Genomic DNA, 72,089 nt, shown 5'->3' on the forward strand with positions numbered 1-72,089 from the left:
TAGATGCTCTAACTCATTGCATCTGCATTTAGGATCTAGTGGAATGCTAACACCCATGAAAATATTTGTGAAAATATGCTAACACATGTGCACAAGGTGATACACATGGTGGTTGGCATATTTGAGCAAGGGTGAAGAAGTTAGAAGTGAAAAGGAGTTAGTCTCGCTGATCACAAGGTGACCGGATGCTGGTCCCAGAGGAACCGGCGTGTCCGGTCAATTGTAATAGCAGAGACGCTGGCATCGGTCAAACGACCAGACGCTGGGTCACTCAGCGACCGGACGCTGGCGAGATGTGTCCGGTCCTATTATTGGACAGCACACAGAGGCTAGGGTCTCTGACCGGACGATAGTAGGGTCCGGTCGTGCTTGACCGGACGCGTCCGGTGGGCAAAAGGCGTTTCTGGAACCTTACCAAAAATGACCGGACGCTGGTGGCTCAGCGTCCGGTCAGCTATAGCGCAGCGTCTGGTCAGATCAAGTTACCATTGAAACTGAGACACGTGGCTATCGTTGGGCGACCGGACGCTAAGGTCCAGCGTCCGGTCAGCCCGTGTTGTGCCCAGTGAAGGGGTACAATGGCTCTATTTCATGGGGACATCTATTTAAGCCCCATGGACGGTTGAAGCTCACACCTTTGGCAATTTTCATTGACATAGCAACCTTGTGAGCTTAGCCAAAGCCCTCCTACTCATCTCCATCATTGATTCATCATCTTTGTGAGATAGGGAGTGAATCCAAGTGCATTGCTTGAGTGATTGCATCTAGAGACACTTGATGTTCGTGTTTTGCTGCGGATTTTGCTTGTTACTCTTGGTGGTTGCCGCCACTTAGACGGCTTGGAGCAGCGAGGATCGTCGAGCGGAGGTTGGTGATTGTCTCCGGCTCCGATCGTGATGATTGTGAGGGGTTCTTGACCTTTCCCGGCAAAGAGCCAAAAGGTACTCTAGTGGATTGCTCATGGCTTGTGTGATCCTCGTCCTGTGTTGGTTGTGCGGCACCCTATTGAGGGTTTGGCGTGTGAAGACAATTAGCGTGTGAACCTCCAAGTGAGTGAATCGCCACAATGAGAACTAGCTTGCCGGCAAGCAAGTGAACCTCGGTAAAAATCATTTTGTTCATCATTGATTCCGAGGTGATTGGTCTTCATTGTTATTCATCCTTGTGATTGATTGGTTCCTTCATCTACACGGCGGTATAATCTTCTTGATCACTCTCTTTTCATTACCGCAAACTAGTTGACAAGCTCTTTAGTGTAGCTAGTTGTGAGAGCTTGCTTGGTTGGTTGGTGTGGCTCTTTAGTTAGCCTTTAAGAGCACAGTAACATAGAGTAGTATCATAGCTATTGTGTGAATAGATACTATTTAAACTAGAATTGTAGTAGGAGGCTTGCATTTTGAGTAGGCTAGCGCAACACTTGCTTCACCTCATAAGTGTCTAACTACTTTGTTAAGTGTTGTTGTAGAAATTTTATTAGGCTATTCACCCCCCTCTAGCCATTATTACCTTTCAGTCACCCACACCCGCGGTGAGCTGCCGGCACGGACGCAGAGCGCGGCAAGTCATGGCTCCCCCGGTGGCAGCGGCATGCAGGGGCGGCAGAGCCAGACCCAGATCTAGGCTTTTTCTTTTTTTTCAATTTACCAAGGCAGGTATCGAACCGCCTCAGAAAATATCCTATTTATCCTAACCTTTCTACCGAGGCGGTTGCAAAAACCGTCTCGCTTAAGGCTTTTTGCCCGCCTCAGTTAACATTTATGTAGTAGTGAACCGGCGGGGCTAGTGTCCACATGCCCGTGACTGCTGCGCCTGCTTTGCATGGGGACCCACGCCGCTCTGTGTCCTGCGTCGCTTTGTGTTCCACGTCTGCACCGTGGCCCACGCATGCTTTGTGTCCTACGCCCACACCGTGGCGACCCTCCACACCCCCACGCATGCAGACGGGCCCAATAGCCGCAGATTGGTCCCACTACAATATGCGCAACACCAAGATCTACTTTTGCAATATCTAGATGAAACACTTACAACATACGTCCGAAACAATTAAAACACCTGCAACATACGTCTGAAACACCTGGAAAACACGTTTGTTGCCATTGCAAAACATATGCAACATCTAGATAAAACATTTGCAACATATGTATGAAACAACTGAAACACTTCAAACATATACTTGCAACATGCATGTATATGCAACATCCTGATTTACTTTTGCAACATCTAGATGAAACAATGGCAACATATGTCTGAAACAATGAAACATTTGGGACATAAACTTAAAAAGACCATTGCAACATGTGCAATTCGATCTACTTTTGCAATATCGATTATAAGACACTTGCAACATACCTCTAAAACACTTGAAATAGACACTTGCAACATGCAGTTTTAGCGTAACATCTCCTTGCCGCTTGGGTGAATGGATCCTCATCGATGTGTGGAGTTCTATCCCTGCCGTCGCGGGCTACACGCGGGTGAGTTCCTCTCCGACCACGGTGAACTGGGTAGACGAGCGCGAGATGTGCGTGGGTGGGCTCCGTCCGAGGCTGTGAGCTACACGCGTGTGAGCTCCACACCCGGCCACAGCGAGCTAGGTGGGCGGAGGCGGAGGCCTTCCTAGATGCGGACTAGGCGTCTAGCCCCCATGGTGGAGGCGGCAGCGGTCTCCCTCACCATGGTGCGCTGTCCAGCGCGGACGGTAGAGCTCATGCGTACGCAGCTAGCAGCTGCGCCCGACACTCGTGTGTATGCAGACGGCGGCGCCGCTAGTTCGGATGTGGGCGCTAGCAGAGCTCGTGCGTATGCGATCAAAGGACGGGCGGTGCGGTGCGGTGGAGCCAATGTGAATGGAGAAGATAAGATGTCGCTCTCTTTTCTTTTTATTTTATTTTTTTGGAGAAACCGAATGTCGATGAGGGGAGCAGGTTTGTGCACCGGGCCACAGTCCAGCTAGCTACGTCTGGACTGACCGATGCGGAAGGGACGCTCGTGGTGGAGCATTAGCGTAGGGGAATTGGAAGAGGAGAAACATGTTTTTTTTGGCGTAAGGGCATGTTTGGATTCTATCCTCTAAACTTTAGAGCTCTAAATTTTAGAGCTAAAGCTCAAAACAGGTGGCCTAAGGTTAGCTCTAAACTTTAGCCCACCTCATATTGGAGGTTTAGACCTCAAAAGTCAGCTAAAGTGCTCTAAAATTTTTAAAGCTCCTAACTTAGCAGGGGATTCAAACGTGCCCTAGGAACTCATAAGAAAGGAACCAACAAATATTTACGCCATCATCGCAATTTTTTAAAGCTGATGGATGATTAGGTTTTAAACAAACTGATAAATGACGGGTTTTCATCAATTGTTGGATGGTTGGATGCCACTGCAAGTAATGGAATTATAAATATAGTTAAATATATGTAGAACTTTGAGATAATGTTATGAGATATATATTACTCTCTCTGTTCTAAATTGAGGATAAACAGTGGCAATCGACAGTGATGGAGCACAACGAACTCGAGACCTCAATGATCACGTTTCTTCGAGTGCACATCCTAGTTGAGCTACGCGACTCATGGGACTATACAACTGACGCTATTATTTTAACTACATAATTTTAAATTTATATTTTATATTTGACACTCAAAATGATCTCACATGAAAAAGTTGCTAACTGCAAAGTTATAGACCTCATCGAGTGCTACAGATTCTATGTTGACTTTGTCTCCATATTTGATAATGTTAATCATGTCAAATCTAATCCGAGAACTTCTATTGAATATTTGGACTATTAAACCATCTCAAATTAAAAAGTTGTCAACTACAAATTTTTAAATCTTTTTAAACACTATAATTTTGATATAAAGTTTATCTTGATCCGATCTCATATAAAAAGTTATGAAGTTTTTTGTTCAAAATATCTATTACTAGCGGTTCAAGCCACGACCTAATAGACATATCACTGTCGGTTTGTTGCTTCAACCGACAATGATAATGGACAGCCTATCATTATTATAGTTTTCTATCAACTATTCAACCATCTAGCTCATAAAAAGATATTAGCTGACTCACTCTAGCTATTACAGTTTATAAAAAAAGTTTAGCTTATACAAACGGACCGTATTATGTTTAGCTGATACAAACGGACCATATTACGGACAAAAGCCTTGACCAAACTTGTGCTTGTGCACGGCTCAGCAGTTGGCCGAGCATTGATCGCCCAATGCAAAGGAGTCTTTTACTTATATGTTATTATAAAGGATGGTCCTGACAAAAAGTTTGAATGCATCTACATGCCACGTCAAACCTTTTTTTTGAGAGAATTCTTTATTTGATATCGGGAAAATGAGTCGTTCCTTTTTTAGTCCTAAAATTTTCTTCGTTCCCTATTTGACACTCACTTCAACTTTCATCCCTAATTTAACACTACCGTCAAATCCGTTAACTAACGGTGTTAACTGGCTGTTAAAAAGACGTTTTTGCCTCTAGAAAAAAAAGCGGAGAAGCAAATTTGAGAGGAAAAAAAAACCTACGCCTTTTTTTTGCAGCTGGGCGCATGCATCAGAGGTGGGCGTAGGTTTTTTTTTCCTCTCAAATTTGCTTCGCCGCTTTTTTTTCTAGGGGCAAAAACGTCTTTTTAACAGCCAGTTAACAACGTTAGCTAACGGATTTGACGGTAGTGTCAAATTAGGGATGAAAGTTAAAGTGAGTGTCAAATAGGGAACGAAGAAAATTTCAGGGTCAAGAAAGGAACGACTCATTTTCCCGGTGTCAAATAAAAAATTCTCTCAATTTTTTTTACCTACCACATCATTCTGCTTATGTTCTGTTTATTTTTTATTTTTCACGGTCTAGAAGGCATGACATATGGGTCATGTCAATCAGAAAGTCCAAAAATGCCGCCTCCTGCCAGCGCTGCGGGACGTCGCACGGATGGTGGGAGGCCGGGGAAGTACGAGGGCCGGCGCGACCCCAACCTCGTCGCCCTGCGCCGCCTCCTGTGCCGGCTCAGAGCCCTTCGTGCTCCCTCAACCTGTGCTCCGGCTCCCTGTCCCTGCGCACGCGGAGGGCGGTCGCGCGCGTGAACGGCACCGTCACCGGCGAGATCCCGGCGTGGGTCGACCGCGAGGCCATCGCGCGCCTCGTGGTGGCATGGTGGACGTCGCGCGCGCTCCTCGCGGAGCTCGAGGCACGGCTGCTGTCCACGGGAGGGCAGTTCGATCCGCGGCTCCAGAGCGCGCTGCTCCGCCACGGCGTGTTCCCGGCGGTGGAGGCCGGGGCGCCGGGCTCGGGGACCCCGCCGTGGGCGGAACCTCGACGGGTAAACGCCGGGGACGCTGGTCGCTGGTGGGGACGACGTTCCAAAGCAGGCTAGATCAACGAGGGGCACGGCAACCGCGGCGCAGCGGAGCTGCGAAGATCAGCGGCATGGCACTGGGCCCTGGAGCTGACGGCGCTGGAGTCGGGCACTCGCAGTGGAGCGGGCGGCGCTGCGTTGACGGCGGCATGGTGCTGATCCTCACGAAGCCATGTCCATCGGGTTGCAGTTGGATGGAAGACTCGAGAGACTCAAATCCCAGTCGGATAGGAGACTAGTTCCTTTATGGGCCTGCAGCCCAGAGACGCTGGAAGACTGGAATACAGTCATATTTACGTATTTTATTATATTAGATTAGAGCTATATATACGTTGATCTTCTCCATGCAAAAAAATGTTTATCAGCTTGTTCGGCTGGCTGGGCTGGATCGTGGATTATTTACTGCTGACTGGTTTAGTGTGAGAGAAAAATACTGTTCCAGCTTATAATCTATGATCGTATACAATTGTTTACGGCCTGCCGAACAGAAAGTATGTAAATAAATATTCTATGATCGTTTCATAGCTACGCTCTAGTACATCGTCCCAATTATTTAGAATCACACTCACACCGGTGTCCAATTTGTGATATTCAAAACTAAAAAACATTGCAAATAATTTAAATACCAATTAAATTATTACGGTAAAAAATGGTCAACCACAGTGCCACCCAAAAAAACACTCAGCCAGAAGTGGCACATGAAAAAAACAGAACTTTATGTTGCCTCTCTAACCTAAGAACATTTAAGTCTTTTCTTAGCATGGTTAGCCACTGTTACCAGTGAAAGAGGACCGAATGTCATGTAAGATAGGACCATCCTTTGTAATGACGTACAGGTAAAAGACTCAATAGAAAGGCACGATGAGTCTAGGATCTCGGTGGACCGTGTGGTGGTAGCGATTCATATCTAAATTTTAGTGACATATTATATGTGACTAACGACTATTATTATGTTCAAGTATATGAATTAGTCAATTGTGGCACATCTTTATTTTAATATGTGATTTTCTTTATTGATACCCATGGGCCCCATCACGTTTTCTATGTCCTTTCAGAATGATATCCAATCTAATGTACCTCTATTTGTTTCTAAGACTAACCAGTCTATAGGTATTGTCATTAAACTCCAAATTGTGGGTCTAGTTGCTTTCACTAAGCTTGAGAACAATCAAAACTTTTGCGTATGAGCAGCGCGCGGGCAGCCTGAAGTTTTTTTACCCGGTCAAATCCACTAAACTAACTTGAGTGTTTGCTATAAAAATTTCATTTTAAAACTTTACAATATCACTAAATTTATATTGTGCATTTGCCGATGAGCCAGGGTGGCCGGGGTTGACCAGGCGGTGAATCTGCTCCCTGTGTAGGAGTACAAAATATACCAGACCCAGACAGGACGGGCTGAATGCCGTTGAGCACGATGGTGGCGGCGAGCAGCGGCCGGGGTCATGGTGGACATGGCGCACGGGACGTCGTCCCCTTTGGTGAAGACGTAGCTGACGTAGTCGCGGAGGCACATGACGATGGCTATCAGCAACAGCGTGGTCACCCCGACCTTGGTTCTGTTCGTTTAGCTTATAAGTCGTACTTTTTCAGTCAACGAATAGTATTTTTCTCTCACAACAAATCAGCCAACAGCCTAGCGAACATAGCACCTGACAGAGAAGGATGCCGCCATGGGGGTGCCAGCTGGCTCCCAGCTCGTTGCTCACCCTGCCTGACACTGCAACGTCGTCGTCGTCGCTGTACATTCAAACGGAATCATAGTCATATACATATGCAGCATGTTCGCTGGTTGGTTTCAGCCAGCCCAAACCAGCCAGCCAACAGTGTTTTTCTCTCACAAAAAACCAGCATCAGCCAGCTCAAACCAGCACCAGCACCAACCAACGAACAGGCCCATGGATGTTTGTCGGTACCACATGTGATTAAGTGCTCATTAATTATGCCCACGGAATTAAGTCTTCATATTCATATAGAGTACCTAGCACTAGCAGCGGCGTTGAAAGCCCATCCTGATATGGCATGCTAGCGTCCGAACGTCTGGATGCTAGCACCTGTCCGGATGTCCACACCTGCCATGCCTACCCTGTATACTGCTGCGCCTGTCGGCCCTTGACTACTATTGCGCACCCGCCTACTGCTGCTTGAGTGCTGCTACGCGCCTGCGCCTGTTGCTCGCATGCTGCTACGCATGCACATGGGGACCGCCTGCTCACATGGCACCGCCTCCGTTTGCTCTCGCTTCCCTCGCCTGCTAATGAAAACATTAGCAACATGAAGCATTTGCTGCAAAATATGTTTGAAACAGGTGAAACATTTTTGTCGGTGTGAAAAGTGACCAACACGTAAATATTTGTAGTTTTGTCGTACGTTGTGATTGGATGTGGTCTAGCACTCATTGACACAGGGTTTATACTGGTTCAGGCAACGTGCCCTATGTCCAGTTTAAGTCGATCGATAGCTTTATTCCTGAGCCTAGGTGCTCGAAGTTTGCTGTGGGGCTATAAACAAGAGGGAGTAAGATTGGGGGTATCAGAGGGCCAGTCGGACTCTAGACTGAAGGGACGAGAGTGACGGGAGCTCCGACTTGCGCTAAATGTTTGAACGTATGCTTTGTTTGGCTTTAGAGTTCTAGAGCTAAACAGAGAGAATCGGAGTGATCCGTCTGTTGTTCGTTTGTTGTTTGAATCGATCGAATCGTTTTGGGGAGAGCGCATCCCTTTTTATAGATGAAGGGGACAGCTTTACAAGAGAGAGAGTGAGAGAAAAGAGAGTGTGTGTGCTACCTAGTCTTGTTGCCCATGCCGTCGGGTACAAGACGGTTTGTCGGCGCCCACAACACTGTTGACGCTCAGATGCATGTGGTAGGCTCCATCGTCTTCTTCTGGTATGGCAAATGTCGACACCTACCATACTGTAGGATAAATGTCGGCGCCCACAATATTGTTTATGTTCTGACATGTCTGGAAGGTTGCGGAGCATCCTTCTGACACGGCTTGACAGTACTGTTCTGCAGGTGTGCAGGGTACGGTCCTCGGTATTTTGGTTGACTTGAGTGCCCTGCCTTACTTGCTCCGCCTAATTCTTTGGGTCCTTACCGAGCGAGCGTCCCCGTTCAGTCATTTCCTAGCCAGCTCCGACCGCGCTCGTCAGAGAAGAGCTGCAAGCAGAGGTTCAGTGTACTTCCGGTCGGAGAAGCGGGTCAGAGTCAAAAGCGAGCGTAGTCCTCCCCTTTGCCAGGCCTTCTAGTCGAAGAGGCGGGCTAGAGTCAGAAGCGAGCGTCGTCCTCTTCTTTGCTAGGCCTTCCGGTCGAAGAGGCGAGTCGGAGTCAGAAGCGAGCGCCGTCCCTCCTTGGCCACGCCTTCCGGTCGGAGAGGCGGGTCGTAGTCGGAAGCGAGCGTCGTTCCTCCTTGGCTAGGCCTTTCGGTCGGAGAGGCGGGCCGGAGTCAGAAGCGAGCGCCATTCCTCCTTGGCCAGGCCTTCCGATCGGAGAGGTGGGCCGAAGTCGAAAGTGAGCGTCATTCCTCCTTGGCCAGGCCTTCCGGCCTATCGTTAGGTTTTTGGGCCAGCCCAGAAGTTGCGCATCGTTCGTAACATCGTCTGCTGGCCCGAGCTTTTGCTGGGAAGCAGGTCCATGAGGGACCCTAAGTTTATGAACCCGACAGGAGCCCCCGGGCGATTTGGGTAGAATCATCTAGGGGATTTTTTGTCTTGACAGCAGGTGCACGCGAGTGCACCCGCGGGTGTAGCCCCCGAGCCCTCGGGCGATTCGGGTAGAATTATCTGGGGGTTTTACATTTTGTCAGTGGGGGAATTTTTTGTTTTGACAGTAGGTGCGCGCAAGCACACCCTTGGGTGTTGCCCCTGAGCTTGCGTCTGACTGATGAGTTGGTTGGAGGCTGAATATCTTGGTACTCTTTCCTAAGGCCGCAGACTCCTATGTTTCCACCATTCAGGGTTTTTCCCCGTGTGTGTCTCATCTGCGACCTACGCGATCGGTTGATTTCCTGATTTGGGGTCAAGCGACCTAAGCCCCTGAGCCCCATTAGGCTCGATAGGGGTTGGTCTAGTTTTGTGCGTTACCTGTCCATGGTTTCCGTAATCAGAGGGGCTGAGCTAACGTTGCTTGCCTCGATGGCTCGAGTGATGCGCTCGGTGAGCTCGCTAATGGGCATGTTCAAGTGGAATCCGGATCTGTCTTCGTGATGGGGTCGGCATAGCCCTCATGTGGCATTCCACTGCTCCTTAACCCTTGTCTCAACAGATGCCTAGGTCATTTCAGAGACCAACTCAGGTGGCCCGCTAGCCTTCTCTCGATGGAGATTATATAGGCATGGCTCAAGGTTAGGATCGAACTAGAAGGTTGAGATGACCCTATCTGCTTCTGAGCAGATTGGGCGAGGGCCGCTGGGGCTCATCTGCGTGTTCTCCCCCGGCTCTATTTGACGTGAGGTGGCCTTGAGCCCTTCACGGGATGGCCTTCGAATGAGGCAACTACCGCTTCATGACGCAACACGAAGCATTGTGATGCATTAGCTGCATATGCGATGCTTTGGATGTATGGGATGAATGAATGATTGCATGAATGTCTAAATGCGTGTATGAGAATGGATGAATGAATGATCATGCATCAAAAAAATGAAGTAAGAGAGTATGGTAAAGTTACCTTGACAACTCAAGTGGCAGACTTGACGAGTTTTTATCGGATATGTTCGAATGGGATCCATGCTCATCGTTTGTGACGGAGTTGGCATGGCCCACATTGGGCATCCCTCTGCTCCTTACCTGCCTCTTGATGTTCACCTGAGCCATCCGATCGACTCAGAAGCCCATTGGTCTCTCCTGGGTGGAGATCCTATTGTTGGGCCCTTCTAGGTCCTGCCTAGGAAGGCGGAGGGCCGCCTACGTGTGGTTGCACCTTATTTCCCATGCCCAGTGTGCGATAGTGGTGGCCCACACCCAGGCCACATCTCATCTAACCAGGCGTTGTCTCATCGAGCAGGGCGCATTCCATCAGTCAGTATGCCTCCCATTGTGTTCCTGTCTGCATTGAATAAGGGAAGGGAGAGGTTTTTTCACCCCAACCCTTTGCCCTTCTCCAACTGCTACATCTCCTCCTTAAATAGGGGAAGGGAGAGGGTCTTTGTCCCATTCCTTCGCCTATTCCCCAACTGCCACCTCTCCTCCTTCTTCCTTCTCGCCAAGAGCGTTCGTGTGCTGCGGCGGTTCCTAGGAGAAAAAGGGTAGAGCGAGGGAGAGGAGAAACTCACAGATCTGTTCATGAATCTAGAGTGCAATGTTGAGCTAGAGGCCATCGAACGTGGATGAGACAGTGCTAGCCGCCTTCACTAAGAAGGGGCAGCTTCCGCCAAAGGAGGTGGCGCACTAGAGGGCCCCCGCGGGGGAGGCTTTTCCGTGACCTTGGGCTGGCGAGGTCGTCTCCTTCCTCGCCTTCCTTGAGCATGGGCTAGGATACCTCGTGCACTCGTTCCTACATGGGCTCCTCAATGAGTAGGGCCTAGAGCTGCAGCACCTTAATTCGACTAGGGTGTTGCACATCGCCGGCTTCGTCACCGTCTGTGAGGCCTTCCTCAGGATGGAGTCGCACGTGGACTTCTTTCGGTGGATCTTTACTGGGTGGGCCTTGTCGGAGGGGAAGCTGGCTAGGACCATGCCGGTTGGTGGCTTCACCCTATATAAGAAGCCTAGTTCATTAGGCTCCTACCCTGCGTACACCCCATACGACTCCAATCAAGGGTGGCATGGGGAGTGGTTCTACATCCAAAACCTGGCGGAGGCGCCATTCCCGCCGTTCACCGGTAGGAGGCCAGGGAGGTAGGAGAGCTAGTCATGGGGCCCCTCCAGCTAGTAGAATAAGCTAGGGATCATCGAGGCGGAGCTCTAGAAGCTATTGTAGCACGACCATGATGGGGTGCGGGTGTTCCACACCTTCTTCCACCGTCGGGTCACCTCGTTGGCGGAAAGGACACATCCGATGTGGTTGTACTTTGGCCTGACGATGTTGGCGAAGGACAAAGTCTAGAGCCGACTCAACTGGGTGCTACAACTAAAGACCAGGGAGATCCTCGAAGAAAAGCCCAGACCTCTCCATGCCAGGAAGCTACCCAATCTGGTACGTTCTCCTCTCCTTATTCTATACCCCTTTCGATCTCACTCTTATATAATTTGACTTCAAGTCATCTGTTTCGCAAGGACTCACTAGTTATAAATCTCGGCCACATCTTTCGAAGGGGTCGGAGGGTGTGGCTCGGCAAGCTACCCTAAAGGAGGCGGTAGTCATGAAGAAGAAGAAGAAGAGAGCTGAGAAGGCTCAGAGGAAGCATGGGAACGATATAGAGATCGCCCAGCGGGTGCGGGCTAGTGAGAATCAGAGCGACATTGAGGCGAAGCTTGAGTAGGAGGACCCCATAGAGGTGGGTGGCGACATGAGCTCTTTCGAGGAGGAGGGTAGCCAGAGCATCGTGAGCCTATGGCCGTGTCTGCCAGCAGTGGGTGGGAGGCAGAGAGGCATGGCGATGCTCCAGCGCCAAGGAAGTGCGCCATGAGCTCGGACACCGTCGGTGAGCGGGAGGCGAAGCGGACACGTTCGCCGTGCCCTTTGGAGGCGTCGCCGACCTTGTCCCCACCTACTCTGGGTGCAGCAGGGCAGGCCAGGTGGTCGGAGGAGCGGGCTTGTACCCCTGTATCATCGGGGCCGGTGCCGGCACATGACCCATAATGGAGGGATGCCCCGCTAGTTGCTCCAGTCATCGCGCCTTGAGCCGATAGTCACGGCGACTCGTGGGCCAATCGGGAGCCGGCCGGGTCGACTCCCTCCCTCAATCGAGGTGAGGGGGCATGGCTTGCGACCTATGAGTGGCCCTCATCCAATGGGTCAGGGCTTCAGAGTCCTGCCGCTTACATCCTGGTATGCATTCTTTATTTCTATTCGATCTCATAGTTTGAGTTGTTTGAGCGTGACTGACCTGTACTCTCTGACAGCGGCCAAAAACTGACAAGACTGAGCATCGCCCCACCTCCCATGTGAGAGGAGTGGAGGCCCAGCCTGTAGCAGGTCACAACGAGTGGTGTGGAGAGCAGGGTGGCAGCGGTGCAACCTTCCCTTCTAGGGGCTATGCCCTCCTGGCCGATCACAAGTACGGCGACAGCGGCAGTGATGGCGGCAATCCTAGTGGTGACGGTGGTGGCTAGGTCCGAGGTGGCCCTCGTGACCCCTCCCACACTGGTAGTGGTGGAAGTGAGGGGGAGACCAGGCTCCCTTCCTCACCTCATGAAAGGACGCATGGCTCACCCTCCTAGTCAGAGCTGTCAGGGTTAGGAGGAGATGCGGCCAGACCAGAGGCAAAAAAACTACCGGTGGGCTGCGAGGTCAAGGAGGTGGAGATCCCTTGCCCTAGGGAGGTAGGCATCATGGTGGAGCCACCAGCCATCCCACCATCGCAGGAGCCGGCGGTGGTTCGGTCGTTGGCTGGGCCTTCCGATGGGTTGGGGGCGACCACCGACCTAGTGCGGCCCTACTTTGGTGACCCGAGGAAGGTGCAGTTCATCCTTTAGGATGAGGAGGAGGTGCAGCTCTAGGACATACTTAGGGGGAGAGGACTCGCGATGGAGTCTGATCTCGCCCAAACTAGGGCGAGGCTTGAGGAGGCCTTGGAGCGGGTCTTGGTCGTCCATCAGGCGGTGACGGTTGACCTACCCCACGTCATAGAGGTAAGCTTTCTATGTTCATCCTTGGCTCCTTGGTCTTTCACCGGTTGTCTTAGCATGCCTTCTTCTTGCTTTGTAGGGTTTGGTCATCGTCTTGGAAGTGTTCGGGTCGACGCCGAGCACCAGCGTGCCCGCTATCCGACTGGCGGAGGTCTCGGACAAAGTTTGGGTGCTTATCTCTAACGGGATGTTCTATGGGACATTGGGGGTGCTGACTTCAGTGGCAATGCACCACCTAGACCTATACTTTCCCACCATCTACAGCGGGTACGCCGACGGCTGGAGCTAGGACGCCATCCATGCGCTCGGGGAGAGCTTGCTGCCATACGCACAGTTGGTGGTAGAGGAAGTCTCCGTGCAATTGGTGATGGAGGCTCATCGTGGGAGCACAGCTAAAGGCACACGCTAAGTGGACGTCGCCCAGCCTATAGATGGAGTGGAGCTTGGGTTGGCAGCGAATGTCGCCCAGCCTTCGACCGAGCCGAACATCGTCCCGTAGGAGACCGAGCGGCCCTTATCTTTGCTAGTCGAGCCAGTAGCCGATGCTACCGGGCCACCATAGTAGTATTTAGAGTAGAAAAAGTAGTCAATATATGTAAGGGATAAGTTCATAGGGGATTCCCCTATGTAAACATTTTTGTATCCATGAATACATCGACGTCGTTTTGTGATGGAATCACTTCGTAACGGGAAGCTTGTCCCATCCGTTCCTTATTTTTACCCTAGCATAGCTTTGTTTCTTACTCTTTGTTTTTCACACCTGCCCATTTGAACCATAGGCTGCAACCTTAAGAACCCGGGCATGGCCTATGATGCTCGGCTGCTCGTAACCATAGGTCGTGGCGGAGTGTGATCGGTCAGAATGTTTAAAGCAAAGTTACATAAGGTAATTAAAGGAATGGACTACTTGTTTGGATAAAAAGATATTTACCATATGATAGTAAAAAAGAGAGGTGGTATCGCACCCCCATGGAGCCCCCAAGTGACCTAGGCCAAAAGTGTTCGGGCCGGGGTACTTTGTAGGAGCAAACATTGAATGAAAGAAAGCGGTAAGACCAAATTTTTAGGGGAAGAAACGACGTAACTGTTTGATGTTCCAAGTGTTGGTGAGAACGTTGCCATTGTCGTCATTTAGTCGGTAGGTACCCAGTCGGATCACCTTAGTCACCATATAGGGTCCTTCCCATGGTGGAGAGAGTTTGTGTTTCTCCATGGTTGATTGAGTCCTTCGAAGCATGAGGTCTCCGACTTCGAGGATTCTCCCTCTGATTTTTCTTTCATGGTACCTGCGGAGAGTTTGCTAGTAGTGAGTGAAGCGAATGATGGTCGTCTCACAGGCCTCCTTGAGCAGGTCAACTATGTCTTGTTGAGCCTCTATGGCTCGGACATGGTTGAAGGCCTTCACTCTTGGGGCATCATGGTCGAGGTCGGAGGGCAACACTGCTTCAACTCTGTAGGCTAGGAAGAAGGGTGTGAACCCTGTGGATCACTTTGGGGTCATTCTCAAGCTCCAGAGGATCACTGGGACCTCTATAACCCATCACCCAGTGTACTTGTTGAGTCGGTCGAAGATACGTGGCTTAAGTCCTTGGAGGACCAAGCCATTGGCATGCTCGACCTGACCATTAGTACGTGGATGTCCAACCGAGGCCTAGTCGATCTTGATGCCGTATCCAACACTGAAGTCTAGGAACTTCTTTCTAGTGAAGTTAGTTCCATGGTCAGTGATGATATAGTTAGGAACACCAAACCGATAGATGATGTCGAGGAAGAATTTGACCATCTTTTCTGAGCGAATGTTGGTGATGGGCTTGGCCTCTATCCACTTGGTGAATTTGTCAACCGCTACAAGTAGGCGAGTGAAGCCACCTGGGCCCTTTTTGAGGGGTCCTACCATGTCAACGCCTTAGACCATGAATGACCTGGTGATGGGGATGGTTTGAAGCTCCTATGCTAGCAAGTGCGTTTGCTGAGCAAGAACTGGCATCCCTTACACCTACGGACAACCTCCTCTACATCTTGTAGCATGGTGGGCCAGTAAAAACCTTGACGAAATTCTTTTTCGACCAATGACCTTGGGGCCACATGGTGTCCACAGATTCCATCATAGACCTCAAGGAGGAGCTGTTTCCCTTGGTCGATAGGGACACACTTCATGAGTACTCCTGATGGACTTTGTTTGTAAAGTTTGTTACTGAACATGATGAACATCTTGGCACATCGAGTGATCTGTCGCACTTTATTCCTTTCGGGTGGGACAACCTCCTCAAGGAGGTAGGCGAGTAGCGGCGCTCGCTAGTCGGCTTGATCGAGTGCCACCACAGCGATGTCGGTGGACGATGTCATCACAGAGGCACTAGGGTCGAAGCCCCCGAGCACTGGGTTGGCATCGAGGTGTGTCTGGATCAGACCTTCTAGGATGCGGGTAGACGGTTTGTGAAGGTCATTGATGAAGACCCCATCCGAAGATGGGACCCACCTGGCAGCCAATTTTGCGAGAAAATCAGTGACATCATTGTCTTTTTGGAGGACATGGTGTAGCTCGATCCCCTAGAATCTATCCTCGAGCTTGCGCACCTCTTGGTAGTATGTTGCCATGAGGGGGCTTTTGCAGGAGGACTCCTTCATGACTTGGTCAATGACCAACCCTGAGTCACCGCTAACATAGAGTCACGTAGTGCTGAGCTCGATGGCGATGTGGAGTTCATTGATGAGGGCCTCATATTCCGTGGCATTGTTTGAGGCCAAAAAGTGGAGGTGGATCATGTAGCGGAGCCTACTCTTGTCTAGGGAGATCAAAACCACTCGAGCCCCTGAGCCGGGCGCCATTACAAACCCATTGAAGTACATTGTCCAGTACTCATGTGTTACATCTAGGGTCAGGAGCTGGACCTCCGTCCATTCGGTGACAAAGTCTGTGAGAGCCTAAGACTTGATAGCGATACAAGGGATATACCTGATGTCATGGCCCATTAGCTCGAGTGCCCACTTGGAGATTCGTCCCACGGCATCGTGGTTGCGGATGATGTCTCCAAGCGGGTACGAAGTGATGACCGAGACTTTGTGGTCGGTGAAGTAGTGCAGGAGCTTTTGGGTCACCATCAGCATGGCATATAGGAGTTTTTGCACCTAGGAGTACTAGACCTTGGGGTCAGTGAGTACCTCCCCGACGAAGTATATGGGTCATTGGACCTTAAGGTGGTGTCCCGGCTCCTCCCTTTCAACGACTAGGGTGGCGCTCATCACGTGGTTGCTTGCCACGACGTAGAGGAGGAGGGGTTCTCCCCATTCAGGAGCGATGAGGATTGGGGCTGTCGTCAGTGATGCTTTGAGGCTCTCCAAAGCCTACTGTGCTTCCTCAGTCTAGATGAAAGCATCCGTCTTTTTGAGAAGCTTGTAGAGAGGCATCCCTCGTTCGCTAAGCCAGGAGATGAATTGGCTCAGGGTGGCCAAACAGCCGGTGAGCCTTTGTACGCCCTTGATGTTGCGTATGGGGCCCATGTTGGAGATGGCCATTATTTTTTTGGGGTTGGCCTCGATGCCACATTTGGACATGATGTATCCAAGCAGCTTCCCCTTTGGAATCCCAAAAACACATTTTTTGGGATTCAATTTGATGTTGAACCTTCAAAGGTTCGTGAACGTTGTGGCCAAGTTTATGATTAGGTCGCAAGCTTGAGCTATTTTGACCACTACGTCATCAACATAGATGGCGATTGTTGGTTTGGGCCGCTTGACTTGGTCAGGCTGATCGAGCGGGTCAATTTAATCAGCGAAGCATTGCTACATGCACTATTGATAGGTAGCGCCAGCGTTCTTTAGACCGAAAGGCATGGTTACATTACGAACCATATGACGTGATGAATGAAGTCACGAGCTGGTCAGACTCTTTCATCATGATCTGGTGATAGCCTGAGTAGGTATCTAGAAAGGAGGATTTTGCATCCTGAGGTGGAGTCGACTATCTGGTCTATGCATGGTAAAGGAAAATGGTCCTTCGGACACGCCTTGTTAAGGCCAGTATAATCAACCCACATTCTTCATTTCTCGGTCTTCTTTTTAACAAGAACAGGATTGGCAAGCCAGTCGAAGTGGTATACCCCTCTGATGAATCTGGCTGCCAGGAGTTTGGTGACCTCCTCGTCTATGGCCCTGCGCCTCTTGTCATCAAAGCGACATAGGTGTTGCTTGGTGGGCTTTGAGCCCAGGATGAGGCGTAATGCATGCTTGGTGACCTCCCGTGGTATGTCTAGCATGTTGAAAGGTTTCCATGCAAAGACATCATGATTGGCACATAGAAAGTCGGCGATCTCACATTCTTATTTAGCTGCAAGCTGGGTACCGATCCGCACCGTTTTGGTTGGGTCAGTGGGGGTCAATTCCCACCGCCTTAGTCTCCTCAAGTGGGCGGAAGGCAATCAAGGAGGTTGGCTTGTTGCACTCCGGGACTGCTGGGGTTGACAACTCCTCGAGCCAAAGGAGCTCGGATGAGTTGATGACGATAGTGGCAAGCTCGAAATGCTCATGGTTGCATGTGTAGGCATACGAAAAGGTGCTACCCACGGTGATGACATCGTTCGGTCCCGGCATCTTCAGCTTGAGGTAGGTGTAGTTGGGTATCACCATGAACTTGGTGTAGCAAGGTCGCCCCAAGATGGCATGGTAGGACCCTAAGAAGTCCACCACTTTGAAGGTGAGGACCTCCGAGCGGAAGTTGGCTCGATCGCCAAACATGACGGGCAGGTCGATCTGCCCAAGCGGGCACACCTGCATCCCTAGGATCACGCCATGGAAAGGAGAGCTCACTAGGTAGAGCTCCGACTAGGGGATGCGCATGGCATTGAGGGTGTTGACGTAGAGGATGTTGAGGCTGCTATCTCCATCCATCAGCACCTTGGTGAGGTGCTTCTTGTAGATGATGGGGTCGACGATGAGCGGGTAGCGACCTAGTCTGGCGACGTGGGAAGGATGGTCCCTCTGATCAAAAGTGATCGAAGATTCTGACCAGTGAAGGAAGGAGGGGATGGCCATTTCAACGACACATGCCTCTCTTTAGCAAACTTTGTGCTAGCGCTTGGAGTAGATGGCATCAGATTCCCTAAAGATCATGATGCATTCCTCGGGGTCAAGAAAGCCACCCCCATCCTTACCTACCATGCCTCCTATCTTGGCTGTTGCCTCCTTGTCCTTTCCTTCTTTTGGCCCGCCGACCTATCGTAGGAAGTGCTTGAGGAGCTCGCAGTCATTGTAGACGCTTGATGGGGTAAGCGTGGTTGGTGCATGGGCTATCTATGAGCTTGTTGAAGTGGTCAGGCTAGCCCTGCTGGGCTACTTGTCCACGCGATCAGCCTCGGTGACCAATGCGGAGTTGGCCAGTCGGTGTTGATCCTTCTTGTTCTTTTTGCCCCTCTATGTGGAGCTTGGTGGCTAGCTTCTTGGGTGTGAGAGCTACCCGCTTGAGTTCAATCCCTGGGATCGCAACTCTGGTGTCTCACTGGGGGCTCCTGTTGGGTTCTAGAAGGTCGCGCTGAAGCATCGTTGCAGCGACGATGTTCTGGCCAGCCCAAGCGAATGTGGGGGATTGTTCCCCCTGTCCATGATGTTGTGCTAGACCTGGTGGGCATGACCCTGGGCGTCGCTCGCCGGGTTACATGCATAGGGCACAGCGTGCTGCGCCGAGCGCGCCGACGCAAGTGGCGGCTGGTTCTGCTGCCATTGTCGTAGCTCCTCGTCGTGCTCCTGCGCACATGCGAGGGCCTCCATGTGAGGGTTCAGAGGGGTGTGGGTCTGTAGAGACTCTGCTACCACCGATGGTTGTCTCAGGATGTCCGCCATAGCGTACTCCTAGGACAGAGGGTGGCTAGGAGCCACGATGACACCGATGTTGGAGCTGTCGCTCTCAACATCATTGTTGGCACGAAATTTCATCCTATGCCGAGGGCACACGAGCAAGCCGAAAGGGTCTGCTCGATGGAGCTAGAGATCCACCTAGCTTTAGCGTAGGGATGGTCGATCCTGCGCACACCTCCTGAGACGTGCCAGTCAATTTGACCCTATAATTGACAAGGAGAGAAAGCTAATCAGTAATTTAAGGCAGAACATGCCGGTGTTGCTAGACAGTCCTGAATGTGTGGCTCTGAGAGCCGATGTGGAAGGAAATCAACTAAATAGTTGATTCCAGCATACTCATAAGAATAAATCAATTAAAGCTCATAGAATTATGGAAGGTAAATCGGTTATCGCTCAAGATAGATCTCGTTATTTAGACAAATATTAGTCAATGGCAAAAGGATGTCAACAATAATTAATTTATGCTAAGCCAATGACTGCAAGTAACCAAATCCCTTTTTATATAGAATAAGCAACTCATCATCATTTAACTATTTAATAAAGATAAATCTAATGAACATATTAGATCTCATCTATCGCTATGACCAGTGGGACATGAGGTAGAATCATACAGGTCGTAGAAACAACAATAAATTTGACGACCCTAACTCATTACTAATATCAGCGAGGCATGAGGCAGAATCATGTAGGTCGTAATACAATAATAAGATCATGGGGCTAACACATCTTTCAACCTATCTTTACTTCAACGATCTCATGACATGCACTGCATATGTGAAAGCACTCAATAACGGCTAAAACAACCGATTTGGGCATAGCGCATGGTTAAGGTCATGCCCTATCAGTAACAAATCAACCAAATAATGATCCCCACTCCACGGTGTTAACAGTGGGGTGTGAAGTAGAATCACAGGTCATGATAACAGGCTATGAAATGGTTTTCATTAGCCAACAGATCTATTCAATACAAAACATGCCTTAACCACACACTATGCACGATCAAGATTGATAAAATAGCCGATAAAACATAACTCATCGTTTAAGATGCAGATTAGATTAGTTTAGGTTAACAAACGATGGGTTAAACAGGATATAAGGCCGATCTAGATCAATCTCAATCGAGCAAAGTGATATTGTTGTAATAAAATAAATAATGAAAGCAATAAGCAATATCGATAACTTAATGAATCTATCCAAAGGAACGCCACCATTAGATAGAGCCAATAACTTGACCTTAATCTAGTTCAAATAGTGGAGGTCGATCGGATCGATGCAGCTGTACTTGAACTAAACAAGAGTCGATAACTAGCTTATACCAAAGTCGCAGTGGAGGTCGACTGGATTGATGCAGCCGTACGAACAGAAGTATAAGCCATGACGGTACTTACAGATAAGCCGAAGGTTGGCCGGACCGATGCAGCCCTGATCGCTGAAGAACTCACCTTGATCTACTCTACTCCTACTCCTGAGGGGTGGCCGGAGCCAAAAAAAGTAAGTAACTTGTATTGGATTGATTGTGTGTTTTTTTACAATAGCAGGGGGCCAATATTTATACCTGGAAACTATGCATGAATCCTACTTAAGCACGACTCATTACAATTTTTTACCTTGGAGAAAATATTCCTAATTTAAGATAACTTAGACCCTAATCTTTCCCTTTTTGTAGAGTCCAGCATGATTTCCTAGGCGCTACTCATAGCTTTTGTCTTTATCTACTGGCGTTATCTGAAGAAAGCTGATTCCAGTGCTGCATTTGAATCAGCTGATATCGATCTTCACGCAATCGATTTCTTGATGACATGATCTTAGGAGCTTTTGGGTCCCTGCAATTCTTCTTCTAAATTTTGGTGTAAACACATGCCCCTCAATTTTAGGATAAAAGTAATTTTATTCCCAAAATTATAACGTCTGTACCCCAATAGGTCCACAGTCATGGGTAGAGAATCTTGATATGGGGTCTACTGTTTGTCACCGTCTATGTCAGCTCATGAGCCCATGCTTCAAAACTTTTATGAGAGCATCATCGCTTCACGGGTGCTTTGATCCATCCTTCCAGGCCGACTATAAGATGTCTATTTGATTCTGGCAAGAGCAATTCAACATTTTAGCCATATCTCTCTTTTATCTGCTCCCTCGAGTGCCTCCGACTCCGCCTGACCCTCCATGGTCTATCTTTCTGCCATGAAGATCTTGAGTGGTTAGAAGAATTCTTGTGCATAGGGTGATTGTGTCGCTCGTCTTAGCACCTTGTCGAGCAAGAGGATCAGCTACTACAGCTAGAAGAATTCTTGTGATATTACCTGATTCTTCTCTCCATGCTCGCAGAGCTGTTCTTGTGTTTGCAAGGACTAAAATGTGTGGACACATTCCCCTTGTTTGCTCCATCAAATGCCCATCGGGAAAGACACATGCTTCTTTCTCGTAGTTTCCCGGTCATCGAGAAATCAGCTGGGCATCTATTAGGCAGGCGACTTTTCCTCTTCTCTGGCATAATTTTATCAATGGGCCGATGTGACTCGGTTTATGATGACCTTTGGCCTTGTGGGTATTCGAACTCCCTTCAATCCAAAGAAGCCTTGGTGGGCTGATTGCTGGTCAATGTAAATCTTTCATATCCATCCCATGTTATTTTGTAATTTGGGGAAGCAATAAGTCTAAATCTGTTATCTCTTCGTTATCCACCCCCTAAATTTCTAGAGTGTCGATCCGTTTCCGTATCTAACTTCAATTTCACACCCCCAGCGAAATCTATCTTCTCGCCTCTCGAGGCTATATATACGGGTCACGGCTGTGGATCGAAAAACAACCCGCTTTGTCTCAAACCTTTTTGCATCTTTAGGGTAGTTCCTGCTTTCCCATAGGTCTGAGATCATGGAGAATAGCAAGAGGTCTGCTGAGGTGGCTCTCAATGGATCTGCATCATCGCGCCAGCGCCTTCATCGCCAAGAGGGTGCAACTTGGGATGCTCCCATCGTTCTGGAGCAGAGGGCCGACTCTACTCAGCCTTTGGGGTCATCTTCAGCACAAATTCGCTGCCAGCTCCCCTGCTATCCAAGGAGGCGGATCGATAATGACGATCTGCTAGCCTCCATCACTTGGACTGATCAAAATCTAGCCAACTGCCTCTCTCTTGCAGAATCGGCTCTGGCCATGATTCAAGGCCAATCACCCCCTGAGGCCAACCCGGTGGAGGAAAGGCTAGCTAGGGCTAAAGCCAGAATCATGGGTGACACGTCTATCACAATTTTCTGTCCCTTCTTAATTTTGTCCTCAAGATTTCTAATCATTCCCTCCTTAAATCTTTTAGATCTAACTGCTCAATTGGAAAGCCTCCGATCAGCTGTGGAGCACGCGGTGGGATTTGTTAATGCCAGGGGTGCCATTCTGGTTGTTCGCTTGCATGACATCCCGAACCATGTTAGGGAGGTCGCTCTTCATGGCGTTGGTTATGGTGCTGCCATGGCGTTTGTTGCCGCACAAGCCTGCTCTGGCCACAATCTTCGGATTCTTCCCCATGGTTTTCTAGCCACGACGCACCCTAGGGATCATGAACGCCTGGTTGAGGATTTCTTCAGCTCCACCAACTCTGTAGCTTTTAATACCCAGGCTAATGATATAGTAAGCAAAGTGTTTTTCGGCCCGTAGCTTGTAATAGGTGATATTTAGCAAACAATTTCCTTGTCTTGAGTGATTTTTTTGCTTCGTACTTCACATTATATGCATCTCTTTGTCCATGTTTGCTTTGCTCCAATAGGCGATACACATCGTACCGGCTTTTACCTCTTTGAGTTTATTTTTGCACTAGAGGTGATACCTTTCTGATATCGGCTATTAGAGCTGATGACCGAAGAAATCAGTTATTAAGTATTAATCCAAATGCTAGGGTAATATTTCTTTAGATATTTCCCATTGATTACTCTGCCAAATTCCTCTTCTCTTAATGTTTCCAAAATATAAGCATTACCAGGCGCACAACGTTTGCTCCGATAAGGACCTTCCCAATTAGGTGACCATTTGCTGAACTTACTATCCTTTGACCCGATCAGTAATTTCACTTTCTAGACCAAGTCTCCTTCAGAAAATTGCTTAATCTTGACCTTTTTATTGTAATATTTTGTAATCCTTAGTTTATTGGCTTCAATATTTTCAAGAGCATGCAATCGAAGGCAACTAAAGTCTTCTAAGTTATCTATCATAAGATTCTTATAGACTTCGGCTGACAAATCATTTTGCAATATAACATGCCTCGATCCAGTCTAAACTTCCCAAGGAAGAACTGCATTATGGCAATACATAAGTTCATAAGGCGACATTTTAATTGATCCATGACAGGCCATCCTATACGCCTATAGTGCCTCATTAAGCGTTGAATGCCACTTTATTGGCTGTTCCTCAATCTTTTTCGTAATCAGCTTAATCATAATTTGATTGGACACTTCTGTCTAGCCATTAGCCTGAGCATAGTAAGGAGAAGAATTTAGTAGCTTGATTCCTATACTGACAGCAAAATCTCTGAACTCCTCTGATGTGAACATTGTCCCCTGATTGATAGTTATAGTTTGAGGAATCCCAAATCGATACACAATGTGCTCCTTAACAAAATCAACCATGTTCTTTGAGGTTACTGTCTTCAAAAGAATTGTCTCAACCCATTTAGTAAAGTAATCTATTGCAACCAATATCAACTTATGTCCTTTGCTTGAGGGTGGAAAAATTTGACCAATTAAATCAATTCCCCAACCTCGAAACGGCCATGGCTTAATTATTGGATTCATGGCCGCTGCAGGCGATTTCTGGACATTACCAAAATGTTGACAGTCCTGGCACCCCTTGTAATATTCAAAACAGTCTTCCAATATTGTTGGCTAGAAATATCCAGTTCTGCGAATAATCCACATTATCTTATAAGCCAATTGATGAGCTCCACATATCCCTTCATGCACCTTGGCTTCCTCTTGATTTAGGCATTTGAGTAATGCTCCATCGACTGTTTTGTAATACAACTGTTCATCCAGTAAAACATACTTAGTCGATTTATATCTTAGCTTTCTGACAACTTTTTGTGATGGATTTCTAAGGTAATTAGCTATCTCAACTCTCCAATCATCATTCAAGGCTTCACTATTTAGGACTTCTCAAAACACTTGATATCATGATGCATTTTGAGCTAGATGATTAGCTTCTTGGTTTTGTGCTCTCGGAATATGTTGGAAAGAGACATGAAGAAATTCTTTGAGCAACTTTTGGCACTCATCATAGTACCCTTTCAAAGTATCTTCTTTGGTCGATCAACTGATTAACTATGAATCTCTAAATACCTCAATTGCTTCGGCCTTTACTTCATGAAGAAGTTGAAGTCCCTTAAAAATAGCTTCATATTCTGTTTGGTTGTTGGTAATCATTGGTTCCGTTGGAAGAGCAAACTCAAAACTTGCCCCCCCCCCGAGGCAGAATAATAACAATACCAATGCCACCACCTTGCTTGCATGATGATCCATCAAAGAACAATGTCCAAGGCATCGGCTCTACATAGTCAATGCTTGGCTTATGATGCTGGGTGACAAAATCAATCATTATTTGTCCTTTGACTGCTTTAGCTGATTCGTACTTCAAGTCAAATTCTGATAACACGAGAATCCACTTTCCCACTCTCCCATTCAGTATTGGCATTGATAACATGTGCTTAATCACATCAACCTTGGAAACAATTGTACATTCGGTCGATAATAAGTAGTGTCGCAGTTTAGTGCAAGAGAAATATAAGCACATGCATAATTTTTCGGTGGGACAATATATTGTCTCTAGATCCAGGAGCCTTCTACTCAGATAGAAAATAACTCGCTCTTTTCCTTCAAACTCTTGCATCAAGGCTGATCCAATTGTCTTGTTATCAGCCGATATATACAACTTAAAAGGCTTACCTTGCTGAGGAGGGACCAGCATAGGTGGACATTTCATATATTCTTTTATTTCTTCGAACGCCTTTTGTTGTACGTCGCCCCATTTGAATTCTTGATCATTTTTCAACTTCAACAAGGGAGAAAACGGTAGAATTCTTTCCGACAAATTTGAAATGAATCTTCTGATGAAATTAATCTTACCAAGCAGAGATTGTAACTCTATTTTGGTAGTCAGGGGAACTGCCTCATCAATTGCTTTTATGCTTTTTTGATCAACTTCGATTCCTCTCTCGTGGACCATAAAACCCAAGAATTGTCCAGCTGACACTCTAAAAGCACACTTATTAGGATTCATCTTTAGACCATGTTTTCTTGAGCATTCCAGAGTCTCCCACAAATTAGCTAGGTGCTCTTTACACCCTTTGAATTTTATCATCACATCATCGATGTAGATTTCAACAATCCTACCGATCAACTTATGAAAAATATAATTCATCGCTCTTTGATAAGTTGCACCGGCATTCTTCAGACCAAAGGTCATCACAATCCACTCGAATAAACCGATTGCGCCAGGGCACCTAAAAGAGGTCTTTGCTATGTCTTTTTCAGCCATGAAAATTTGGTTATATCCAGCATTGCTGTCCATGAAGCTAATAACCTTGTGCTCGACCGCTGCATCTACTAACATATCAGCTATTGGCATCGGATAACCATTCATGGGTGTGGCTTTGTATAGATCCCTAAAATCAATGCAAACTCTTAATTTTCTATTCTTCTTATACACTGGGACAACATTCGATATCCACTCTGCATATTGGCATGATCGGATAAACTTTGCTTTTAGTAAACTTTCAGTCTCCTTTTTTATATCATCAAGCACATTCGGGTTGAATCTCCTTGGCGCTTGTTTAAACGGCCGATATCCAGGTTTGATTTGCAACCGATGTTCAACAATTGATCGGTCTAGACTAGGCATCTCATAATATTCTCAAGCAAAATAGTCTTTAAATTCCTTTAATAAATCAACTAACTCTCGCATATACTCAAGATCCAACTTGGCACTCACATATGTCGGCCTAGGTCAATCTCTAGAACCAATATCTACTTCTTCTAATTCATTGGCCGACGCGAAGCCATGTCCTAGTTTGCCATCTATACCATCTATTGGATTATCCATTAAGACAAATTTTCGAAGCCGACAGCTTGGATCAACAGTTGACTTTCATTATTGACTCCAATGAAGCCTCCTTCCTATATCTTGTCAGAAAAGCATTCAAAGTCTCCTAGCTCCCAAAAGACTGGATCGGCTATTGCGATACTTACAGACTCATCAACATGAACTAGCTCGACATCATCTCCATGCCATTGAATCAAACACTGATGCATGGTCGATGGTACACAATAGTTTGCATGAATCTAATAATGACCAAGGAGCAAATTGTACGACCCTTTCCCATCGATGACAAAGAATGTGGTGAGCAGAGTCTTACTCCCGATGGTCAGTTCGACATTCATTGCCCCCCCAAGTCTTAGACGTATTACCCCCAAAGTCCTTAAGCACCATGTTAGTCTCAATCAGATCTCCTGGTCCCTTGTCAAGTTTACAAAAAGTGGTGTAAGGCATGAGATTGATAGAAGCACCTCCATCCACCAACATCTTGTTCATCGGCTTCCCATCAACAAAACCTTTCACATATAAAGCTTTTAAGGGCCGATGTTTGACTGGTTTATCAAATATTGCTTGCTGTATAACCGTCAACTTGGCAACTATCTCCTCATACTCTGACCCATCGAAATCCGAATAAACTTCTTGGTCTGCCGGAGCTCTGAACTCTAATGGCAACAGAAAAGCCATTTGAATATTAGCTAATGGTTGCTTTCTATCAGCTATTTGCTTAGCATGCCATACTTGAGGTTTATCGGATGCATGAGCCTGTTCCAACTCTTTATTCCTTAGGCATTGCACCCTTCTCTTCTGGCTTCTTATCAAACCTCCTGGGCACCATTGGCCTTCCTCTCTTTTTCCTATTGATACTGGTATTCTTGCTTTTCTAACCAACACTGATAAACCTTTTCCTTCTGCCACTGCCATTTATTCAACAGAATTCAAGATGTAATTCATGGCTTTATCGCCCCTTCTTTTGACGTTTCTCCCTGCTCATATCGGTTCTTTTGCTTGTCGCGATGTCTTCTAATTTCTCTATATTCGTCAGCCGATATTTGAATCTCAGGATCGACTGTTCTAGCTTCTCTTGATTTGGTTGATGTTAGGACCTTAGTCTTTCCTTTGAGCAACCTAGCATCGACCATGTTTTGATCTTCTAGGAAAGGATTATCATCAACTTTCATTTTTTGAGGTGTATTAAATTTGAGTCTTCCTTGCTGAATAACCCTCTGTATATGCTGCCCGAAAATTTTGCATTCATTAGTGGAATGAGAAGTAGCGTTATGGAACTTGTAGAACTTCTTATTCTTCAACTGATCAGGGGGCAACATAAAATGATTATCGGGCAACTTGATCTGTCCCTTCTCAAGCAAGAAATCGAAGAGCTTATCTAATTTTGTGACGTCAAAGTCATAGCTCTCCTCGACTCCTCTTCCCTAAGGATTTGGCAACATCACTGTCTTTTTGCCCCAATTCCATTCAGCCGTGGCAACCTCTTCTTCATCTTCATAGCCATCATCGACTGAGTACAAATTATAAGCTTCGACCACTGTGGTACTCTTCTGGAATTGGGTATCTCTGCGCATACTCTAGAATTGGCTATTGAGCGCTGCCACTCGTTGAGCCAATTGAACCAAGTTGTCAAATTCTTGTCCTAGCAGTTTTTCTTTCCATGTTGGCAGCATCTCTTGAACGGCCAAAGCAGCTAGCTGATCATCAGCCAAGTTTAATGAGAAGCACAAATTCCTAGTCTCTTGGAACCTCTGAAGAAACTCAGTGCCCGATTCGTTAGTTTTCTGTCTTATAGTATCAAATCGATAATCTTATTTTCTCCAATCCTAGTATAAAATATGTATGAAATTTCTTTTCTAGGTCAGCCTAATTGGCAATGGAGTTGACTGGCAGTGATGAAAACCAAGTGAAGGCTAGCCCTGATAGTGATAGGGAGAAGAAACGAACTTGATGGGCCTCCTCAACAGATGTCTCATCCAATTATATAAGATACCGACTGATATGTTCTATTGTACTTATGTTGTCTTGGCCAATAAACTTAGAAAACTCTAGAAGCATGTAATTTGTAGAAAGAGCGACCAAATCATACTATTTTGGATATGGGCGTTTGTATAAAAAGGTCGGCCCTTTTGGCTTTAGGCCAAACTGATTCTTCATCATCTCGTCACCTTTAGCAACAACTCATCAGCATGTGAATTTGGATTTCTCTACACCTGCTGACCCATCTGTGGATTGAAATCCCTTCTGTATTGATACCCTAGATTCAGAATCATGTGAAGGGTGATATAATATGTGCCATAATAATACCCTTGTGGAATCTCTATCTGCTGGGTCATTTGCTGGTTTGCTGCTTGAAGTCTCTGATTATATATATGAGGATCTATATCTCTACGGATCCATTGAAATTATGGTGCTATTTTTTGAGCCGACGACGATATGTGGCCCGATGTGCCAAAATTAATCACCAGGTTCTAACCTTGCCCTGTCGGCTTTTGCACATGCTACACTGATGATCCAGGATTATACTGAATCTGATTCGTAGTAGTATCTTGAGCTTGTTCAGATGAACTCTGAACTGCTTGGACATCATCATTATCAGCTGGTATTGCTTCTTGATGGCTAGTACCAACTTGATTAGTCCCTTGGGTCGACGGATGTGGAATATTGTAATAAGCCAGCCCAACCTGACCAACTAGAAATCCATAAAACACTTCTTTCATGGCATTGTGAAATATATCCAAGAAAGCTTTATTATGGCTTAATATGGCATCACGAATAGATTTGTTTACAACTTCCATGAAGAAACGCCTGTCTTCAGCTTCATTTGCATATGTCTGTCCGTGCAATAGAACTCTTGGTAGTGGATATTTTTGAACAATTTTATTGTCATGTGTTTTGATGTAGGACAACAAACACTTGTTCTAAAATTCTTCTATAGCTTTGTTGATGACACCTTTATCTCCATCAGGTAGGTCTTCATAATGTACCATAAGGATGTCGTTGTTGTTATAAACCACCATGATGATTGTGGGGTCCCACCAGGCGTGCCAAGAACATGTGTTGGCACGAAATTTCGTCCCGTGCCGAGGGCACACGAGCAAGCCAGAAGGGTCCGCTTGATGGAGCTAGAGATCCGCCTAGTTTTAGCGCAGAGATGGTCGATCATGCGCACTCCTCCCGAGACATGCCAGTCAATTTGACCCTGTAATTGACAAGGAGAGAAAGCTAATCAGTAATTTAAGGCAGAACATACCGATGTTGCCAGATAGTCCTGAATGTGTGGCTCTAAGAGCCGATGTGGAAGGAAATCGACTAAATAGTCAATTCCAGCATACTCATAAGAATAAATCAATTAAAGCTTATAGAATTATGGAAGGTAAATCAGTTATCGCTCAGGATAGATCTCGTTATTTAGACAAATATTAGTCAATGATAAAAGAATGTCAACAATAATTAATTTATGCTAAGCCAATGACTGCAAGTAACCGAATCCCTTTTTACATAGATTAATCATCTCATCATCATTTAACTATTTAATAAAGATAAATCTAATGAACATATTAGATCTCATCTATTGTTATGACCAGTGGGGCATGAGGCAGAATCATGCAGGCCGTAGAAACAACAATAGATTTGATGACCCTAACTCATTACTAATATCAGTGGGGCATGAGGCAGAATCATACAGGCCGTAATACAATAATAAGATCATGGGCTAACACATCTTTCAACCTATCTTTACTTCAACGGTCTCGTGACGTGAACTGCATATGTGAAAGCACTCAATATCGGCTAAAATAGCTGATCCAGACATAGCGCACAGTTAAGGACATGCCCTATCAGGAACAAATCTATCAAATAACGATCCTCACTCCACGGTGCTAATAGTGGGGTATGAGGTAGAATCATATAGGCCATGATAACGGGCTATGAAACGGTTTTCGTTAGCCAACAGATCTATTCAAGACAAAATATGCCTTAACTGCACACTATGCATGATCAAAATTGATAAAACAGCCGATAAAATATAACTCATCATTTAAGATGCAGATTAGATTAGTTTAGATTAACAAATGATGGGTTAAACATGATATAAGGCCGATCTACATCAATCTCAATCGAGCAAAGTGATATTGCTATAATTAAATAAATAATGAAAGCAATAAGCAATATCGGTAACTTAATGAATCTATCCGAAGGAACACCACCCTTAGATAGAGCCGATAACTTGACCTTAATCTAGTTCAAGCAGTGGAGGTCGATCGGATTGATGTAGTTGTACTTGAACTAAACAAGAGTCGATAACTAGCTTATACCAAAGTCGCAGTGAAGGTTGACCGGATCGATGCAGCCGTACGAACAGAAATATAAGCCATGATGGTACTTACAGACAAGCCGGAGGTCGGCCGGACCGATGCAGCCCTACTTACTGAAGAACTCGCTGAGTTCTACTCTACTCCTACTCCTAAAGGGTGGCTAGAGCCGAAAAAAGTAAGTAACTTGTACTGGCTTGATTGTGTGTTTTTTACAATAGCCGGGGTCCAATATTTATACCTGGAACCTATGCATGAATCCTACTTAAGCATGACTCATTACAATTTTTAGCCTAGAAGAAAATATTCCTAATTTAAGATAACTTAGACCCTAATCTTTCCCTTTTTGTAGAGTCCAACATGATTTTCTAGGTGCCGCTCGTAGCTTTTGTCGTTATCTGTTGGCCCTATCTGAAGAAAGCCGATTCCAGTGCTGCATTCGAATCAGCTAATACCGATCTTCATGCAATCGATTCTTTGATGACATGATCTTGGGAGCTTTCGAGTCCCTACAATTCTTCTTCCAAATTTTAGTGTAAACAATTGTCATCCATGAGGTCGTGAAAAGAGGCGGGAGCATAGCCCACCATCTCCACGAATTCGGATGTGAGAAGGGGCGGCGCCCGCGTCTTTTAGAGCCCCCGTGCATACGCGTCCATAGGGGATGCGAGGCTGTAGGGGAACCGGTTGCATAGCGGTCACAGCAGGGACAACAGGGTCCCTCCGGAGAGTTGGCAGAAAATATAAAAAAGCGAGTAAAGAACAGTATGTACATTACTCACAGTGGGGTTTGAGCCTAGCGTAGGCTTGGAGCGAAGCGCAAGCGCCTCATCGTTGAGGTCATCGGGTGGTCCGGAGCCGTCGGAGGGCGCTCCTCCTTCTATGGGCCCCAGGACAAGTGTCTCCTCGCGGAGGCGAAACATGCTGAGCCGATCAACGATGAAGTCCAGGCTTCCGAAGATGAAGGTCTGGGATGGCTCCAAGATGGGAGGAACCCACATCCCAACCGGTGGAAGCATGGAAAACTCCAGCGAGCCGAAGCGAGTCATATCGCTTGAGCCCGCCATGCCGAAGATGGCAGAAAGGTGGGCTATCCGATGACCAAAAGTGTGAACGTACGACGTCTTCCCCATGGACGGCGCTAACTGTTGGTGCGACAAGTGACCAACAAGTAAATATTTGTAGTTTTGCCATACATTGTGATCGGATGTGGCCTAGCACTCAATGACACAGGGTTTATACTGGTTTAGGCAACGTGCCCTATGTCCAGTTTGAGTCGATCGATGACTTTATTCCTGAACCCAGGTGCTCAAAGTTTGTTGTGGGGTTACAAACGAGAGGGAGTAAGATGGGGGGTATCAGAGGTCCGGTTGGACTCTAGACCGAAGGGCCAAGAGTGACGGGAGCTTCGACGTGCGCTAAGTGTTCAAACATATGTTTTGTTTGGCTTTAGAGTTCTAGAGCCAAATAGAGAGAATCGGAGTGATCAGTCTGTTTTTTGTTTGCCGTTCGAATCGTCCGAATCGATCGAATCGTTTTGGGGAGAGCGTATCCCCTTTTATAGATGAAGGGGATGGCTTCATAAGAGGGAGAGAGTGAGAGAAAAGAGAGTTTGTGTGCTACCTAGTCTTGTTGCCCACGCCATCGGGTACAAGACGGTTTGTCGGTGGCCACAACACTATTGATGCTTAGATGCATGTGGTAGTCTCCATCGTCTTCTTCTGGTATGGCAAATATCGGTGCCTATAATACTGTAGGATAAATGTCAGCGTCCACAATACTATTCATGTTCTGACATGTCTGGAAGGTTGCAGAGCATCCTTCTGACACGGCCTGATAGTACTGTCCTGCAGGTGTGCAGGGTACGGTCCTCGGTATTGTGGTTGACTTGAGAGCCCTGCCTTACTTGCTCCGCCTGATTCTTTGGGTCCTTACCGAGCGGGCGTCCCTGTTCGGTCGTTTCCCAGTCAGCTCCGACCACGCTGGTCAGAGAAGAGCTGCAAGCAGAGGTTCGGTGTACTCTCGGTCGGAGAAGCGGGTCGAAGTCGGAAGCGAGCGTTGTCCTCTCCTTTGCCAGGCCTTTCGGTCGGAGAGGCGGGCCGAAGTCAGAAGCGAGCGTCGTCCTCTCCTTTTCTAGGCTTTTCGATCGGAGAGGCGGGTCAGAGTCAGAAGCGAGTGTCGTTCCTCCTTGGCCAGGCCTTCCGGTCGGAGAGGCGGGCCGGAGTCGGAAGCGAGCGCCATTCCTCCTTGGCCAGGCATTACGGCCTGTCGTTAGGTTTTTGGGCCGACCCAGGAGTTGCGCGTCGTTCGCAACGTCGTCTACTGGGCCGAGCTTTTGCTGGGAAGCAGGTCCATGAGGGACCCCTGGTTTATGAACCCAACACATTTGGAACATACACTTGCAACGTATGTGTATAGCCACTGCAACATATAGATAAAACGCTTGCAACTGGTAACATGAAAACACTTGCTACAACATAAGACTGAAACAGATGAAACATTTGGAACATACTCTTGCAAAATATGTGTGAAACATATGCAACACCGAGATCAAAATGCTTGCAACATACGTCTAAAATAGATGAAATATTTTTGAACAAACACTTAACACTTGCAACATACCTATGAAACATAGCACTTCAATACATACACTTTCAGCGCAGGCAACATCTCCTTGCTGTTTGGGAGAATGGAGGCTCGTCGGCGTGTGGAGTTCACTGGAGGCACGAGGCAGGCCGGTGGCGGCGGCTGCACGACACGGCAAGGAGACAACGCCCGCACGATTTGGAGAGGGTGCCAGATCCGTCAGTGTCGAAACTGCCACGCTGGTCCACCCGTGACTGGGGCCATCGGTGCCGTTGCGCCACCATGTCAAGGGCCGCTCGGGCCTCCACGCTGTGACATGCTTGTGCTAAGGCCACGCCGAGGCTGCCGTGCCGGGATGCTCGCCCACACCGCATAGAGAGAGAGGGAGGGAGTAGCGCTGGAGGCACGCATGAGAGAGAAAGTAGAGACAGGGATACATGAGAGAGGGGGGGGGGGGGGGGGCGGAGCCGTGGCTAATATTTTCTAAGGCGCGAACGAACAAGTGAACAACAACGCATGTGGATCGTACACGTAGGTGTAGGCGGATCGGGGTCGGTCCGGACGGACGGACCTCATCCTATCATTATCGATCTTACCGGACGTGCTGATCGAATCGAGGGTACATATCGATGGCTGGTGAATGAAACCATTTAAATTAAGGCGTTAGTGGGCATGTATCTGCGACAAGTTAAACATTTATTTTTAAGAAAACTTACCAGACTGCAAGAGAATCAATGGCGATCTCCGGGTCCTTGAGCAACACTGCCATGAGCACCGTGATCTGGTACTAGGAGTATACGTGCTATGGATGGATCTAAAATACCCCACGCGCGGCCACCAGCGCACAATCTGAGCGGCGTGCTCCACAATCTTGGCACAAGCACAATCAGCGCGTTAGTGTTTTCAAACTGCTACATTATGAAATAAAACGACGATCTGTGTTGGATGATCATCCAAGTCATAGGCGAGCCAAAGCTTCCAGCCCACTTGCGCCGGCCTCAATCCAACAATCAGCCTCGGCCTTGACTAGCTGCAGGACTTCGTTAACAGATGATGTTGCTTCTCTGAAGCACCGGGCGTTACGCTCCTTCCAGATGATCCAGCATACCAGCGCGAACAGGGAGTCGATACCTCGACGTTGGTCACCATTGTATACTGCACGCAGCCGGCGCCACCATCGTAGAGTTGTGGCTGCTGCTGGTTGCGGCAATGGACGTTGCAGGGCTTGGAAGATGAAGAACCAGACCTCTCTAGTGAAAGGGCACTCGGCCAGGATATGATCGATGGTTTCCCGCCCTTGGTCACAAAGGTAGCACTGTTCCCTGGCGTCTAGCCCGTGCCTTGCTCTCCTGTCACCAGTCCAGTGGTGTCGTCTGAACGCCAACCAAAGGAAAATCTTGATCCGCAACGGTGCCCAGGTTTTCCAGATAAGCCTGTGACCCATGAATGGTGTGGACGCTGAATGCAGCATGGAATATGCAGACTTAGCCGAGTAAGCCCCATCATTGGTCCATCGCCAAATGGTTTGGTCAGGCTGCTCACTGAGGTATGTCTTGCAAGATGTCCCATAGGTTCAGGTATTCATGGATGGCTTGCAGGGATACCCCACCGGATATGCAGCGCACCCATGATCTGTCAGTCAGTCCTTGCCGCACCGATTGTCTTCTGCGCGTTCTTGGTGGCACGAACTGGTACAGGCATGGTGCAATGTCCGAGATGGATTCACCATGTACCCATCTGTCTTCCCAGAATAGCGCCTGCCGTCCGTCTCCAATCAACGTGTAAGTTGAAGCTTTGAAAAAACCTAGCACCTCCGGTGATGTCTTGATCGGCAGCTCACTCCAAGCCCTGTCTTGATCGGTTTTCTGGAGCCACAGCCACCGGGTTTGTAGGGCGAAGCCAGCGAGTTTTAGGTCGCTGACGCCTAGTCCTCCTAGCTCCGTCGGCCTGCAGACGGTTGGCCATGCAACCATGCACTTCCCTTGGACCGACGCATCCGTTCCAGCCCAGAAAAACCTCCTGCAGATTCCATCAATTTCCTTCCGTGCCCATGGTGGCAAATTCTCTGCCATCATCGCGTAGATCGGCACTGCACGCAGCACCGATTTGATCCAGACGAGCCTCCCGCCTCTGGCCATGAGGTTGCCGTGGCATGGCGGCATCTTCCTGGCCACTCCCTCCACCACCGACTGGAAATGTGATTTGGGTATTGGCCTTGTGCTCAGAGGGAGACCGAGGTACCTGATGGGGAACTGCTGCACCTGACAGCCTAGGATGGACACGATTTCTTCCAATGAATCTTCGCCTCCATAAATAGGCGTGATGGAACACTTCGCAAGGTTGGTTCTCAGTCCTGAAGCTTCCCCAAAGATGTGCAGGATTTGCTTGACAGCTCTTGCTTCTTGGACATGCGGCCGGAGCCCCATTCCTCTCAAAGAGCCATTGAAAAAAGTCTGCCATTTTTATTCGTTTCCTCATAGTATTGCTCCATAGAATTATCCTATGCTCTTAGCATCTAATCTGTTCGCGGTACATACTCTGTTCTTGGATATAGATGACATCTAGCACTTGTACCCTGCGGGTCACCTAATTTGTGTTTGCTCCAATTTAAAACTGCATTAATATTGTCTAGAATATCTATCTCAACGTACTAGCTTTGGGCACAAAACTACACAAGTCCTACTAGCGAATTTTCCAATGTCATCAATAGAGATTAGAGAGCAACCCGCTTTTGTTTGAGGAGTTCCGACAAAAATTATCACTGGCTACTATGCAGTCGCATACGATGTAATGGAACATAAAGTTGAATTGCGCGATTGAAGAATAGAATTTAAAATTTCAGCCATCTCCGTCTCTGCCAGCTGAGCCTGCCGAGCGAGCGAGGGGCATCACGTAGTCACGTACTACAGCTCATATCCATCTCTCATTCTTGGCTTGGCAACATAGAAGACTTATTTCATTCTTGGGCTGACAACAGAGGAGCCTTGCCGTCATTCCATTTGTTTAATCTTTTCTGTGCTTCTTCAACCTGCATTCGAGGAGAGATTCGGAATGAATTCATCTCAATAATACAAGTAGAAATGGATAAGAGGCAAGCACTGAAAAGCTGGATGAATTTATCATTTCTTACAAAATTGTGCTTCCTGTTTGTAATGGCTTTCGTTAACATAGTTATCTCTCTATGAAGGTTGTAATTGGTGAACAATTAATTTTGAAAACTTCAATTTACAGTATACACAAAACCAAATTGGAGTAAGTTATTGCAATCTGTACCTCTTTGGTCCAGTTGGTCCTGTATGTAACCCACACCAGGATCAAGGTCTGCATGAAGGTGCCCCCAATCATACCACTCCAGATACCCTGCAATCATATATGCAGTCGTCATTACATTACATCAAGATGAAGTGACGAAGAACCATGCGCAGAGTTTGCCTTGTACGTACCGCTGCTCCGAGGTCAAAATAGAATCCTAGGAGGCACCCAAGGGGGATGCCGACGATGTAGTAGCAACCGACATTGACATATGCGACGAACGCTTGCCATCCACACCCCACAGCGACCCCTGCGTTATATTCAGAAGATTTATTTGTTTATTATTTGTATCAGTGTGTCATATATACACTGTAGAATGGAGGTTTCAGTTAAATAAATAAATGTGCCATCCATCTATGAGCAATGCAGTGTGCTGTGCTGTGCTGTTTACTGTATATGTACAGAGTAGTGACTGACCAGAGAGGACGGGCTGGATGCCGTTGAGGATGAGGGTGACCGCCAGCAGCGGTGTGAGCTGGGAGACCGCCCGCGACACGTCCTCGCCCTCGGTGAAGATGTAGCTGATGTAGTCCCGGCACAGCAGGATGACGATGGAGATTAGGACCGACAGGACGAAGGAGAGCAGTGTGACTACCACCACAGAGAAGGACGCGGCCTTTGGGTTGCCGGCACCAAGCTCGTTGCTCACTCGTACACTGAAGAAGAAACGACAGATAGAAATGCAGTTCAGTCCAGTTGTGTTGCCGGCACAAAGTTCAGTTCAGTTCAGTTTTAACTTTTGGAAATGGAAATGAATGGTCTTTTCTTTTCCTTTCATCAGAAATTCAGAATAGAACAGGGGTCTGTTTTTTTAATATTTTTATTTACCTGGCTGCTGCATTGAACCCAACTGATATCATGAACACCCACCCTGCAAGTGTCATGCTGCAACGCCCGCCGCGCGCGCAGAGAATTAAAAAAAAAAACAATGCAAGTCAGTTCTTGCTTGTCAACAATTAATAACATAGTTCTATATATACAACTGGCAACTGCAATGCAGGTAAGGTATATATAATAACAAATATATAATTACTTACCAGACAGAGAGTGAGGATAAAGCAAGCTCGGGGTCCTTGAGGAGTCCGGCGATGAGCACGAGTATCTGGAAGTACCATGTCTCAAGGCAGAGCATAACAGCCGAGGCAAGCGAGAGCTTGAAGAAGCTGGGGAGCCCCGAGAAGGCCTCCCACGAGAACCCGGTCCACGTGAGTCGACACCGCTCGCTGGTGACGATGTAGACGAACTGCGCGGCGACGATGACCCACCAGCTGAGGCTCAAGATCAGCGACGCCCCCAGGAGGCCGAGCCCCCACTGGTAAACGGCGAGGTAGCTGAGGCCGACGTGCACGACCAGCGTCGCCGCGGAGATGTAGGCGCTGGGCGCCATGATGCTCTGCGCCTGCATGAACTTCTGGATCGGGAAGTTGGCCGCGTACGCGAAGATCTGCGGGATCAGGCCGTACACGAAGACGGCCGCGGCGGAGGCAATGGCCGGGGACTCGCCGAGCAGGACCAGGATCGGCCGGGAGAAGGCGTAGATGACGGCGAGTGGGACGCCGGTCGCCATGAGGAGGACCGTGGAGCGCTGCAGGTAGATGCCCAGCATCTCGTACTTGCGCGCCCCGTAGGCTTGCCCGCACAGCGTCTCCACCGCGCTCCCCATGCCCAGCTGCATTGCAATTGCATCCACATCAGTTGTTTGCTTTGTTCATTCAATTCAGTTCAATTATAGCGCAGTCCACCACAGTTAAGTAGCTTAGCTACCTCTCGATGACTGTAGTAGCATTTCATCCCAAGATGAGAAAAAAAAATTGGCACTTTTGAGGTTATTATTAATAAAATAAAAAGAAATTGGACTGGGATAGTTGTTATTAGATGGATGAGGTCATGCGCGTCGGCATCAGCGAAACGGACGCCGTGATGACACGTACGCATGTGCTAGCGTTAGCGAGCAGGAAAGGAAGGAGGAGGAGGACGAGGAAGCGAAGGCCATCTTGTTCGCCGCCTTGCCAGCAGCTGCTCTGGACCTCATCGATCTCTCCGATCCTTTGGACTTTGGACCATGCAAGAGAAGTGTGGTTGTGGAATGGGAACATTTCCCAGCTTCACAACAGCATGTGGCTGTGTCCGGAATAAGAATATAAAATATAGCTAGCCTGGGTCTTGACATGGTCGTCGGAGCACGTGGTGACACAGCGCCCAGCGAACGCGTGCACTACAGGTCGTAGTCTCTTCTAGAAGATAGCGGGAGTAGCAAGCATGTCTGTGGTCTCATGGCCACACCGTGCCGGCCTGAATGGTTAGCTAGCTAGCTCGACTCCTCTTTCTTGCCTCAGCTCCGTGAAATGAAACTTTCAAGTCAAGCATCGGTCGCTACAACGTGCGTGGCGATCCGGTCGCTACATCTGTGGGACCGTGACTTTATCAATCTTTCTCTCTATAGGCTCAAGTCTTTCGCGATGGTGTTAGGACTTGGGCATATATATATACATACGGTGTACGTGCAAACATTGATTTGCAGATGATAACTGTGCGTGTACTATATGTATTGTTTGCTTGCTTGTCAAATCAAAGGGAAAACAAAGCTAATCACATTTTTCATGCATGTAACTTGTGGAGGGGGCCGCCATGTAAACGATGCCAACTTTTATTTGTCAATGTTTTCCAGCTCAGCTAATATGCCTGCTTATTACTTGGCGCTCAAATGATCTATGAGCCACGCAATCGATCGGAGGCAGACTGATTCGTACTGGTACTACTTCTGAAGATTCGCATATGCATGCAAAAAGGGGGGAAAACGGTCCGACAGGTTGACTAGTACGAATCATGGATAAATAATTAAAAGCAATCATCTCACAAGTACAAATGAAAATCGGCGGCGGGGACCGGGGGGCGTACATACCATGAGGCCGTAGGCGAAGACCTGGATGCCGGTGTTGCCGAGCGAGGCGGCGGCGAGCTCGAGCGTGCCGAGGTGGCCCGAGAAGATCTGCGTGGACATGGACATGAGGTAGTTGATCATGTAGACGAGCACGGCGGGGGCCGCGAGGCGCACGAGCAGCCGCATCTCCACCACCGACGCCGCCAACATCCGCCGGCCCCACGGCAGGGAGGTGTCGCCGAGGATGCTCTCCAGCTGCCCGCTCATCGCCTCGCCGTGCCCGTGCCCGCTGCCGGGCGACGGCGGCGCCCCCGACGAGCTCAGCCCCAGCAGCGGGCTCTCCAGCTTGCTCTCGCCCATCGTAGTATCCATCTGCTGCTGTCTGTCAGCGGTCGTGCGTGGTGCTGGCTCGATCGGCTTGTGACGCCTGCGCGTGCGTGTGTTTGTGGGCGGCTCTCTATCTATATAAAGCGACGGGCGGACGGCAGCGGACCGGAGAGAAGAAACACAAATTGGATGCATGGAAATGGAGCCATAGGCCCTATTTGCTTCCGCGTATAAGCACGTTGGCGACCCACACAAGCCAATAATTGCACCAAATGGTTCACGACAGAGGGCTCAACGCGAATGCGCGTCTACGTTGGACGGTCGCCCGCTCTGTTGGTTGAATCGTGAGCCTAACGCCGTGATTTGGAAAACGCCCTTGCATTTCCGACCGCACCCCTCCCTTCTCCGGTGCTCTCACATCCGCGCGAGCCGTGCCTCGCCTCCCCGCGAGATGCCCGGCGCGCCGCCCCACCCCTCCGTGCGAGCCGCCGATGGCGCCGCGCCTCCCATCCGCGTGAGCCGCAGGCGGGCCTTCGCTGCTCAAGTCGCTTGGCACGCCGCCCCTCCCCTCCGCTCGAGCCGTCGGCGAGAGGCCGGCTCCCTCCGAGCTTGTGCATCGATTGAAGAAGGACCAGGATGCAAATAGAAACTCTTATTTGGGTCTAGTTGAAAGGCTATAGACTCACAGAAATAGTAAATAGTTCAGGGTTTCCAGTGTAAAATGTCTTATCCGAAATAATTAGGTCAGCCAAACGCCCCGCTTATTTAGACGATAGATTTTCTACCTCGTGGCTTATTATATAATTATGCTCGATCTATCATCATGTTCGCTTGTTGGTTTCAGCCAGCCTAAACCAGCCAGCCAACAATGTTTTTCTCTCACAATAAACCAGCACCAGCCAGCCCAAACCAACCCAGAAACCAACCAACAAACAGGCCGTATAAGCGAGACTCCCGTAAGCTGAACCAAGCTGGGCCACAGGCGGCAGCTAGCGTTTGGTTCCTGGAACGGAAACGCGCAATGCATGCACCGTTCCGTTGCGTGGGGAGTTGTGCGCAGCGAACGGCGGCAGCGCAGCTGGAGCCATACATCCAACCAAACACTGTCAAATCAACGGACGAGGGGGTACATGCGCACCAGCCGGCACAGCAGCTGGCTGCGTCCGATCCGTCAATCTGGGCTACCACCTCTCCCTCGAGATCAGAGCGTCGGTCACAGGTGTACACGTGGAATCGGTACAGTAATAATAGGAGTAGTTGGGGTGATCGGTCGAGCTACCGCTGTGTGCATGTGCATGTGCATGTGCAGTGCAGCCCATACCATCTGCTGTAGGATCGGAGTAGCAATCAATAACTGCTACACAGCCGGCTGTGATACGTCAGCCTTCGGCAGGCCGTAAATGAAAGTATAGCATTCTGATTATAAGTCAGGATAGTATTTTTTTTTTATATCAAATTAATTAAATTAGTCAATAATAAATAATCTATGATCCAGTCAGCCGAATAGGCTGCCGCAGCGCTCGCCTAGCCCAGTCATACTGCGCCGCTTGCTACCTACGAGCGGCACGTGGGACAAATAAAATAAAACGGCGTCCTGCTTCAAGCCTTTCCTGCGTCACTGATGATGATGAGCGTCCTTTTGTTTCGGCCATCTCAACTGAAACGGCGCTGTTTCATTTCGATTCAGGCTACCTACCACTACATTCAAGTAATGGTACCACCATATATATAATTAAGCCTCGGATACCACCATTGATTCATATTTCCGTATCATTGCCAAACCTTAGGTGAGGAGTTCATTTTCTAAACTACCAAACTTGACGGGGCATCCGTAATGGTATAAGCTAGTTACTAGCTCTAAGTCAGCTTTCTCAATAGTGCTAACTTTTAGCATATAGCTCATAACATGGATAGCCTCAAATGGCACTCTCACATGATCTTGGAATGTGAGTATGAGCCTAGCTCTTAATCAAGAGCTAGTTTTTCTCTCTCTTCTATTAAAATATGAAAAAAATGCTTTGAGCTAGCTTATGAGTCACCTATTGCGGGTGACCTAAGATCACTACTCCACTTGCGGATGGTTGGGACTCTGGTCCTGATGGAGTATGCTCTACACTATCACCCACCAGCGGCGTAGGCCCCATCACGGATATAAATATAAAATGATGTTGGGCCGCCAGGAACAAGAAGCCAGACCAGAGGGAACAACTGAGCGATCGGTGTCGTTGAGGCAAAGCTTCTTCACCAAGGAATTGTGGTCGTCCAGTGTGCAAAACTTATCTTGGACCATTTTGCCCATAGGGTAAATTGGTTCAGGGAAATATCTAGGGGTAATCTTGGAATGTGTAATCACTATAACACAACATACCTTTGCCGACACTTTTTACAGTGCACAAAGGGTACCTTTCCCGACAGATAATCTCTCGCGAAAGGTTTTACCAATAGTTTAGAAACAGTCGCGCTATAAGCCGTGGGCAAAACTTTCGCCGACAGTTAAAGGAATCATCGACACTTTTTGTGTTGCCAAATGGTGGACCTACGCCGACAGTTAATCCTTTGCCAACAGTTAAGACCTACGCTGACAGTTTGAACCTTTCCTGATAGTTTGTGTGTTGGCGAAACCATTTTCAAGGTATTTTGTGAATCATGCCCTGTCCAACAACTAAACTATCGGCAAAACTGTACTGCAGATATAGATATAAATACAATTTGAATAATTTGACAAATCCACTATTATTCATATAGAAGGAAAATCTCAATTCTTAGGAGCTAGATAGAGTTGATTCATTTTCGGAAAACAGTGTTATCATCAGGTCTGCAAAACATGACATATACGTTCTGAACTTGAGACGACTAACAAAAAAAGCCAGAGTAATATTTAATAGACCACACATTTCCGCAGAGGGCCATCCATGAGAATGCTCTAAGCTGCAGCGCCCTTGCCCTTCTTGCGCTAAAGCTTCTTCATGTAGAACTCAAGCTCTTTACCCTCAAGGATGTACATGTTATACAAAAAAGAAAAGTGTATTGTAAGGAGCTACCTGCAATATAAGATATAAGTGAAAATAAGGGGACAACTTCCATTCTACTTGAAGCCTAGAAGGATAAATTTGTGACAGTTGCCAACATATCTAAAATGTCTAGACTCACAGTGATTGTAACATAAAAAGTATAAACAAAACATTAAGCTTTAAGCTACAAAAGTTAAATGGTACACAAATAGATAAGCTGCTCTAACAAAAACAAAGAAAGTCTAGTGGAAGTCCATTATTTCTTACCCATCAGCTCGGCCACACTGTCCAGGGCGGGAAGAAATGCACGCCAGCAAGCTTCTACTGCCAAATTGCTCTTCAATGTGAGCGTCAAGCTCACGTCCCTTCTGACGCTCCTCAAGCTTCCTCTTGACATGGTTGCTCTTGTTTGTTTCCTCAGCTGTTGCCTCACCCTCTTGTCCCTGGATGAATGAATCTCAAACAATAAGTGATCCTCAAGCTTCCTCTTGACATGATTGGCTCTCCTCGCCTAGCAAGGTGTGCCTTACCTAACCTTTGCCAAGCAAGGAAAGTGGGCAAGTTTGTGCAAGACAACCAAACATAACCTAACTCTCATACGTATTTTGCAAATTTTGTCATAATGACAGCACGTATGACCTGCTGGAATGGTTTCAGTACTATCTGGTAGTTGGTATTAACTGATATCATAGAAGTAAAGACCACTGATAGAAAGGTCAGACCAAGGATACATAAGTTTATGCTTTAATGTCAACTACTAAGAGGCAAGAATGCAGCCAACACCAGCACACACTTGTAATTGCGTCAGGTACTTATGATAGATATTTTGGTACATGTCAGCTACGAAGAAAGGGCAATAGAGTGTTGCAGGAAGTCCAGGCGCTTGTCTCCATAATAAATTTCCAGAAAAAACATTTTACTAATACCCTGAAGTCAATTATGGAACATATACAGCCATCTCAATGCAATTTTTAGTAAAAGAGATATCATGTGGCTTGAGATACCTTACTCGACTTTGCATGTGAAATCAGCACCAGGCTTTGATCCTTCACAACTGGAAATGTCCAATCAGTATTTCCATCCTTGGACTGAATGTAAAAAAGAAAATTTATCAGTAAAGTAAACTTAACAAAGTTTGATTACTTCATACAAAGTTCCATGAGCATTAAGGGCTCACTTTGTCATACACGTACAGATTCCCATCAGCATGACTAACAACAAAGATTCCTTCACGCTCTAGAACCCATGCAACACAAGTGCACCGACTGCAATAGATTGGTGTCCAAAGATCAATATATATACTTACAATTTAATAACTGTGTAAAGAAAAGCATCCATCTACACCACAGAAATAGTATCTTCTCTTTTAACTGCAGCCTTGTAGTTGCCTTTGAACTAAGAAAATACGTTCAAGTAAACTCTCCCAAAAATGATTCCAGCTAAGATCCCTGAAACACATTGGGCAAAGATGAGAACAAAACATGACTTGACAAATTCTCATAAACACCATGTGCAAAAAGCCAAAAAACTAATACATTTTCTCCTAATAACAAAAAAGGGTAATTTCTTTTCCTAAAAGGTGATTATGCAGTATAGAACTTTACACATACAAGTAGCCGAGTTGGGGTATTCCACTGACGTCGGGAACAGATCCTTCCAAGCTGCAGTTCCTCAAACTCCTGATGGTGACAGTATCAATTAGATTAATATAAACTGTAATAAACGCTGCAGGAAAAAAAAGAGTGCAACCACTTTACGATAGATCACATGAATCTAATGAACTTGTTTCAAGGCATGCATTACAAGACTTGAAACTAAGCTGACACTGCATGTAAACAAAGCTAAAGACATGAAGAGAAACACAGACTGTTACACTATAAACTCAACGATATACAATTCTTATTGCTGACTAAGATCAAAATGATATAGTTCACAAGAAATTATGTGATCCACAGACCACAATTACCAAACCAAGTTGGAAACTGTGGACTACTATTCTGTTATTGCGACAATTGTGAACCTAGTGTATACTTGTTTAATGATTAGCAAGCGCATACGGTTCATGGACAAATATACAGAAGAAAAATAGAACATATTTTTTTTAAAAGCCATAGCCGGTATAAAACAAACTCCATGTGAGTCAACATACATAAACTCTGCTACTTCACACAAAAAGACACTGTATTTGGAACATTTGTTAGGTTGTCCCACTATGGTACAAAGTATTTAACTATGACACAAGCTCCAGTTCAACAATAACTTACTCTGATGTTGGTGGAAACAGGGAGGAAAGCTTCAAAAGAGAGACAAGACACATAGCCCTAGTAGTAACATCTGCAGAGTAGTGCTGAAGAGCAGCCTCTACGGCATCCACAGCATTAGATTCTGTTACCTGAACAAGATCAGGAATTGACCAAGCCGTTTGACACTAATAAATTTTAGGAGCAATACTCATAAATGAAATACATAACGAGAAGGCCAATGAGGGAAGATGCTAGAGTTATAAACTATATACAGGCAGAAATTCTGTAATCAATCATAAATGCAGCCATATGAGTAAACGAATGGTCACATAATTTCTCCCAATGACAGCCATTACAGATAACACAGGTAACCACAATTCGCAAGGTGATCACAAGGGAGGCTGTCAAAATTGTATATACACTGATTTGGAGTAGTTTGAACATAGCCTACAAATTATTTGTATGAAGAAAGTAACAAGACTACATAACAATATATGATGGAATCATCAGTGCAGAGTCTTCTCAGTAGAAAGTGTATAACCAAGAGGGGATGGCTGCCAAGAATTTTTAACTCACCGTGATCGGTTCCTCCATGTCCAACATACTAAGATTGTTGACCAGCATTTCTCCATATTCACCGATGCACCAAACAACCACCCTAACTATTCAGATCCAGGGATATTGTAAATCCTAGAATCGGGTGAAAGGGGCTGAATCGAGGAGAGTGCAGCCTCTAGGAGCAAGGTTGTGTACTCAATACATGAACATCACAACTCAAAATATATGAACCTATTGACCTATGAAAAGAAAGGCACGTTTTATTACCATAGTGTCAAATAAGCCTTAGACAATTTCTCCCCTGGAATCACGTTTACTGAGAACAAAAGGGGAAAATCAGATTAGGGATAGCCTCACCGTTGCTTGGCATGGAAGACCCTCTTCTTGGTCCTGCGTTTGCTATGGCTGCCTACTGCGTGAGACTGACACAGCCACTGCATCATCCTCAAGGTGCGACATGGGTGGACGAGTCACTCCACCGCTGGCCCCTCTCCACTCCACTGCCTCGCCACCGCCGGCGCCGCCCCCTGACCTAGGGGTGACAGATCCGGCCACCAGAACACTGGATCCGCGAGCCCAGGCCCTAGAGCAGCCCAGGCCGGCCCCGTCGGCGCCGCCATGTGAGGAGGAAAGGGGACGACGGAGGGGAAAAAGTGGAAGAGAAGCATGCCGCCGTCACCACCACCCTGTGCCTGCCCAGGCATATGGCTTGGCGTCGTCGCAGTCATGGCCAGGCGGCCTCGTCGAGCCCCACGTGGCTCGGGCGAGGCGACGCCCGTCGGCCCGCGTCATCCCGTGCCGCCACTCCACCAGACGAGAGGAGGGTCCCGCCACCGCCATCCCGGGTGGCCTGCTCCGTCGGCGGCGCAGCAGGAGAGGGGAGGGAAGGGGAGGGGGCATGGCGGCTAGGGTTGGTGGTGTGCCATTGGCTATGGCGTGGGTTGACGGGCATGGGGGCGGCGGACGATTGGGGGCAATGAGCGTGGGGACTTTTTTTTGTGTGTGTGTATAGGCCGTGTCGGTCTGTGCCTGTGCGGGGAACGACGTTCACCCTGGTAGTCCTTCGCCGGCACTTGTAATAGTCTAGAAATTTTCGCCGACAGTTTTTCAGTCAGCAGAAAAACGCCGACAGATAACGTGTGGCCCTATAACCTTATTGCCGACACATAATTTGATGTTAAAAAGTTACACATTTGCCAACACATAATATGTAGTTGAAACCCACCTTTTGCCAACACATAATTGTAGGCAAATGTGTGTAATGGTGTAGTGAATAGCCTTATAAATAAGGATAGAGACTGCCAAGACAGCCATCTCTCCCATCTAAGTCATTATAGGCTAGCCAAGTTTTAACTGCTTAGGAAAATTAGCTGTAGAGACGGGTGACTGCCTTGAGCATCTGATCTCTGATCTGAAAGAGGAAGGATGAAGGAAGGAGGATAGGTCATGTCTTTGTAACTTGTTATTGCTGAATTTAATCAAGTTGACCCACGGGTCATTTGAATCGATATGATCCTCTCCCCGTTCTTGTTTTGTCTTTGTTTTGTTGGTTTTTCAGCTTTCTTTTTGAAATCTTCGATCTAAGCACTTGGGCTTGTTTGGGGATGTCTGAAGAACTTCTCTAGACACTGGTCTTGCATTGGTAGATTCCTCGTGAGGATGAAGATCTAAGTTTTTGAGGAAAATTGAGAAAAAGCTTAATCTTGGAGATGGTTTCTTAAATCTGCTTTGATTCATGAAGTTTTTGGAGTTGGGCTTTTGGGAATAGTTTCACAACTCCTTAAGAAAGCTCTGTACAAAACTTGGTTTGAGTAAGAATCACCTTTTTTTGAGATTGTCTCGGGTTGCTGTGCATAAAAACCGGCTAGGCCGGTTCTGAAACTAGCCAGACCGGTTTGTGCAGAAAAACCGACCACGCCGGTTCCTGAAACCGGCCAGGCCAGCTTGGCTACACCCAGTTGTGTTTCGATTGCGATTTGCTTTTCTTGAAAGCGTTCTCCGCTGTGTTGCTTGTTGTACCTTTCGAATGTCTTATTTGAGTGAGTTGGAGTCATCCGGTCACCAGTTGGCTTGTATGACTTCGGTTTGTGATTTTGGGCTTTCGAGAGCGCTTTGTGGATTGTTGGGGACAGAGGCCAGTTTTTCGGTCAAGAAATTTGAATTGGCTCTCACTCACCCTCTCCTCTGATCGCTTGTTCAGTCTTTCACTTAATATTTATGTGTCTAACTAGATTTATTATGACAATATATTTTATAATTCACATAATGATATTTATTTTGTAACGTAAACGCTAGCATTTTTATATATCTTTGATCAAATTTTAAATTGGCTAACTCAAAAAAAATGAGAATTATATTTTAAACTATATGTCAAATTTTAAATTGTCTAGCTCCTCGAAAAAGGAAGGATACAATTATAATCCGCTATTGATAAGAAACGACAGCGCCTTGGTTGTGAAACTTATACAAGGGACGGTGGATGGTTGGAACTCTGGACGCGATGGCGTACACTCTTCACTGTCGATCGCCACCATCGTCCTGTTCGCTTAGTTTATAAGCCGTACTTTTTTAGCCAACGAACAGTATTTTTCTCTCACAATAAATCAACCGACGGTACTTTTAGACATGACTTATCAGCCAAGAACGCATGATGTTGAGCTGCCACGAGGGGAAGCCGGATCGGAGGGAACAACCGAGCGGCCGGTGCCGTCAGCGATGACGCAGAAAAGAGAGAGACGCTGGACCGCCTGTCAAAGTCTGCATTGACGCCGCCTACTACGAGTTTGTTTACGTGGGCCGGGTACTATAACTCGCGATCATCAGTTCATCACTGCGCTGCTGGCAATCATACGCTGGGTGTTTTGTAGAAATTTTTGTTTGTTTATTACGTGGCGCAGCCGCGCGCCTAGCTACCCGGCGCGCGCTTTTTAGCTTTTAACTTTTTCCGATGATGAATTCTGGCGATGAGGCCGCCGCTTGCGGACACGGCCGGCGGCGACGGCGTCTTCAAATTGAAGCCGCGCGCGCGCGAGCGCGACGTCCCAATCCAATGTACGTACTACTGGTACTCCACAATCCACATCAGGAGATGGCAATTCTTTGCCTGTTTGCCATTGTTTTCTCCTCCTCTCCTACTTTCTTACGCGAGACGATGACGACACATCGATCGGCTTTTATTATACATCTAGACTAAGTGTGTGTTTTTGCGAATTTTGAAAATTTAGCTACGGTAGTATTTTCGTTTTTATTTGGTGTTCAATCATGAACTAATTAGGCTCAAAACGTTCGTCTCGCAATTTCCAATCAAACTGTGCAATTAGTTTTTTTTGTCTACATTTAATGCTCTATGCACGTATCGCAAGATTCGATGTGATGGCTGCTGTAGCACTTTTTGATAAAGTTTTTTTTTTTGGAAACACAACCTAAGTATATGGAGAGCAGCATGATTGAGGTTGACTAGCAGATTCGGTTGAGGCGCGTGCAGCAGGAGACAATTCATTAATGACAGGGCATCAAATCGACATGTTTTGCACCAATCGTGTCCTTAATTGCCTTTTTTGTTTCTGGTACAGTGCATTGTTAGAGCATATATATATATATATATATATATATACTGTTTTGCTATAATACACCTGGGTACATCCTGTATATAGAATGCACCTAGGCCGGCGGGCGCACCAACTTGGAGCAACCAGCGCGTCCAAGCGAATACATGAATGCATGAAATTTTTTGTTGGTTCGAATCTTTGAAACAAATTTTCTCCTAAACTGTAACCCCGAGTGACAAACGGTTTGTTGCATCCGACTCAAAAAAATATTCTAAGCAAAACTAGATCCAATATGGATATATTTTTTATCCTTTAAGCGAGTTGCATGTCAATGTACTACCGATTGCAACTCTGTCTACCACCTAGTTGCAACTAGTTATAACTCTGTGTATTATATGCATCTGGTCACTATAATCACGCCAAGTTATAATTCTGAGTTGCAGTCATATCTGAGTAGCAACTGTGTTGCAATTGAGTAGTAACTAGTTGCAATCAGTAGTAATTGGTTTGCAATTGGGTAGTAACTTGTTGCAACCAGTAGTAATTGTGTAGTAACGAGTTGCAACCAGTATTAACTAGGGTTACAACTGGACAGGTGCATCTACCAACTAGGTTTCAAGTGAGTACTTGCGAGCTGCAATTGAGTACTAACTAGTTGCATTTCTAGTCAGTAGGAGTTGCAATCATACTTGGTTACAATCAGAGTAATAACTGGGTTGCAACTAAGTAGGGAATAATTGCAACCAGAAGTAACAAGGTTACACTAGATTATAATTAGTTACAACCAGTGCTAAATACGATACAACCAAGTTGCAATTGTGTTGTAAAAGTGCTTGCAACTCATAGTACAACATATTGTAATTACGTATTTGAAAAAAAAAACTTCATCAAATATAGCCTTCATTGCAACCAGTACTAAATACGCTACAGCCAAGTTGCAATTGTGTTGTAGAAGTGCTTGCAACTCATAGTACAACATATTGCAATTACGCATTAAAAAAAACTTCATCAAATACAGCCTTCATTGCAACCGGTGCTAAATACGCTACAGCTAAGTTGCAATTGTGTTGTAGAAGTGCTTGCAACTCATAGTACAACATGTTGGAATTACGTATTTAAAAAAAACTTCATTAAATACAGCCTTCATAGATCTCATTTTGTTAAGCATATTTTTCAACAACCTACTTCAAACAGAACTAAAATCGGATATATGGTTTAGAAGATATCATATTTTTTCGTTTGGAATCAACAAAAGATTTCCTGCATGCATGCCTCCTGGTGGGTGGGTTGGGCTGTTAGGTCATCACGTAGTTGGTTGTCTCCATTTAGTTTTGCATGCAAGAGCGTGGACTTACCTCGCGCTCATCGCGCTCCGCGCGTCTCACGGCTCGCGCTCGCATCCCAGGTGCACTCGCTTCATAGAATGCACCCAGGTGCATTTTAGCCTCGTCCTATATATATATATATATATATATATATATATATATATATATATATATATATGTGCAACTGGCTATATAATAACTTATTCTGATAATTATTATGCTAATTTATATGATTATAGTAACTCCTTACTAAGTGGTTTACTATAATGTTACGATAAATATCCCCATGTGTTATAGTAACATAATTATCGTAAATTAAGTATAAAAATTATCATAACTGGAGGTACAAAACAACTTTTATATATATATATATATATATATATATATATATATATATATATATATATATATATATATAATTTACAAAATAACTTATTATGTAGCCACTTTGAGTTACGATAATTACTATGTTAATTTACGAGATTATAGTAACTTCATACTAAGTGGTTTACTATGGTAAATATCCCCATGTGTTATAATAATCCAACTATCATAAATATGTATTGACATTATTGTAAATTAGTATATAAAATTATCGTAAATAAAGGTGGCTACAGAATAACTTATTTTGTAGCTTGGTACTGAATATACTCTCCCTATACATATATAACACAACTACTATAACGTTATGGTAAATATCTTCATGTGTTATAATAACCCAACTATCATAAATATGTATTGACATTATCGTAAATTAGTATATAAAATTATCATAAATAGAGGTGGCTACGGAATAACTTATTTTATAGCCGACTAGAATATAATATATATATATATATATATATATATATATATATATATATATATATATATATATATATATATATATATATATATATATATATATATATATATATATACGCGCGCGCGCGCGCGCTAAGTAGCATGCACCATGCAGAGCCCCTGATGGCTCTTTTGTACTGTAGCGGCCTGGTGACTAAGCAGCCTAGCACGGCGGCTAAGACCTGCCGTTTTGCTGGAGGTTACTCCAATTATACTGCATCCTAGGTGCTTTCATTTACTCAGAAGTCAGAAAAGTATAAAGCACCGTACAACATCTACCCTCTGTCCCAAAAAAATTGGCAAAATAGCCGAATTCGTCCCTGAGCTATCGTGTTTGGTTCAATTTCGTCCTTCAACTATAAAAATGTTCGATTCAGTCCCTGAACTATCCAAATCGGACCAACTTCGTCCATTCGCCGACATGGCACGCCACGTTGGCTCGCCTAGTCACTGCCCAGTCAGCTTAGGGTTTCAACCCCTATTGAACAGACCATTTTTGCTCCCATTCTCATTTTGAACACACCAACAGCATCTCATTTCTCCTCCCCATGGCAACTGCACACGAGCACTAGGGTTTGGGTCCATGGGGAGGAAGCATTTGGTCTGACGATTGAAGGAGCGACGCGGAGGAACCTGCATCGTGGAGGTGTGACACATTGTGGAATGGTGAAGCTGGTTTTGAAGTACTGTCATGTCTTGTGGAATGGTGAAGCTGGTTTTGAAGTGAGAGATAAAAAATGGAGGTTCACAGTAGATCTCAACAACAGGACATGCTCATGCAAATATTGGCAAGTTTCTAGGATTCCATGCGCACATGCTTGTGCTTTACTGTTCAAGATGTCTGAAGAGCCTAATAAATATGTACACATGTGTTTTCCTCTTGAGGCATACAAGAGGACATATCAAATGTCCTACAACCTGTAGAGCATGAGTCGGCATGGCCTGTGTCCCAAAATCCTAAACCATTGCCTCCTAGAGTGAAAAAGATGTCAGGTCGGCCAAAGAAAAACAAGAGAAAAGATCCTTCAAAGCCAAAGAAATCAAGCACTAAGTCATCAAGAGTTACTAAAATCAAATGTGGCCGGTGTAAAGGGGATGGTCACAACTCCAGAACATGCACCGTGACAATGGTGTTTATCCTTTTTATTATCGTGTTATTTGTTTGCTGATTTCAGATGCGCTAACTTTTGGTGTGTAACTGCAGGGAGGCTCGGGGTCACACAATCCTTCACAGCAGCATGCCACCAATGCAACAAGGCAGGCAAATATCAATCCATTGGCAATGGAACCTGCACAATCCAAGCAACGTAAAGGAAAGCGTCTAGTACCATCTTCAAGTCACGCCAATTCATCTGTCAATTCATCCTATCTTCAGGTTAGCAAATTTCAGTGAGGTGATTTAAAAAGACAAAATTTTAGTAAAGTAATTTCTTTCCATTTTTTCAGTCTAGCCATAAGAAACAAAGGGTGTCTTACACAAAATCTAGAGCCATTGCTGAAGCATCCGCAAAGGCAGCTGCTGGTGGAAGTCCATCTATTATAATCGAGACAAGTGCTGGCACGGCTGCTGGGACATCTGCAAAGGCAACCATCAATGTTTCAGGAGGAACCGGCTCAGCCAAAATTCGATCCACTTTAGCTGGCCGTGGAGGAGAAAACAGCTCCTCTCGAAAAAGAATAGGAAAAGACATAGTGTCATCAGAGAAGAGCATCACGTAGTTTGAGTGCCCAGTGCATGGCGCATGTATCATTTGCATTAAACATTGACATGGTCTGTCACTTTGAATGAACAAGGCACTACTTTAATTATTTCAACTGTAGACATGGTTAAAATTCTCGCAACATCATTTGATATCAAACAAACATTACAATATGAGTGACATGCTGGAGGATGGGGACAGGGGAGCCTCTAATTGACGGAAGCTGGGGTGAGCTGCTCTATAGAGGGTAAAAGGGTATTTTACATCCTAAGCTGACTGGGCGGTGACTAGGCGAGCCAACGTGGTGTGCCATGTCGGCGAATGGACGAAGTTGACCCGATTTGGATAGTTCAGGGACCGAATCGGATGTTTTTATAGTTGAGGGACGAAATTGAGCCAAGCGCGATAGTTTAGGGACGAATTCGGCTATTTTGCCCAAAAAATTGTTTGAGTAGTATTAACATTTATGTCCCGAACTAGATTTATTATGAAAACATATTTTATAATTAATTTAATAATATTTATGTTGTATCATAAATGTTAGTATTTTTATATAACTTCGGTTAGAATTCAAACTGTTTGTTTTTTTTGAAAAAAAAATGAGAAGTGCATCTTTTTGGAACAGAGAGAGTGTATTGAGTATTAAGGCAGGGTTTGGCGTGGCTCCAGGTGCTCCGGCTCCAACTGCCTTGGTCTTGTTAGACACTGTTGATGACTGTAGGTGCTCCCAGCAGGGCTCAAAACTGACGGAGCCGGAGGAGCAGCGTTTTGGAGGCTCTGGTGGCTCCTCAACAGTGGTGCTACAGTAGCCAGAGCCGTCGGAGCCTTCAAATGGGGCCTAACTATTGTCTTAGGATCTGCTCCTCATCACATCACCTCATTTTCCTTATGCAAGTCACATTCTGGATATTTCAAGTCCAATAGGTCAAAATCAGTACAACCTTCTAGCTGAAGTGCTAGGTCAAATTAACAATCTTCAGTTTCACCAACTTCTTACAAAAGAGGATACAAATATTTATGATATAAAATGTGTATAGTTCATTTTATCATGGAATATATATTATTATTTGTAAAACTTGATTATACTTATAATAGTTTGACTTAGACTAGATCCAGATAAATATTTTTTAACAGAGGAGATACTTATCTATGAACTATTGTCTTTTGTTGTGGTAGATAGACTTAGCCCTTGTTTAGTTCCTCTACCAAAACTTTACACCCTATCACATCGAATGTTTGGACACATGCATAGAGTATTATATATAGACTAAAAAATAACTAATTGCATAGTTTGCGACTATTTTATGAGACAAATCTTTTAAGCCTAATTAGTCCATGATTTGATAATAAAGTGCTACAGTACCTGTGCTAATGATGGATTAATTAGGCTTAATAAATTCGTCTCGCGGTTTATTGACGGATTCTGTAATTTGTTGTTTTATTATTATCCGAATACCCCATGCGACACCCTATATAATATCCGATGTGACACTTCAAAACTTTACACCCTGGATCTAAACACCACCTTAATAATAGGCCTGCCGTCCTGCCATCCTGCCATCCTATACTATTTAAAAAAATTAAAACTTTTATTGCATCATAAATAAGTTACAGACAAGTTACAGAGATGGGATCATGTTACCCCAGTCGAAGTCTTCAAGGACATGTTTGATATTACATGTTGGAGAATGAGCAAGTGCCTGGCAAGAGAAAAAGCGCGAAGTCGGAATACGTGCCCGTCTTGCCCTTTTTGCCAAAGCATCAGCTATCTACCAATTTTGATCACCGAATAGTTTTTTGCTTGCTTTATATCCTGCACTTTAGCAATAATAGGACGCAACGACCAATGTCTAAGATGAGAACGCGGCGATCCAGCAAGCACGGCGGAGGCCACCACCTGATTGTCAGTTAACAAAGCTACATCCCGAAGATCCAATGCAGCAGCTAGCTTGGCAAAAAAAAAAAAAAGAGGGCTTGAGCTTCAGCCTCCAAGGGTTCCAAGAACTGCGCAATCGCTACCTGAATAAAAGAGGCATGGGAAATACTCGTACGGCGTTGTTTGGCTGACCCCATGTCCGGCTTATCCGTTTCTTTTTTTTATCCAGAACTGAATTTTATTCTCATAAATTCAACCATAAACAGTAACTTCCAGCCGCTACAGTGTTTTTTAGGCTACTACAGCTCCTGCCGTTGTAGAGGCTTCTCATTTTGCTACCTTGCAGGTGCCTATTACACAGGCTACTACAACTCCTGCCGTTCGAGACATAGACTAATCTAGATATGTATTTTTTTAATAGAGGAGATACTTATCTATGAACTATTGTCTTTTATTGTGGTAGATAGACTTAATAACGGGCCTGCCGTCCTGCCATCCTGTTATCTGTGGCCATTAATAGGTACTACTGGGCTCATCGATCATTCTACCAACAACGACTGGTCCTATCTCGGGATGTACTAGAAATATTATAAGAGACTTGTTGGTGTGGCATATACCATTCGACATATTTATTGGTTGATTTTTGGGCTGATAAGTCTGGTTAGTGTTGATTTATTGTGAAAGAAAACACTGCTGATAAACTTTGCTGAAACTAACAAGCGAACAGACTGATTGTCTGCATCGCCATATTTTGTATCTTCAATGCAGTATATAACTTGAAGTACATATGGATTCCGATCGTGTGGCTCCTAATTTTTTATGGATATTTATTTCCGTTATCTTGAGAGCCGATATATGCATGCTGCAGATTTGGATTATTGCCGACATGTTGCGTTGTTTGCTGGGCACATTAATTTCTTCTGCTCACGGTGTAGCAACCGAAAAAACGAAGCGAATTTTTTGAAAAAGTAGAAAAAATCCACTTGTATGCTCCGAATTCTCTAACTCAAAAGACATGTCAGTTCGATCTGTAACCAAATCTTCCTTTTCTGCTTTGCAAAATTTGCGAGATACGAAAGTACATTCATCTAACGTCGGGACGTATACAAATTCTCCACGGCTTGATCGATATCACTGTTACTGTTATGGTAAAAAAAATCCAAACACTCCGGAGAAACACTTGCAGGCAGAGTCCATATCTTGACGGTCACGGTGGTGATCGAAGCCGGCCGGAGATTGATGTGGATATCCATCCATCCAGTAAAAAATAATTGTCATTGCCGATCCCCGCAAGAAGGGGCTCCTCCGTCGTCTTCTTATCCTCCCATTTGTGTAACCTTTTCTGTGCTTCCTCTACCTGAAACATAATTATCTAAACAGAGACAACGGAAACAAGTAGCAACAACACACAGTTAGCTAGCTGTGCGACAGAGCTTAGCATTCATGATTGAACCTAAATACAAAAGTAAAAATGAAAATGTATCTTTTATTATGCAAGTTTTAGGAATTCCTACCTCTTTGTTCCAATCAGTTCTCAAGGTGACCCACAACAAAATAGCCGTCTGCATGCAAGTTCCTCCAACCCCAAATATCCTGTCAGGAGAGGCATGAGTACGTCATGCATTAGAGTTCATCATCATTCGGTATACAAAAATTAAAAAAACATTACTAACTATGCATTTGAGCTCATTACCTTTACACCGAGCTTGAAGATGAACCCGAGGAGGGCGCCGAGGGGAACACCAACTATGTAGTAACAGCCGATGTTCACGTAGGCTACGAATTGTTGCCACCCACACCCAACAGCGACACCTATTTATGTGAAATATTTGCTTGTTAGAAATGTTCAAAACACACGGCGAACTACTCCTACACATCATGATCCGAAATAATCAGTCGAGGTATCATCCATTTATTTCTGATCATGATGTAAGTTTGCTGTGCTGTCCCCATTCAGCACTTAAAGTTCAATTAAGAATGAAAGAGATGGGAAGCATTTTCCCACTAAGCCACCTCATGATTTGTAGGAGAATTAATCATTGCCCGTCCTATATGGAGTATTGACATGACACCAAAGTTGCTCGGAGTGCTTACCGAGTCTGATTATATGCAAATGTATAGTGTAAAATGTGAACAGATCATTCTTTTTCACGAGGACATATAGGCATTTTCATTGGTTGCAATGTTGCATCATTGCATGAGAGACTTGGTAACCATTAATATAATTTTAGTATGTGGCAAGTCGACTGATTACCTAATAACCATTTTAGTGCAAACATCTAAAGTTCCTCATACTGAATGATTGCTCAGTCAATTGGAGGATAAATTGTTCCTACTGACCTAATTGTTGAAGTATGACAGGTCAATGCGTGCATCTCAATAGGTATGACTAGAAAAGCTTCAAGCTTCGAAATGATGGACAAAAACAATTGGTAAAGCAGGTTTTGGATGCTACGTTTACTAATCTGGTACGTAGTAGCATGTAGCAGGTTCACATGAGAGATTGTGAGGTCTCTGAAATCTACCTGACAGAACAGGTTGGATGCCGTTGAGAATGAGCGTGATGGCAAGCAGTGTGGGCAGAGATCCGCCACCGCGTTCGACACCACCTCACCCTCTGTGAACAAGTAGCTGATGTAGTTTGCGCAGGCAGAGGATCACAATGCTAAGAATGACAGATATCAGTGTAGAGACCGCAGTCACTACCCACACTGAGAAATAGGCAGATTTTGGGTGGCCGGCACCGAGCTCATTGCTCACTCTCACACTGGAAATCAATCATTCAGAAGTTAGTTAGGATACACAGATTAAACCGTAAGAAAATTAAACTTGGCAGGTGTAGTTTGTAGTTGAGTTGCGAACCTACCTGGCAGCAGCATTGAACCCTACTGAGATCATGAACACCCACCCAGAAATAGTCATGCTGCAGATCAGATAAGAGAACAAGTCAACAAGATTAATGCTGTTTCTGATTTTCTAGCTGCAGTGCAGCAGTGCAAATAGATCGTAGCTAATAGGGATAGATAGCGAAGGATGCATGAATGGTAACGTGCTACACTACTACTCACCACACAGACAGCGCGTCCAGTGCAAGTTCAGGGTTGGGGAGCAAGCCGGCGATGAGCACCACGACCTGGAAGCATGACTGCGGACGCGGCGGAGAGCTTGAGGAAGTCCCACAAACCCGAGAAGGCCTGGCAGGTGAACCCCGTCCAGGTGTGTCGACACCTGGGGCTCATCACGATGTAGGCGAACTGCGCGGCGACGATGAGCCACCAGCTGAGGCTGAGCAGCAGGGAGGCCCCCAGCAGGCCGAGGCCGGCCTTGTAGACGACGACCCAGCTGAGCAGCAGGTGCAGCGCCAGCGTGGCGGTGGAGATGTACGCGCTCGGGAGCACGATGCTCTGCGCCTGCATGAACTTCTGGATCGGGAAGTTGATGGCGTACGCGAAGATCTGCGGGATCAGGCCGTACACGAAGACGGACGCGGCGCGGGCGATCTCCGGCGACTGCCCCAGGAACACCAGGATCGGCTCCGAGAAGGCGTAGACCACGGCCAGCGGGACGCCCGTGGCGCACAGGAGCACGGCTGAGCGTTGCAGGTAGATGCCCAGCATGTCGTACTTCTGGGCGCCGTAGGCCTGCCCGCAGAGCGTCTCCACCGCGCTGCCCATGCCCAGCTGCGACAACCAAACTATTATGAACATCTGGTTCTTCATTTTGGCGGAACCGTGATTCGGGACAAATAAATTTAAACAGAAGACTCGGGCCGATTTCATGATATTGTGAATAAGGCCCATACATGCGAACTACATTTGCAATAGCCGACAATGATGCAGGCCCGTCTATGCAGACTTGGGCTCATCACGAATTCACGATGTACAGCCCATATTGGTGTTGAAATAGCCGATACAGATTTAGAGATAGAAAAATATATATTTGAACATTATTGTTTTTTCAAATAATTCAGCACTCACGTACATAACTTTAACCAAAAAAACGGTGAGCTGTATCTCTACTCGTGGTCATATGGACAAGAATGTTTTTTTTAACAAATTGTTAAGATGTGGGGCCACTCCTCTTCTTGAACTATGGTGGTGATGGTCACATATCAGTAACAACTTAAAGTTTAAGCAGAAGATACAATCAAATTAAGTAAAAGGCCTAAAAGACGGACATACTACTAATTTAAGATGGTATTAAACCTTAAGTTTACAGAACATCTTCACACGTATATGATTTGACGTAAACTTAGCATAGCTTAGTGGGTTAGGTTTATTGTTGTGGAAAATCTGTCCTTCTAAATATAAGTATTTTTTTATAGCATTGGTGCTCTCGATTTATTTTAGAATTTAACAGCGTGGGTATTCTGCACCGTGCACACTTAATTATAGTTTGTTACTAAAAAAAAGTCAATTAATAATTTCAGCGAAAATGTGTAAGCAGGTTTAATTTAGAGAGCGTATAAAATGGTAAAAGATTATTATCCATGCAACTAGGGTGAGCTTATCATCTGGAAATGCTTTGGATCGTGTAACGAAAATGGACACTAGGCCCATTTACTTTGGATTTTGGTGTTTGATGACCAACACAACCAAATTGGACTAATGAATTTGCAAGTGTTTGTTTTGTAGTTCAATAGGGTGCAAGACGTGACTTGGACAAAGGCGACGTAATGATCCGATGATCAACACCATAAGCAAGACCTTAGGAGCACAAGAAAAGACCCAAGATATCAAGCAAAGTCCAAGCATGAAGATAGAAACCAAGCCGTACGCAAGATCGCAAAGAAACGAGCTCGTAGAGGCGACCGAACGCTGGACCGGACGCTGGAAGCGCGACCGGACACTAGATCGGTGGCTCGGCAGACAGGCGACCGGACGCTGGACCGGACGCTGGCGGCAACCGACCGGACGCAGGGTATCAGCATCCGATCGAGTACAGAGAGGTTCTAGGCGCGCGAAACTACGACCGGACGTGTCCGGTGGCAGGCGACCGGACGCTGGCAGCGTCCGATCAGTTTTCGCGGCTCCAACGGTCGGGATGATCGGACGCGTCCGGTCAGGACGAGTTCAACGTCCGGTCAGTAGAAGAAAATCGGGATTTCGTTCCCAACGGCTACTTTCTCAGTGGGGCTTATAAATACAACCCCCAACCGGCCATTTGAATAGTGTGGAGCTGAGGAAACATACTAAGGGTGTTGATACACTATTTTAGTGATCTCCACTTGTATAGTGCTTAGTGATTCATTAGGTGATTAGCGTAGGTGCTTTGCGAAGTGCTTAGGTTGGTTAGACCACCACTTATGCGCTTACTCTAGGTTAGGCCTAGTGTTTAGTGAGGTTTGCATACCTCTTACCACTCGGTGCTTGTGAGCACCATTGTTGTACATTAGAGGGGCTTTTAGTCTTGCGAGATTACACCAACCGTGTTTGTGGTGTGCCCGCCACCGTGTACCAGAGGGAACAAGGCCCGCGGTGGTTTGGCCGGAAGCTTGATAGTGAAGACGGCGGGGAGCATCCGGGAGAGGCTTGCCGGTTACCCAACTAGGAGCTTGGCTCTTGCGAGGGATTCCTTGCTAGGGGCTTCAACGAGGACTAGGGGGAAGCTTACGCGCTTCTCGATACCTCTGTAAAAATACCGGAGTCATCGATGAGAGTTTGCATATCTCTACCTTGCTCTTTACCTTCCGCATTTACATTGATTGAATTACTCCTTTTGCGGTAGAGATAGCAACACACTAGCAAAACCATAGTTGCACGTTTAGATAGTTTATCTTTTGCATATGTTTTGCTAAGGTTAGAAAAAGAGGCCATAGTTTAGAGATAGAATTTTAAGTTGCCTAATTCACCCCCCTTAGGTGTCATGGTCCCTTCAATTGGTATCAGAGCCGGTTGGCTCAATTTGGATCTTTGGCTTAACCGCCGTTGAGCCGACGCTATTTAGAGTGGTTGGGATGGATATCTCTAGGCCTCCGTACTTTGACGGCACTAACTTCCCTTACTATAAGGCTAGAATGGCTTGCCACCTTGAGGCGGTTGATTTGGGTGTATGGAGAGTTACTCGTGACGGGATGAAACCCATCAAGAATCCCAAAAAACCCACAAAGAGTGATGAAAAAGAAATGCATTTCAATGCTAGAGCTAAAAATTGTTTGTTTGAATCATTTAGCATGGATGTGTTTAACCAAGTGTTCACTTTAAATACGGCACATGAAATTTGGTTAAAACTCCAAAAGCTCCATGACGGCACAAGTAATGTCCGTGAGCAAAAACATTGTCTAGCTAAACAAAATTATGAATCATTTACAATGAATGATGAGGAGCTTGTTCGTGATATATATTCTTGTTTGAATCTAATTTTCAATGAGCTTCATTCAATAGGATTAATAAAGCTAGATAATGTGGACATTGTGAGGAAGATCATCTCCGTGCTACCACAAAAGAAATATGCAAGCATCATCACCATCCTTCACAATATGGAGGACTTGAGCACCATGACCCCGAGCATAGTCATCGGCAAGATAGTAGCATTTGAAATATCACGTAAGATGGGTCAAGAAGAAGCCTCTTCATCAAGCAAAGGCAAAGCTCTCGCATGTAGCAAGAAAAAGACGATGAAGGGCAAGCAAGTTGAGACAAGCTCAAGCTCCTCAAGTGAAGATGAAGAAGAAGATGAGGACAATGATGATGATGAAGATTCAAGTGATGATCAATCTTCCTCCTCCACCTCTGACCTTGATGAAGAATCAATCAAATTAATCAACAAGGTGGAGAAGATGATCCAAAGGCTCAATGTCAAGGGTGTGCCCATCCAAATTCAAGATCTCATTTTCACCAATCAAAGAAATGAGCAAAGAAAGAGAGGATGCTGTGGATGCGGTGAGTTGGGGCACTTTGTGGAAGTTTGTCCAAACAAGCCCACACCCAAGACAAAGAAGAAGGCATGCAAGAACCAAGCCCTCACATCAATAAGATCATGGGATAATTCTTCAAGTGAAGAAGAACACCATCACAAGAGGCAAGGTCGCAAGCACTCATCATCATGCTCTTCTCATGTGTGCCTTATGGCACGAGGTAACAAAAGTTCATCCTCTAGTGAGAATGATAGTGATGATGATATGCCTTCTTATCATGAGATTGTGCAACAAAATCTTAAATATGCTAAAGTTTGCACTAGTCAACAAAATAGGCTCAAAAGTTTAAAAGAAAAGCTAGATAGTTCACAAGGAGCATATAAAACTTTGCTTGAACAATATGAAAACTTTGCTAATCTAAATGTTGAACTATCTACTAAAGTTGAGCAAATTGAGGCTAGTGCAACACAAAATGCATGCACAATTAAAGATGAGCATCTTGTAAAGAAAAATGAAAAATTAAAAGAAAAGTTAGCTAGCTCACAAGATGCTTATAAAAGTTTGCTTGCTAAAATAGAAACCATGTGCAACATTGTGATGAGCTAACTAATAAAGTTGCCAATCTTGAAGCCGTTAGTTACACTCCCACCAAGGCATCTAAAAAGAAAAGTTATATCTTTGATATGTCTAGAAAGGATGCCTCCACTTCTTGTAATGATTTATGTTTAGACTCATCTTTGTGCAACCAAGTTTGTGTTGAGAAAGTTATTGTAGATACATGCACACAAGAGGTTGCAAAAGAGAATGAGCAACTCAAGCAAGAAGTAGCTCGCCTCACCAAGGACTTGACTCAAGTGAAAGGCAAGACGAAGGAAGCCCAACTTCATCAAGATAACACCGTCAAGGGAGTGAAAAAGCTTGATGAAGGACAAACCGTGGTTTGCTACGTGTGCCACAAGGAAGGACACAAGTCCTATGAGTGAAAAGTGAAAATGGGGGAGGAGAAAAGAAGAAAGAGAAAAAGCAAATAAGCAAGCTCTCCAACACCTACACCAACAAGGTGGACAAGAAGGCCTCCACACCTTATCTTTTGAAGAAGAAGAAAAATAACAAGGTGGTGGCCATCAAGGTGAACAAGCAAGCCAACATTGGGGTCAAACGCTTTTGGGTGCCAAAGGAAATCATTTCCAACATGAAGAGCACCAAGAAGGTTTGGATCCCGAAAGGGAAGTGAGAAGTCCGATAGACTTCGGGGAATTTGGAGACTTGGCAAAACATGGGTGCATTTCATGGGGTGCATCATAATGGACAACATCATTGCCAAGAGGGTTAGTGAATATTATGGACCCAAATTCCTCTTCCCATGATAGGTAATTAGATGTTATTGCTTTCAATTGGTACTTACTTCTAGTTTTTTGGTATCTTTAAGCATCTAGTTACTCTTAATGCCTAGGTTTGCATTTGCATGCTTATATCTTTTGTCATGCATACACTAGGTATATCTTATGGTAGATTTGCTCGGTTTCACTCTTAACCCTTGGAGCAAACCTACATGGTTTAAAATTGTTTAGGAGCACGGTACATAGCTTGCATTACATTTGTTCATCTAATATGTGCCAAAGTCTAAATTGTAGATAATCTCTCCCGAATATCATCTTCGAAAATGATTCTCATATTCATGTGATGTCATCTTTTAAGTGGTATTATTGATTCTAAAATCAATGTGCATGTTTCCTACAAGTATTCCATACTTGTGTGCACAAATTTAGGGGGAGGCTACTCTATAAGTTGGATGCTTTGAGACTAATACATTTTCAAGCTTATCATGTGTGTAGTAGTCTCATTGGAAGGAAAATAGAGTCCTCGGAGTTAAGCATCATGCTTCAAATATCCACCACCTATTGCAAGTGGTAGAAATCAAATTGATTTCCACATGTGGTGTTTCTAAACCGATATCATCATGTTGATTTTATTTTGATATTTATATGCTTTCTGTAACACCTTAGGTGTTTGGCTTCCACTATTTGCATGTCATTTCATAAGCATGTGCATTATCTATATCATCATGTCATTATCATTGAAACATACATATACAACATTTGAAATTGTATGTGTTTCGTACTTGAGTGCTTATGAATGATAGTAGTGCAACATGTGAATGTTACATGAAATTCTTATACCATGAAACATGGCAACATGATAGAAATATGACAAGTGTAAAATAGCAACCAAGCCATGAAACATATGAAACATTTCATTGCAACATATGATTGAATTGTTTATTTTAGTTGTTTTATTCCATGTGATCATTAGAAGTGGTATAACAAGTTTGTAAAGTGGTTGATTATGGTCTAATACACCTTAACTACACTTAGGTTACTTGTTGGAACATTGTTCATGTAGATCAAAATGACCAAAATGCCCTCAAGTGCAAGTTTGACTTGAATTGACCCTAGGAGTCTCACAGTTTGACTGATTCAAAAGACCAACTTAGAGGCTTTGCATGGCTGTGCACTCTTTACCAAAGTTGTAGCTAATTTATCAAGGAACAAAAGTTGTTTTATGACCTATTCATGAAAATGGTTAGAACATGCTCAAACATGGCCCACAAGTCAGATGCACATGCTGATTTCATACTTAGCAAATTTTTCTAAGTCCCAAGCAGATTTCAGTTTCATGAGCTGGTATTTGGAGCACTGTATCTCACTAACCAAGCCAAACTAGTTCAAGCTCCAATTAGCAAACTTATAGTACTCATGTAGGTCTCCAACTTTGCTAACTACTCCTTAACCTGGATCGCCACGTATTAGGAGTACATGATCGTCTAACATGCTCTGTCAGTCACCTTCGACGATGACTGAATCGTGTTTTCAGAAGAACGATTCAGTGAACATGGCCGACCGGGTTCAGAAAGCGCCGGACGCGTGTGCGCCGCGCGTCGACGGCCGGCTGACCGCGCTGGCCACGCGCCATACGCGTTCTGCCGTCGCAGCCGCGCCTTGAAGCCACCCCACGCCTGCCCGACGCACTCGCCATCCTTTTTCTCATTTCTCCGCTCGCCACAGCAAGCAAGCCGCCGCTCCGCCATCGCCGCTCCTGCTTCGCCATCGCCGAGCTCGAGCGCCACTAGGAAAACGCGCGCTACGTCTTCGTCGTAGCTCCGTGGTGTTCCTCGCGACCTTCTCCACCATTTAGCCGGGCTATTAGCGCTTGGGTAAGGTCGCTGTGACCTTTCCTACACCGTGCGCCATGGCCGCGCCGGTGACCTCACCGTGGCCAGCACAGCACCATTCCCCTCCTCCATTCTTAGCTCGTGTTTAGCCTTCTCCATCACGTGTAGTTGCTTTGGTGTTGATGCTACCACCAATGCTGGTCCAGCCGCGCCGGGACACGGCCGAGCGCCGCCGTGCGCCATGGCCGAGTCGCCGCGCTCCGTGGCCGGAGCACCTAAGGACCGCTAGAGCTTCGGATTTGTAGGTCAATCGACGCGTGGGAACTTGGGGAGCACGTAGGTGCTGTCCAATTCGCCGGAGGAGTCGCCGTCGGCGAGTTTCCCCGTCGCCGCGCCGGTGGAGCCGTCTCCCCTGTCTTCATCTCGCTGACGGGTGGGGTTGGCGGACACCGGGTCCCGCACGTCAGTCGCCAAGATCAGGCGGGAGCCCAGCGTGGGCCAAGCCGCGTCTTGGGCCGCGCCTGTGTGCTCGCGGGCCGCCGTTTCCTCGGGCCGGCCCAACTGCAGTAGATCTAGGTCTTTCTTATTTTGTTTACTTTATTATTTCACCGAATTGTGTTGTTATTCATAAATATGTAGCTCCTAGTATATAGATCCAAATGCTATGGTTCTAATTTTGTTGGGTTCCTGGTCATGTCTAGTATTTAACAAAAATATTATATGAGCACATGTTTTAGAAATTTTTGATGAATTAAATAGGAGTTTGAAATGTGTTTTTAGAAGCATGCAAACTTGTTTGAATTTTATCTTGAGTTTCTATAGTCCAAAAATTATGAAATTTGGTGGGCAGTCTGTTATTGCTTAGGTGAAGCTCTGGTAAAAATTTCAGAGCTAGTGCATGTGTAGTTTTTAAGTTATAGAATTTCCTGTTATTAATAGGTGGATCTTGTGGGAATTTTCATAATTTTTCTATAGATCCAGTGAAGGAGAAATTTTATGGGTGCTATTCTTATGCTAGAAGGATGCTAGGAAAAATGGGAAATCTGTTGCTTGACACTTTTTAATAAGGTTTCTTAATTATGCTAGAAATAGACATGTCATCTGTTATTTTGGATACAGCAAGTTATGTTGGTCCAATGGCTTTGAAATTTTTATGGTAGGCTATGTGAAGCATGAGATAGCTACTGTAATTTTTGTAGATTTTTATGAATAGTTTTACTATATATTGCTTAAATCACCTAATTAACTAAATAAATTGGAAAAGGATATTAAATAATTTATTTAGAAGTTAGCACTATACTTTCTGATGTTTCTTAGGTATGAAAAACAAGTTGGTAAACTTTGTTTGGTCAAATTTGGCTTTTGCATCATCATTAAATAATTAAGTTAGTAACCCTGTCAATTCTGGACAGATTCTAGATTTTCTAGAATTGGAGTTGGTCAACTTTAGAATCATGCTTTGATGTTTACCAATGAATTGTAGAGAATTTCATAAGCTTTCCAGAATGTTCTCTTGCAAGTCATTTGGAGTTATAGAACTCTGGTTATGATAGAATTAAGTGACTACTTGTTGCATATGAAACTTTAACTGCTATATTAAGTATGTCTTTACTATTCTAAGTTCATGGTACTGTTCCTAGGTGTTAGGCCTTTAACTGAAGATGAGCATCTTTATCTTAGGTTATGCAAATTAGGTAAGTTGCTCTTGTTAGTTAAGTTAAGTTGGATACATGCTTAAAGTGATTTGAATAGAGCTAAGTACTCGGTAAACGAGTGTCCAGTAATACTTTCGTAAACACTCACTGTGATTCATTCATCATGAGCATCACGTCATTCCTTATGCATCCATGATATTCATCGTTTGCATCGGCATGCAATAGGTGTACCGGAAGGAGTAACCCTACTGGAATTCAAGGAACTGAACGAGCAGCAGCAGCCGACACCGGAGATTCAGGAGGAGCAGCCTTCAGGAGAAGTGCCAGACGAGGTCGCTGTTGAGTGGCCTGACCACCGTCCTTGCAACTTTGTGAAAGGCAAGCCCCGGAGCATATTAAGCCTCCTATTTTCCGAACTGCAGTTACAGTATTATTATTACATATATTGTTGCATTAAGTTTAGGTGTTGGATGCAAACACTTGCTGCATTGGTTACCCATTCCTTGTCCAGATATTGTTATCCTGAATCCTATGTAGCTCAGGCTCGAGTAGTGCTTAGCCCTGCTTAAACTCGGTAGAAGTCGGGTGATTTCCTGTCACCTGCGAGATATAGGATGATACATGTGGCACGGTTGGCTATATTTGCTATCGTGGAAAAGAACCAGTCTTAATTTGAAATGAAGACCGGACGGAGACTTGCCGGTTTGCAGTGGCTCCATCTGTGTCGATTAAGGACTGGATCTTGGAGCCTTTCCTGTTCATGTTGAACGCATGCCTCTCTCTTAGTTGGCCGGCCCGATGACCGACCGCGAAGCCGAGTAGCTCACCTCAGGCCGGGAGTCGATAAGTATAAAGTGCGCCTCGGAAGGGAGCCGTAGGCGTGAGTCCAAGGGCAGGTGATTTAAAAGTCCTGATCGTCCTGGCAGAAGGGTAATCCCTGAGAGTGCTGGCGCTGATCGAACCCGCGAATTTGGTTCCTGAGATGTCCCAAAGGTGACCCACGGCTACTCTTGCAAAGTATGCCAGGGTGAGGGTTAGGAATACCCCCTCAGCTGAGTTGTAATTCGATTCGAATCGCCGTCTCTCCCGGTTAGTGAGAACTTGACGGGCTTATCTCCAATGTAGATACACTTAATAACTTAATGGTTCGGAAATGATGATATGATGATGACAGCCTTATTATACCTGCTATGGTTAATACTGTTTGCTCCTAATAAGTGAGTGCTCTAGTACAGGTGCTAATCTAGTGGACAGGTAAATAATGATAAGCTTGATGCTAAGTTTAAACTGGTTACTGTAGTCATAAGCTCTTTTATGCAACTGTGTCAAGCTAGCCCACCTGAAAAGCCTTGCATGATCCTTGGTGTCTTTATTTCTGTTTTGTCGGGTAAGTCTAGCTGAGTACCTTCTCGTACTCAGGGTTTATTTCCCACCTGTTGCAGATGACCAGTTCTACTTTGGTTGCTGCAAGTACTGCCTTCTCCCTGCTGGGGATGAAGACTAGACCGTTGGGCGTGGTTTCTACTAGTTCTCGTACCTGATAATGCTTTTGTGGGACATGACTCTGATCTTGGCAATGTATTTGAAAACTATGATGTTTTGTACTAAACTATGTTGCTTCCGCACACTCAAACTTGGTTTGTAATATTCTATTTCAACTCTGATGGATGTAATCCGTATGCTACTTGTGAAATGTTGTAACAGATGATGTGTTGTGTTGAATCATTATGATCTTGGTTTGTATGTCGAGAGTTGGTTGAAATCCTTCGTGATTTCCGGACTACCGGGATTATGGGAGCTTAAGTACAGGAATTTGATCGCTTCGGTGATTGTTTTTGTACTTACGTTCTTATGATTTGGTCGGTTCTGTTACAGCTGGCATCAGAGCAAGATTTGACACTAAGCACGTCATTTGTGTATTTAAAACAAAAGTATTTGTGAAAATTCTTAATTAAATACTAAGTATTGCCAGTGGTCATATCCCTTATGCCCAAATAAGGACTCTTAGGTGGCTTATTAAAGTACTAACTTGGGGGTTCCTGCTTGTTTCTGTTTCGTCGTCCATACGGCGTGCTATTGTATGGATGCCATCCGCTTGGGTGGTAATGTATGGATCAAAATACCTCTACGCTCTGGTAAGTATGAGTTGTGAGAGCATGACCGTCCAACCGTCGGTCTAGGGGAGAGTAGTTGTGGTTGCTCGCATACTTACATGTTTAATCATGTATCTATGAGAGTACTTAATTATGGGTATCTCTGACGGGTAGCTGTGATACTAGAGTATATACATCAGGGGATGTATGTATGAAAGTATTTAGTTTACTGCTTGTTTTCTATGCTTTTTGGGAAAGTATTGGGCTGAAATGAAATTTTCTGCAGGTACACTAACAACGTATCGTTATAGATCGACTAGCTACCGTATACGAGAGAACGTATGTATGCCACCGTATATTTCGCTAGCCTTTAAATTTTTCTAGGTTTGTGAGGACGTACGGATCGTGCATGCATCATGTTCAAGCATACATGGCATTTCTTGCATTACTCCCTCCTTTAAAATTGATAGTCCCGAATAATTAAATTTCGTATCCCTTAAATGATTCTCCCCTTACGTTGTAACTTTTTGCTACAGATGGCGCGCACGAAACGCACTGCTCGTAAGTCCGCTGGAGGTAGGGCGCCTCGTCACCGTTTAGCTCCTCGTGAGCCCCGTCCTGAGCCTACTGAGGCGGAAAGGCTGAGGGCAGAGCTGGCTCAGGTGACTGCTGAAAGGATTGCAGTTCAGCAGCGTTTGGAGCAAGTCACGCAGGAACGGGATCAAGAGAACCTGGAGGTTCAGAGGTTGACAGTTGCTCACCGCAACTGTGAGCGTATGTTGGTTCACATGCTGAACCAACGGAATGAAGCCTGGCACGAGGAGAATGTGTTGAGAGCAAGGCAGGTTGAGCTAGAGCAGCAGTTGGCAGCTGCAGAAGAGTACAATGACAATCTCCATGAGGAGGTTCACCTACTGCATAATCAACTTCACCCTATCCTGCCACCAGATGATGAGAATGAGATGGGTTCTGGTGTCATCATGGCTGAAGGTGATGATGACATGGAAGTCAATGGACCTAAGGACGCTCCACCTGATGAGGACGAAGATGAGGAGTTAGAGCCTCCTAGTGATGAAGATGGAGGAGAAATCCTCGACACCGACTCCGAGGACGATGCGTAGTTGAGCTTACTACTGAGCTAATGCGCTAGATCTAGTCTTTTTTTGATCATCATGCATGAACGAGTAACTTTGTAGCAAGTTAATCGTTGGGATGTAATATCGAACCCTATGTTACCCTTGATGTAAGTTGGAACCACTATGGCTCGGATGTAACCTATCGAACGTATTATGCTTCACGTATGTGAGCTTTTGTGGAATTTCGCCTTTGCGGTCTATGGATCTCGTTGTTGGTTAAGTTCATCGCATTTATATGTCAATTGATGCACTTGATGAGTTGTGTGATTGTGATGAATGATTGTGCCTCTGTTGATTATTTAAATACATTCCCTCCAATGGACTCAGTTTGGCATAATTATATGATTCATCTACAAAAATTTCCACATCGTCAGTGCTCATTGGCTATACATTTTGCAGATGGCTCATAACCTTCGTCGTGGTCGTGGCATGGGAAATGAGGAACAACCACCTCCGCCACCGCCCACACCAGCTGAGCTAATGCAGACAGTTGTGGAAAGTCAGCGCATGCTAGCTGAGGCTATGCGCCAGATGGCTAACCGTGAGGATCGGCAGGTCCGCCAGGGACCCGAGCCGAACCAGTACAGCAGCTTCAAGGACTTCATGGACACAAAGCCTCCTATCTTTCGTGAGGCAGAAGAACCCTTACATGCAGATGAATGGTTGAGCACGATAGAGCAAAGATTTGGATTGCTCCGTTTAACTGAAGGCATGAAGGCTTCGTATGCGGGATACCAGCTCCAAGGCCCTGCAGGCATTTGGTGGACCCATCACAGGACCACCTTCCCTGCTAACGTCGAGATCGTCTGGAACCAGTTCCAGGCAGCCTTCAGGGGACACTTTATCCCTCCTAGGTCTCATGGCCATCAAGCATACTGAGTTTATGAAGCTCACCCAAGGCAACAGGAGTCTCAGTGAGTACCTCCAGGCATTCAACAACCTAGCAAGATATGCTCCTGAGTTCGTCGATACTGACGCCAAGAGAATTGCTAGCTTCAAGAGGGGACTTTCCCCAAAACTGATGAAGTCAATGGGCAACTGCAAGTGTGTCACCTTCAATGAGTTTATTAGTGACACTCTGACTCAGGAGAACAATGACAAGATTTATGCTGCTTCCAAGAACCGGAAAAGGAACTTTGATTCTGGTGCTTCCCAGTCCAAGGCTCCAATGGTATCTAAGGCCCCGTACCGTCCACCCACTGCTAATGTTCGGTACCGCCCACCGCAGAAGAAGAACCAAGCTAAAACCGGTTTTCGCAAGGGGTATACCATTTCCTTGCCGAAGAATACATCTGGGCAGAGTAGCTCCAATGTTCCACCATCAAACAGGCCAGTGTTGGAACTCTAACCAGCCTGGTCATTGGGCAAATAGATGTCCCCATCCTCCCAAGAATGCTCAAGGAAACATCCGTCAGGGGCGTGTTCACTATACTACGGTGGAGGAAATTCCTGCTGGTGAAGTGGTCACCGCTGGTAAGTTTCTTGTTAATGATCACCTCTGCAGTTGTGCTCTTTGATTCTGGTGCTTCGCATTCCTTTGTGAGTTCTACTTTTGCATCTAAGCATCAGATGAATATGATTACAATTGTCAAGGGGGGTTTTTGTATTAGTGCTGCTGGGAATAATATCATGACTAACCAAGTAGTTAAGGATGTAAAGATTGAGATCGGGGATCGAGAGTTCCTTGTGGATCTTGTAGTTCTACCGGGGGTAGGAATCGATGTAATCCTAGGAATGAAGTGGATGAGCGGGAATGGAGTGTTGATCGATACATCAACCCGTGTGGTTATGTTGAGGGATCCTGTGGATAAGAAAGGTTTTCTAGTGCAGTTACCTCGTGATATTGCTATCCACAGTACAGCCAATGCTACCTTAGCTAAAGCCATTAAGGATCTACCGGTTGTCTGTGAGTTTCCAGATGTCTTTCCTGATGACTTGCCTGGATTACCTCCGGACCGTGATGTAGAATTCAAGATAGAGCTCATTCCGGGTACGGCTCCTATTTCTCGAAGGCCCTATAGAATGCCGCCCAATGAGTTGGCTGAGCTGAAGAGTCAGTTGAATGAGCTATTGAAGAAAGGGTTGATTCGGCCTAGTTCTTCTCCTTGGGGTTGTCCAGCTATATTTGTGAAGAAGAAGGACGAGTCTCTACGCATGTGCGTGGATTATCGCCCCCTTAATGCTGTTACTATCAAGAACAAATACCCTCTTCCTCGCATCGATATTCTGTTTGATCAGCTTTCTAAAGCTAAGGTATTCTCCAAGATCGATTTGCGGTCTGGCTATCATCAGATCAAAATTCGTCCTGAAGATATACCTAAGACGGCTTTCTCTACTCGTTATGGCTTGTTCGAATACCTCGTCATGTCATTTGGGTTGACAAATGCTCCGGCACACTTTACGTACCTGATGAATTCTGTATTCATGCCGGAATTGGACAAATTTGTCATTGTGTTCATTGACGATATCCTGGTATATTCTCAGAATGAAGAAGAGCATGCTGAACATTTGAGAATTGTTTTAACTCGGTTACGTGACAACCAGCTTTATGCTAAGTTCAGCAAGTGCGAGTTCTGGTTGAACAAGATACCTTTTCTTGGTCATGTATTATCTGGTGATGGAATTTCGGTTGACCCTACTAAGGTGCAAGAAGTTCTT

At 45.6% G+C, this 72,089-nt stretch overlaps 2 protein-coding genes and 2 pseudogenes across 2 annotated transcripts; 1 reads left to right on the forward strand and 3 right to left on the reverse strand.

The window, feature by feature from the left end:
• Positions 1–34,433: 34,433 nt before the first annotated feature.
• LOC136456691 (uncharacterized) lies at positions 34,434–35,321 on the reverse strand. The gene has a single exon (XM_066456632.1). The coding sequence runs from the start codon at positions 35,319–35,321 to the stop codon at positions 34,434–34,436; it is 888 nt and encodes a 295-aa protein (XP_066312729.1).
• Positions 35,322–35,608: 287 nt separating this feature from the next.
• LOC136519383 (protein DETOXIFICATION 40-like) lies at positions 35,609–39,564 on the reverse strand. The gene is made up of 7 exons (XM_066512823.1): positions 39,110–39,564; positions 37,245–37,876; positions 37,036–37,092; positions 36,625–36,863; positions 36,339–36,457; positions 36,169–36,255; positions 35,609–35,923 (listed from the first exon to the last, which is right to left on the reverse strand). The coding sequence occupies exons 1-7, from the start codon at positions 39,458–39,460 to the stop codon at positions 35,852–35,854; spliced, it is 1,557 nt and encodes a 518-aa protein (XP_066368920.1). The 5' UTR covers positions 39,461–39,564; the 3' UTR covers positions 35,609–35,851.
• A 12,216-nt stretch (positions 39,565–51,780) lies between these two features.
• On the forward strand, positions 51,781–52,662 carry LOC136456701 (uncharacterized; annotated as a pseudogene).
• A 2,951-nt stretch (positions 52,663–55,613) lies between these two features.
• Positions 55,614–58,196, reverse strand: LOC136483743 (protein DETOXIFICATION 40-like; annotated as a pseudogene).
• Positions 58,197–72,089: the final 13,893 nt, after the last annotated feature.

The sequence above is a fragment of the Miscanthus floridulus genome, chromosome 1, assembly GCF_019320115.1.
Source record: "Miscanthus floridulus cultivar M001 chromosome 1, ASM1932011v1, whole genome shotgun sequence".
Classification (NCBI taxonomy): domain Eukaryota; kingdom Viridiplantae; phylum Streptophyta; class Magnoliopsida; order Poales; family Poaceae; genus Miscanthus; species Miscanthus floridulus.

What these genes read in the sequence shown, in the direction of transcription:
- LOC136456691 (XM_066456632.1), bottom strand. Translation starts at nt 35,321, where the DNA reads ATGGGGCTCCGGCCGCATGTCCAAGAAGCAAGAGCTGTCAAGCAAATC.
- LOC136519383 (XM_066512823.1), bottom strand. Translation starts at nt 39,460, where the DNA reads ATGGATACTACGATGGGCGAGAGCAAGCTGGAGAGCCCGCTGCTGGGG. An exon ending in TCTTCGCCTACGGCCTCATG is followed by an intron (nt 37,877 to 39,109) that starts GTATGTACGCCC and finishes ATTGCAATGCAG; the next exon opens with CTGGGCATGGGGAGCGCGGT. An exon ending in TTATCCTCACTCTCTGTCTG is followed by an intron (nt 37,093 to 37,244) that starts GTAAGTAATTAT and finishes CGGGCGTTGCAG; the next exon opens with CATGACACTTGCAGGGTGGG.